The sequence below is a fragment of the Chenopodium quinoa genome, unplaced genomic scaffold (genome assembly GCF_001683475.1).
Source record: "Chenopodium quinoa cultivar QQ74 unplaced genomic scaffold, ASM168347v1, whole genome shotgun sequence".
Classification (NCBI taxonomy): Eukaryota; Viridiplantae; Streptophyta; class Magnoliopsida; order Caryophyllales; family Amaranthaceae; genus Chenopodium; species Chenopodium quinoa.
The window spans coordinates 29,263-100,342 of record NW_018742720.1 but is presented as its reverse complement, the minus strand read 5'-3'; the positions used below and the strand labels follow the sequence as shown (position 1 = coordinate 100,342).

At 35.5% G+C, this 71,080-nt stretch overlaps 6 protein-coding genes across 8 annotated transcripts; 2 read left to right on the top strand and 4 right to left on the bottom strand.

Moving 5' to 3' along the window:
- Positions 1-8,624: 8,624 nt before the first annotated feature.
- Positions 8,625-15,148, bottom strand: LOC110723018 (fimbrin-1-like). Of its 3 annotated transcripts, none has more exons than XM_021902290.1 (15): positions 14,833-15,148; positions 14,385-14,556; positions 13,907-14,077; positions 13,408-13,646; positions 13,135-13,306; positions 13,008-13,046; positions 12,819-12,887; positions 12,611-12,727; positions 11,876-12,087; positions 11,564-11,719; positions 11,075-11,274; positions 10,817-10,974; positions 10,620-10,716; positions 10,420-10,511; positions 8,625-9,241 (listed from the first exon to the last, which is right to left on the bottom strand). In XM_021902290.1, the coding sequence occupies exons 2-15, from the start codon at positions 14,469-14,471 to the stop codon at positions 8,993-8,995; spliced, it is 2,058 nt and encodes a 685-aa protein (XP_021757982.1). In that variant the 5' UTR covers positions 14,472-14,556; positions 14,833-15,148; the 3' UTR covers positions 8,625-8,992. The 3 variants fall into 3 exon arrangements, with proteins under 3 accessions (XP_021757982.1, XP_021757983.1, XP_021757984.1); XM_021902291.1 differs by having other exon boundaries at positions 14,385-14,553; XM_021902292.1 differs by lacking the exons at positions 13,907-14,077; positions 14,385-14,556; positions 14,833-15,148 and having other exon boundaries at positions 13,391-13,450.
- Positions 15,149-18,722: 3,574 nt separating this feature from the next.
- On the bottom strand, positions 18,723-26,677 carry LOC110723017 (probable mitochondrial adenine nucleotide transporter BTL3). Its single transcript, XM_021902289.1, has 4 exons — positions 26,120-26,677; positions 24,579-24,882; positions 23,570-24,037; positions 18,723-19,366 (listed from the first exon to the last, which is right to left on the bottom strand). The coding sequence occupies exons 1-4, from the start codon at positions 26,521-26,523 to the stop codon at positions 19,298-19,300; spliced, it is 1,245 nt and encodes a 414-aa protein (XP_021757981.1). The 5' UTR covers positions 26,524-26,677; the 3' UTR covers positions 18,723-19,297.
- Positions 26,678-28,489: 1,812 nt separating this feature from the next.
- LOC110722919 (rho GDP-dissociation inhibitor 1-like) lies at positions 28,490-31,271 on the bottom strand. The gene is made up of 5 exons (XM_021902201.1): positions 31,083-31,271; positions 30,351-30,417; positions 29,788-30,006; positions 28,996-29,120; positions 28,490-28,840 (listed from the first exon to the last, which is right to left on the bottom strand). Exons 1-5 carry the CDS (start codon positions 31,269-31,271, stop codon positions 28,763-28,765), a joined length of 678 nt encoding a protein of 225 aa, XP_021757893.1. The 3' UTR covers positions 28,490-28,762.
- Positions 31,272-32,889: 1,618 nt separating this feature from the next.
- On the top strand, positions 32,890-41,091 carry LOC110723015 (protein app1-like). The gene is made up of 6 exons (XM_021902287.1): positions 32,890-33,559; positions 36,696-36,807; positions 36,880-37,051; positions 37,140-37,546; positions 39,472-39,603; positions 40,753-41,091. Exons 1-5 carry the CDS (start codon positions 33,087-33,089, stop codon positions 39,592-39,594), a joined length of 1,287 nt encoding a protein of 428 aa, XP_021757979.1. The 5' UTR covers positions 32,890-33,086; the 3' UTR covers positions 39,595-39,603; positions 40,753-41,091.
- A 112-nt stretch (positions 41,092-41,203) lies between these two features.
- On the bottom strand, positions 41,204-46,735 carry LOC110723016 (sodium/hydrogen exchanger 4-like). Its single transcript, XM_021902288.1, has 14 exons — positions 46,141-46,735; positions 44,809-44,927; positions 44,614-44,711; positions 44,442-44,501; positions 44,305-44,351; positions 44,028-44,216; positions 43,830-43,876; positions 43,672-43,738; positions 43,280-43,380; positions 43,015-43,116; positions 42,433-42,586; positions 42,278-42,340; positions 42,081-42,164; positions 41,204-41,895 (listed from the first exon to the last, which is right to left on the bottom strand). The coding sequence occupies exons 1-14, from the start codon at positions 46,321-46,323 to the stop codon at positions 41,632-41,634; spliced, it is 1,578 nt and encodes a 525-aa protein (XP_021757980.1). The 5' UTR covers positions 46,324-46,735; the 3' UTR covers positions 41,204-41,631.
- A 450-nt stretch (positions 46,736-47,185) lies between these two features.
- On the top strand, positions 47,186-65,114 carry LOC110723014 (GTP-binding protein BRASSINAZOLE INSENSITIVE PALE GREEN 2, chloroplastic-like). Its single transcript, XM_021902286.1, has 5 exons — positions 47,186-47,582; positions 47,837-48,892; positions 53,734-53,901; positions 54,504-54,618; positions 64,835-65,114. The coding sequence occupies exons 1-5, from the start codon at positions 47,352-47,354 to the stop codon at positions 65,050-65,052; spliced, it is 1,788 nt and encodes a 595-aa protein (XP_021757978.1). The 5' UTR covers positions 47,186-47,351; the 3' UTR covers positions 65,053-65,114.
- Positions 65,115-71,080: the final 5,966 nt, after the last annotated feature.

Genomic DNA, 71,080 nt, shown 5'->3' with positions numbered 1-71,080 from the left:
CCTCATCCTCATATGCGCCCTCCTCCTGCTCCTCCTCCTGGTCACCCTCCTCAGCATCATCATCGTCATCGTCATCCTCATCCCGACGGTGGATCCGTTCTCTACGAGCCGAGGCCGAAATACCACGGGATCTAACATGTCTATGCCCCGACCTCTCCACTGAATAGCCTCTACTAAGAAGCTCTACATTCTTCCCCGCACCATGACGACCCAGTGAATTCTACAAAAAATTTAAAAATATATAAACATACAAAAGTTTTTTAGAAAAATAAATAACTACCTACAGATACAAAATACCAACACTTCCAACATATCGTCATATTTATAAACATAAAATTAATAAAGATTATAAAAAATCAAAGACATGATAACTAAATAGGACACAAAACAAAAATTTCAAATTATTTCAACTAATTAAACATAGAAAAATATTATACGGCATACACAAACACACACATAATACCCTAATATATTACAAAATTTATGATTTCCAAAAAAAATAAAAATTATTTCAAATAATTAAACATAAAAAATAAAAAACAAATATATTACACATACACAAATACACACATAATACCCTAATATATTACAAAATTTATGATTTCCAAAAAAAATAAAAATTATTTCAAATAATTAAACATAAAAAATAAAAAACAAATATATTACACATACACAAATACACACATAATACCCTAATGTATTACACATTTTAAATTAAAAAAACAATTACACATTAACACAAACAATTTCCACATACTACATCAATTAAGGCATAAAAAATGTTTAAACATCAAACATAAAAAAAATAAAACATAAACACAAAAAAAAAAAAACTGATTTTATAAAAATAAAATATACACGATTTATAAAAAAAAAACACATAAAGTTGATAAATATTTTAAAAAAAAATAAAACACATTAACAAAAAAAAAATTAGACATAAAACAAAATTATTTTAAATAAAACTAAATTTCTGATTTTGCAAAATAAAAATAAAAAAAAAAAACAAAAACAAAAAAAAAATCAGAAAAAACAAAAAAACAAAAACAAAAACAAAAAAAAAAACAAAAAAAACAAAAAAAAAAAACAAAAACAAAAACAAAAAAAAACAAAAAAACAAAAAAAAAAGGGCGGGCGCCTGGCCAGGACGCCCACCCACTGGCGGTGGCGCCAGCTCCGGCAGCCGTAGCCAGTGGGCAGGCGCCTAAACTGGACGCCCACCCATTGGCACAGGCGTCAGATCTGGACGCCACAACCAATGGGTTGGCTTCTGGTTTGGACGCCTACTCCGGTGGCTGGGCTTCCAAGCCAGACGCCACCCCACCGGCTGTGGCTGCCGGACCTGACGCCCACCACGCGCCACCGTCTTCTTTTTTTTTAAAAAAAAATAATTAAATAATTACCTTGCCACCAGGTCGCCGCCTTTCCTCCGCCGCCGCCGCCGCCACCTCTTTCCCTTGCCGCCTCGACATTGTCGTAATTAATTTTTTTAAGAGAGGTAGATTTTCTGATTTTTTTTAGAGAGAAGTAGAGAGTGTTTTTTTTAAAAGGAAAAGGGCAATAAAGTCACACCAAGTCATATTTGTGGGCTTTATATGGTAATTTGCGGGCGATGTTTAACAAATCCCGATACTATCTGGGCCCCCACTCCTCTAGCTATTGCAAAGCCTACCCTAGTGAAGATATGAGTTGCAGCATGAGCTCCAATGTCTTGCATCGCCGAGAACCTCTGAACTTGCTTCAGCAACACAACAGCCTCCTTCTCTAATTCCCCAAGCGAAGAAAAGGAGAATGGAATGAACCATATCCAATCAGCCGACAACTAGCTTCATACTTCACCCGCTTTCGATGAGCCGCGTCAGCCACAACCCGTCCAGGAACAAAGTCAGATAACAAAAACCTACAAAGTCAATCGATTTACAAGAAATTAGTGGAGAGCCGAGATACAATATGGGCCCCCACCCCCTCGAACTATAGCGAATCCAATCCTATCAAAGATGTGAGCAGCTGCACGAGCACCAATATCCTGCGTCTTAGCGAATACTTGAACCCGCTTTAACAACACAATAACATCCTTCGCTAATTCCCCCAAAGAAAAAAAGGAGAAATGAAGAAAACCATAGCCAATAGCCCTACAATGCGCTCCATACTTGTCCCGCTTCCACTGAGCCGCAATCGACACAACCCGACCAGGTACGAAGTCAGACAACCCAGATTGTGTTAAAAGAGAATACCCCGTCAACTCAACACATACATCAAGGCCTCTGTCCCATGAATAAAGCAACACATTTGTAGGTCGAAGAGTCCCATCATTCCCTCCACTCAACCCAATGTTAACCTCCTTTCTTGCAGAAATTCCAAACCGAAAACAAATATCAACAAGGGTATCACAAACAAATTTATGCCGATATTTAATACCCACCATCCCAGCACAACACTGCATGATCCCCATAAATATCCCCATCAAAAACCCTTGAGAAAGCAGAGCACGGTGTCAAAACGGAGAACAAAGGAACACCCAACAGGTAGCAAAGAACACAACAGTAAGCTTTACCATTCATAGTCTGACCCAAACCCGAAATTGGGACCTCCCACAACCGGGCAGAAGTGTGATCCCCCTGCTGGGACTTCCATAAGGCAACCTGATGCGGAGATAAGGAGAAAGTGGATTTTGCAGATGCAGTAACCTTTGTGAAATATATATCTGCTAATTTCTTCATAAGTTTGGGGGCAGCGATCTCACTAGGGTTAATCATAAGGTCAGTCTCCACAATCCTACTAAAAAGACTAAGAGTATCATCGAAGGCCGGTCCCGGACCAACAATACCAGAATTGTGAAGAAGCGCAGCCTGAAGACCAGAAGACTACATACGCGACGCAAGGAAAGCATAGTGCCGAACATAACCCGATGAATAAACATCTTGTCCTCCATAAGCAAAAGGTAAGGTGACAAATCGCCATTGCCAATCACCAAAACCAGGCCTCGAAGCAATTACAATGCATTCCAATGAAACCCGAAGGGCCACAACAAAAGAAATTTGGGCCGCTTCAAGAAGACGAGGGGGACAAGTGCGCATAGAAAAATAGAGTTTTGAAACCCCAGTACGCGCACGAAGTAGTATCAACTCACATTGAAAATCATCAAGCTTAGCAACAACATCCTTTAGCACAATGGTCTTCGACACTCTCTGCAAACAAGCTCACTACGAAAAGAGGTATCCGCACTGACAGGACCACCAAGCAACTTAACACCATGCATAGGACGAGCAATATCAGGAGGAAAGACACCAACAAGACGGCTATGTGGGTCCTCTGTGGGCCAGTACACTTCTATTTTCTCAACGTTCACATGGAGGCCGAGGCGAGGTCCTTCCACCAAAATGAACTCTATCACTACTAGAAATAGGCCGATTTCCGACGGATTATTTCCGACGAACATGTAATTCCGTCGGAAATTTCCAACGGAATAAAAATCCGTTGGAATATAAGGGTTTTTCGACGAAATATTCCGTCGGAAAATTACATTTCCGACGGAATTAAAATCCGTCGGAAGATTCCGACCGAACATTCATTCAGCATTAAATAATATAAAAAAAACCAAACCCTGAGAAGAAACCGGTTCCCTCTCTCCTTCTCTTCTTCCTGTTTCTCTTCTCTTTTCTCTCTCCTCTCCTCTCCTCCGCCTCTCTTCTCTTTCTCTCTCCTCTCCTCTTTCCTCTTCTCTTCCTCTCTGACCTCCTCTCCTCCTTCATTCTCTCTCCTCCGCCCACTCTTTCTCTTTCTCTCTCTTCTCCTTATCCTTCCTTCACCTTCTTCGTCCTCTTTCCTCTTCTCCTTCCTTCTCCTTCTTCGTCCTCTTTGACCACCGCACTGACACCAACAACCAACAACACCAACAACCACCGCCGCAACAACACCCACCGCGCGAGCATCTCAAGGTTTCCACAACAGCACCACCACCGCGAAACAACGGCCACCGTCGCAACAACACCAAGGTTTTTTTTTGTAGATCTGGTTTTAGTTAAGGTTAAATTGTAGATCTTATTTTGTTTTTGAACATTTATGATTATAGTTAGTTATTTTTGTAATTCTAATTGTAGTTTATAAATTTATTAGATATTTGTAATGATAATAGTGAATTGTGGTTTTTTTTTTAATTGAAATTCAGATCAAATATGCATATCTACTGGTTTAGATCTTGTTTTTGTCGTAATTTTTGTTTCGGATTTTACGTTTTTATTTTTTTCGATTTGGTAATTTTCTTTTTTCGTTTTTCTAGGTGGGTGGGTTAGGGGGTTGGTTAGGTGGGGTGGTGGTGGCTCGATAGGGTGGGGTGGGGTAGGGTGGGGCCGTGGGGTAGGGTGGGGGTCTGGTCAGGGGTGGGGTGGGGGAGGTTTGGCAGGGTGGGTGGGGTGGGGGGGTTTTTTTTTTTTCTTTATTGACTTTTCCGACAGAAATTTCCGTCGGAATATACCTCTTCCAACGAAAATTTCCGTCGGAAACCTCACCAACTACGACGGAAATTTCGGTCTGAAAAATGCGACGGAATTCCAATTAAAGTCAAAACAGCGCTAACAGAAATAAATCCGTCGGAAACTAGCCTTCCGACGGAAATTTCATCGGAAAAGGCCGAATTTCCTACAAAGGGTTTTATGACAGACTGATTTTGACGGAATTCCGTCGGAAGGCTAGTTTCCGACGGAATTTCCGATGTTTCCAACATAAAATTCCGTCGGAATCAAGCTGTTTTCTTGTAGTGCATAACCTTTCCTACCACCAAGGTATAACCAATATTAGTGTCGTCATCCAAATATCAATACTACAATTATAAGTCAAAAGAATCCCTAATTCAACACACCAACGGGTGGAGAACAAAGCAAAGCGCCAAGAGGATCACCCTGTTGAACCCCTTGACATGACCATAAGGTATGCTCCTCATAAAACAGCCTGACAGGAGTAGAGTAACAGAATTCAACCCAACGTGAGAGAGCAGGACAACGTAGACGAACCTCACGCAACAAAGCCGTAAGATCAATTGAAGGCATTCTAGAAATCCATCAGCAACATAGAGAGGTCAACATTACTACCACGAGCCTCCACCAAACGATTAACAGCATGAAGAATAACCTTCCCGCCCGCCGGCACCCTAACACCAAACTGAAGGCCTCCTAAATAGCTTCCCAGACGCGGACCAATTAAAGCAACCCCAACCTTTGAAACCAGGCGCCTCCAAACGGTACCCACAACAATAGGTTGAATACCATCACTAGGCTTAACAAGCGGCGTGAGAGGAGCACTAGCAATATATTCTCCCAACTCAGCAGGGCATTTCCAAGCAAGAAAGAGATTAACCACCTGCGTAATAAAGGCCACAAACTTATCTGAAACCGCATCAACAACTTCACTTATTATTATTATACAGAAACCTAAAAAGTCAAACGATTTACAAGAAATTAGTGGGGAGCCGAGATACAATCTGTGCCCCCACCCCTCTAGCTATAGCGAACCCAATCCTGTTAAAGATGTGAGCAGTCGCACGAGTACCAATATCCTGAGTCCTAGCGAACGCCTGAACCCGCTTCAGCAATGCAACAACATCCTTCTACAATTCCCCCAATGAAGAAAAGGAGAAAGGAAGAAAACCATAGCCAATAGCCCTGCAACGCGCCCCATACTTGTCCCGCTTCCGCAAAGCCGCAGCCGACACGACACGACCAGGAACGAAGTCAGACAACCCAGATTGTGTCAATGGAGAAGACCCCGTTAAGTCAACACAGACATCTAGGCCTCTATCCCAAGAGTAAAGCAACACATCTGCTGGCCGAAGAGCTCCGTCATTCCCTCCAAACAACCCAACGTTGACCTCCTTTCTTGCAGAAATCCTAGAGCGGAAACAAATATCAACAAGGGTATCACGAACAACGTTATGCCGATGTTTAATACCCACCATTCCAACACAAGACACTGCATGATCCCCATAAATATCCCCATCAAACACCCGTGAGCAAGCAGAACAAGGTGCCGATACGGCGAACAAGGGAACACCCAACCGGTAGCAAAGAACACAACGGTAAGTCTTACCATTCATAGTCTGATCCAAACCGGATATCGGGACCGCTCGCAACCAGGCAGAAGTGTGATCCCCCTGCTGGGACTTCCATAAGGCAACCTGACGCGAAGATAAGGAGAAACTGGATTCTGCAGATGCAGAGACCTTCGTGAAATATATATCTGCCAATTTCTTCATGAGTTTGGGGGCATCGATCTCACTAGGGTTACTCAAAAGGTCAGTCTCCACAGTCCTATTAAAAAGACTAAGAGCGCCGTCGAAGGCTGGACCTGGACCAACAATACCAGAATTGCGAAGAAGTGAAGCCTGAAGACCAGAAGACTGCAAGCGCGACGCAAGAAAAGCATAGTGTCGAACATCACCCGCTGAATAGACACCCAATCCTCCATAAGAAAAAGGTAAGGTGGCAAGTCGCCATTGCCAATCACCAAAACCTGTCCCCGAAGCAGTTACAATGCGCTCCAAAGAACCTCGAAGGGGCACATCAAAAGAAATCCGGGTCGCTTCAAAAAGACGAGGAGGACAAGTGCGCATAGAAAAGTAGAGTTTTGAAACTCCAGTACACGATTATTATTATTATTATTATTATTATTATTATTATTATTATTATTACTATTATTTATTATTATCATTATTATTATTATTATTATTACTATTATTTATTATTATTATTATTATTATCATTATTATTAATATTATATTATTATTATTTTAATAATAATTATTATTTATTTTTTTATCATTTTTTTTATTATTATCATTATTATTATTAATAATATTATAATTAGTATTATTATTATTATCGCATTATTATCATTAAATATTTATTATTATTATTATTATTATTACTTTTATTATTATTACTATTATTATTATATTCTTATCGCATTATTTTGTTATTATTATTATTTGTTTTTGTAGATTTTTTTACTCTTTTTATTACATTATAAATTGTGTTAAATAATATAAAATATTAATTATTATCATTAAATATTAGTTATTATTATCAATTATTATTATATATTAATTATTATTATTATTATTATTATAATAAAATATTAATTATTATTATTATTATTATTATAAAATATTAATTATTATTATTATTAAATACTTATTTATTTTTATCTATAAATATTAGTTATTATTATTAAATATTAATAATAATTATTATTATTAAATATTTATTATTATTATTATTATTATTATTATTATTATTAAGTAGAGCAGATCAAAGCAGAATAGCTCAAACGAACAAGGCCCTAATTGATCATACACAAATACGACAATTTTACTCTGTATAATTTATGAATCTTTTCAATTTATGCATTAGAATAAAAACTTACTACCTATATATACAGAAATACACTTTTCATATGAGTAAGCTCCGATTAATCATCTTGATAAACAAATATTGTTTATCTATCAAGGGACAAAATTGTCATATTTTAGGGTAAAATTAGCGGTTTTACCCATATACTATGGAAATTTAGCCTATTTATTAACAAGATTGTCATTTGATAAAAAAATTTAATGTTTATCAATATCATAAACTTGTTTTTTCTTCTTTCTATAATCATTTTTTATGGTATTTGCAGAAAATCTTTAAGCTACTTAGGGTATGCTTGGATTGGGGGTAATATATTAAGGGGGTAATAAAAGTCAAACTTGAAAAAACATAAGTAATTATAGTTGTTGTTGTAGGAGGTATGGTGTTTACAAATGCCATAAGGTAGTTGTTCCATGAGGAAAAGAGAGAGACGGAGGAATTATTACCCTCATAATGAGGATAGTAGTTACACACCCTCTCCCTAGTGTAACTATCACCCCCAAAATGAGCCTCTTTCTTCACCTCATTCATCACCATCACTAAATATTTTTTCTTACAAGGACACCATCACTATCTCCTCCTTCCCTATTTACTTTCATTTTGCTTAGTTTGACTTTTACTACCCTAATAATGCATTTCCCTCAATCCAAGCATGCCCTTAGAATGAAAAGCTTTCCTCTTTATGTGTGTTAGAATCAAACTTACCACCTTTGTTTCGGTATAATAGTTAAACTTCTCCATTAAATCAAGATATTCTCTAATATCCATTATAAATGTTCTACCTTATTTGTCGCATGCAATTTTGATTCTATTATTCTATATTATTAATTAATTAATCACTACATACGAGTACGAATAATTTGACACCTAGCTACCAGCTAATTTTGTCAAACACACCAATTGTCAAACTAGGTCTTCGTTTAAATTTTCCCTAATCAATGATAGAGAAATAAGAGAAGTATTTATAATGGAATAAATAACGAAAAAATTATCCCCACTACCTCCATCCCAATTTACTTGTCTCATTTTCCTTATTTAAAATGTGTCATGATAAATCATGTGCAAATGGCTATAGCCCATAGGTCAGGGATCAACATTTTGTTGAGGGTAAAGTTATGATACATTTAACTTATGTAGACAAAACACTAAATTAGTGTTGTGGTTATGAGAAAGAGAAGGAACTCCCAGCAAAGGTTCCAACATAGAATAAGAAAATCCAGCATATTAAAGGAGAAATTTTATGCACATCATCAAAGGAAGGCCTTGTATAATAGAGATCATACAATTATTAATAAGGACTTACACCAAAAAGTGCTATGGAAATGAAAATGCACAAAGCACAGATGCACATATTTGAGAAAGCAGACTTATATATCACAGATGAGCATAGAAAATACAAGCTCATCTCTACACGAAAATGCTCGTATTACTATAACTAAACTTTTCTGGCTCTCCCCCCTTTGCCAACCTCTTTAACCTTTGCGCTACTTCCATAACGATGTATAATATAAACATTGTTCTCTGTACAACTCCTAATGTGTTGATGGTTTTTATTTAGCTCGTGCACAAGGAATGCAGCTTTTAAACTACCCTCATTGCTCATCTTCAATGTTGTCAATCACTGAAGAAGCAGTTGAGTCAGATGCAGCATCATCGATATTGAATGATGAGATCTCTCCGCAAATGGAACTCTCATCCTCGCTTTGAACTGAGGGAGCAGTAGAGGATATATCTGTGACAGTAGCAGATTCTGAGAGGGACGGAGAAGATTCTAGATCCTCCTGCTGTAAGCACCAGTACATGATGCTGGCCATCAAGGTCAGGATCATCTTCGGATTTACCTGCAAGAATCAAAGCAGAGAAACATCAACTTTTGACAAGAAGCAGCGTCACATGACTGTTTCACTAATCAAAAAACTTAACAAGATTTATTTATGTTTTTCTTTCAAATTCACCCCAACCTTATGTCCAAAAGAATTCAGCTCTTTTATGAAATTTCATTTATTTGGTATATACACAAGTTAGGGTGTCGAGGATCCAACACTAGCCCTTTTCATCTCAGCCATTGCAAATTTATTTACTGTTGAAAATTCTGTAGAAGACCCTTTCCTTCCCTTTCCCTGAAGATTTAGCAACTCAACTGGAAAATGCCCCAAATCTCACTCTTCCTAAGATGTATTTTTCAAATCTTCATTTTCAAAAGTCATAAATTTGATTTCCAAAAGGTTTTACAAGCCGTTAATCACAAGTCTCGAGGATAAAATAAGACATGTTTAATGTGCCTGACAGCTTCTTCTAAGTTCTATTGAAGCACAATACCTCCTTCATAGTCTGGTCGACTTGGAAAAAACAGTACTCAGCCATACTTACCCAAATTACAGTCACCTGAAGCCTGCCTTCAAACCTTCATCCCACAAAATTACTTTCCTAGGAATTCTTTACCTCCGAGAAGACATGTTTTCCCAATCAATCTTATAGTACATGCAGGAATTGAAAAGGTCTTTAGAGACTCAAATGGCAGCTTAATTTTGAGTTTTCAGAGACATGCAATGGTGGTAAATATCCTAAGGGCAGAGCTGATAGCTATATTAGGCTGGAGGAATCTCATTATTAGCAAAAGAAGTGGTGGAATACTGGAATGTACTGACAACCAATTTGCAAAGAATGATTCTCATAATATTGTAATACAGGGAGCTTTTGTTGAGCTATACTGGCATGAAGATTGAACATTACAAAAGACAAACAACCTAGGTTGTGGATGGACAAGCATAAAGTTTTAGAATGTCAGGAATCTTTTGTCTTCAAATCAAACAAAATTATTATTCAGTCCTCCTGAGTTTGTAACCTTGGAAATAACTAAGGATTCAATATCTAGCTCTTGTTTTGTAATTTGAACTGCCCACATTTGCATCAAAATATAAAGGAATATTTTCTCATGCTTGGTACTATGACAAATCTATAGCATTGGTGTGTGGTAAGTTGAGATGAAATAGGAATTTCACGATATTTCATAACTTACCTCCATAATGTCCTCGGGCAATAAAAAGACAGAGCATCCAAGCTTTCTTGCAACACTGATAATGTATATAGCATTCAACCTTTTTTCGTCATCTACAATACCAAAACAAGTTACAATGAGTATCGCAACATTTTCACATATGGAATTATGGATAATAAAGTAGTCTGTTGTAAGTAAACCATAGAAACCAAAGTCTTTACCATTATCACCCTTGGTGACAAGGTTCCAATTGACAACCCTAGGCTCCACCGCACTTAAAAGTTCAAGGAAGAATAGGCCAGTAGAAAGGCTTTTGTCCTGAGTATAACATCATAGTCCAATCAGATCCAAATCTCTGGAAAAAAGGCTAAGCATTCATAAAAGAGAAAAGATAATAAATACTTTGCTAGCCACCGACCTTGTAGCTCAAAATTCGAGACTTTCTCCCAGAGCTTTTCACCTTATAATTTGCCCAATTAAGGATGTCTGAATCAGAGATCTCCATCCCGTGGGAGAAAGATCTTAAGTTTTTCAATAGTTGGAGCATGTTATACCTCATTAACTGCCACAGTAAAGCTAGAAGAAAATAGAAATGTGTTATGTGATCAATCATATACAAAATAAATCAATGTGCGTTCAAAGAGTCTCAATCTCAGAACATTTGCAGTGTTTATACCGAGTATTAGCTTCTTGTTTCCTTGAACAATATCATTTCCAGCAACATTCACAAGGGAAAACTTCAATTGCTTCCCAATTTTTATAACTTGATTGCAATTCTCAACTTTTCTGAAAGGCATTTTGATAGGAGGCTTTGTCGCGTGCTTCCAGTTGACTGATCCAGGAGATACCTTGTCTAAAGCTTCCAAGAGTACCCAGCTGCAAGACATAAGGTTAGATTGTACAAAAAACACAGAAGAAACCATATCCTTTACATATAGTCGATAATTAAACCCAAAACAGAGAGAATCATTGACATATTACTATAGTAGTTCTAATAAACAAAATAAGAAATTCTAGCTAAGCGATGTTTAATCTCAATGAAGGGGAAATGATCTTAGCAGGTCTGATTAAGAAGTGACATTTATATCAATTTAGAGGTTCCAACACCCCCACATCCCCACCCTATTGATGGAGAAAGAAGAATAGAAGGGCAGAACATGCTCACCCATTTCTAACATCCTCGAACACATTGTTGACATAGGTGGCAATACCAAGACTATTCATCCAAAATCTGAAGCACCTTCCTTCCCTAGATGTCTGTACATCGTCTGTCATCATCTCTGCAAAAGAAACCTTTTTTCCATCTAATGACAAACCATTCCTGCAAAGAAAATTCACATTCTAATATTTTACATGTAGGAAAAGGAGAATAACAATTGTTCAGTCCACAAAAGAGATTATTAAGAACAAAGACTGATATATTAATTGCCTCTGACGATTACAAGATGTGTATATCTTCTGAATACTAATATCTCACCTCATCTTAAAAACCTGAGCAACAAAAGCGAGATTTAGGTTTGATGAGCCTTCAACAATGTCCTTAGAATCTAAGTATCTCTTGCAGCCCATTCTCTCTGCATGGTCAAGTGCCAACTTCGCTCTCTCAGTAGGGTCCTTCGCATCTAATGTAGCTGGATCACAATGTTCTGGTGCGAGAACATTGAGCAGGTAAGTATATGCCTTTGCATCCTATTAAACAGAAGACACAATCATTCAGTCACCAGCACAATAACTTGAATGATAAGATAAATAATTATACGAGTGAAGTTTAGGGATTCTAGGCAGATACTTGAAGGGATTAATTCCTAGCATAATACTGAATAAGACAAGAATCTATTGAATTTCTAACATTAGCACGGACATGATGAGTAGATTAGCATGCTTAACTGTGAGTTTAATTAAAATAAGATGGGAAAGTAAAGCTTAAGGCAGAAATAGTTTCAACTTTGTGCAATATCACATCTGCCATTGGATTAGCAATCAGTCTAGCAATCAGTCAAGGAAAAGATTTCTCCATTTCCCAAAATAGCAATGACATGCTTCTAAGCCCAAAAGCTTTCCAACAACTGGCATCCATGATTGCTAGTTAATCATGATCATAACTAGTAGATGCTATACGTGAACATGTAGCCAACATTACAACCAACAATTTTACAAGATACCTTTCTGGAAAGAGCTTCCTCAAAAAGCAAATTTACCAATTCAGACATACCTTCATATCAGATGAAAAGTTTGTGACAATTTTCTCATAACCAGCTCTCTGGAGATGAAAATTCATCCATTTCAACAAGACTTTTTCTGGGGATAAACCCATGAGCTCCTCAATGTCCTGCCAACATAGATAGAATGTCATTAGAAAACAACTTCTCTTAAGCTCAAACCGTATTATTGAGCAAAAAAAAGGATGAACAGGACATTACATCAGCGTCATCAGCCAATTCTACTAGCTGTGGTGTCTTCCTAAGGTTGAGATCGGCAAGGAGTTGGATCTGAACCAATATGATTGTCAGCTTAATTAGTGCCACGTACAATCATTACCTTATTATCTAAGTTTGACCACCAGTAATTAAGAAAATCAAAGGTCTCAAACTTGAAATATAAAGCTATACCTTTATGATTTGAGAGATTAATCCAAGCACCAAATGTGGCTGAAAAGGAAAGGAGAGCTTCAGTTATAAAAATACAGAGAGGAATTTTCAAAAAAAAAAAGTTCCTAGCTAGTTCAATTCTACTTACCCTTCCTTCAACCAAGTCATGAGGTCCAATGTTAACTACAGTGCATCCAATGGCTTTTGCGGAGTTCAGACACAGAGTATGATTCTCATTTCTCTCCCAGGGATTAAGTACCCTTTTGGTGTTTATTGTTCTTTCATCTATTGTGCCAGGAACGGCAACATTTATAAGCTTACTGCAATAACCACACAGAACATGTCATGATCTCATACACATATGAGAAAGTTGCCACAAGGAGAAAATAATCTTCTAAATCAACCTCATTGAATGAATTACCAAAGAAGAACTCCATCTTTTGCAATATTGAAAAGATCGTCACCATTAGGATCTAGCGGAAGAAATTGCATCAGGAAAGGATCATCACCAAGGTAAGTGTTGATGTGATGAACATAACATCCCTTCTCAGACTGACTAATTGTATGAAGAAGGGTAGTAGTTGAGGCCTTGAGAAAGGCAGAGGAGTCCTTTGAACCACCAAGCTGAGCTGAGGCTCGAATTTGGAAGCTTAGATGAACCTGCCAATGCCAATAAAATTGACCTACATGTTACTTATGCTTATATATACTACTACATTATAACCTCCAATGTCATAAAGCAAGTTGTAACTTCTACATACAGATATTAATTATAGCATAAAAAAAGACTGATTAATTATAACTTGAGCTCATCATTTTCAACAATAAATTCTACTTCTTAGTTCTTAATGCATTAATACACAGTCGTACAAATATACAATACAGATAGATTAAGAAACAGAGATTCACCAAGTCGTTACCTTCAAGAAATCCTCGAACTCGACCTCTTGATTCATATCTGAGGCTGACTCAATCAAAATCTCCTTAATATCTTCCTCTTTAAAAGACTGGTTAAACGCTTTTAACTTTGCCAAAACTGGTGGCATGTCTTCAATGGTCACCTTACCATTGTTATTCTTCAAAGAAGTATACTATAACCAGAAAGCAAAACAAAACAAACAACACCCATTAATCATCATCTACATCAATTTGTGTAATAACTACTCCCTCCATCCGATGTTCACCCTCATATAGCAATTTGAATCAATAATGTGACAACTAAATCTGAACAGTGGTAATAAACTAATAATTATGATATAATACTCAAATCAAGAACTATACCAATACAATATTGTGCACCCGGGTGCACCATCTAATTTGCGATGACCAAAAAATAAACAAAACCCAGAAATTGCAATAAGACTAAAATGAGATAAAGAGGGTTTAAAGGGTAATTACTTTGGATTTGAGGCTGCGAAGTTCAACCTGAGTGAACTGGCTATGGAGCAAAGGATCAGAAACAACAACACCCGCATATCCAGACATCTTGCTAATCTTTTCTTCCTCCTCCAATCAGACAATCTGATTGGGAAACCGATTGAAATCTTCCAAATAGAGTAATAATTTCCTACTAAATCAAACAAAATCAATACCAATACATTATTATTGAAATTAATAGAGAAATGAGGGCATAATATTGATATATTAATCATACATATAGTATAATAATATTAGTTAATTTGATACATTTTTTCAAGAAAATTGCACTGTTCCATTGATCCAATAAATTAAACAAAATTGTCAACTACTACGTATTATTATCAGATTATGAGAAGATAAACTGGTAAAATGAAAACCCAGAAAGAAAAATAAGATTTTAAACTAAAAATAATAAAAATGAACATACCAATTAACAAAATCTTTGTTCTTGCAGAAAAAAATAACCCAGCAAAAAATCCTGTTTTGGTCTTAAAGTTTGACTCTTTTCACCAAAATTATCACAAATTTTGGGAAGGGCAAGAAGAATGCGTAGCAAAAGAGCAAAGGTAACCCAAAAAATAAAAAATAAAATGAAATCTTATTTTATTTTTAGAAACTAAAAATTGAAATAAACCCAAAAGGAAAGAAAACAAAATTTAAAAGAGGTTTGTGGTTTTAGTTTAGTGGCCGACTGGCCGGCAGAAAAAAAGAGAATTTTTTGAGTTTTTTGAGGTTTTTTTTTTTTTTTTTTTTTTCTAGTATTACAAAAAAAATTAAATTAACTAAAAAAAATGTTGTATTTTTTTTCTGATTTATTTTTATGACACATAAAGGTGGCCCACCAATCCAAGTCACTGATTTTGATTTGTCTTTATTTAAGGCTTTCTTTGTCCAACTGGATTGTGGTGATGCCAGAAATTTGACACTATTCTCGATTTACCTTTTCATTTTCCCTAGTAGTCATCGCCTTTCTTGGTATTTCTTGCCATTTTTGGATTCTTCGATATTGTTAGTTTTGGTAAGTTTTTTGTGCTTGATTGAGAGTATCTTATCTTGGGAGATTTTTATTTTTCACATTCTACTACTAGTTGCGTAAAACTAGTGAGAATAGTGCATATTGCTATTGTCACGTTTTTTTGACACATTACTTTTTTAGCTAGTTTAGTTGATAAACTTTTTAAGGTGATATCTAAAACTTAAGATTAAATTTTATTGACGTGAGTAAATTTAAACTAAATTAATCAAATATGCAATGGGTTGTGATAGTTCATTGTGTTTTTTCATTTTTCATTGTGTTTTGTGATAGTTCAAAGTTGTGATGGGCAATGGGTTGGTGGCTTAGCTTACCTATGTCACAAACATACTATGGAGGTTATTGGTAATTGTAGTCTTTGACATTAATGGTTTTCATGGGAGGGAAGGGGGTTGAACTATGGTGGTTTCGCTTGTTACTTTCATCTTACTTGCTTTTCTTAGAAAGTGTATTATTTTGATAGTAGAGTATACCAGTATATTGTTAGAGAGGGTAGTAAGAATAAACTATATCAATTTAGCTTCTCAATATAGAAAAGAAAGTAAAAATTAGGTAACTCAAACATATCACATGAAAATTGTAACTTATACTCCGTAGTTGTGTATTCATTAAATCATTTCTCCAAAATTCACGTGCTTCCTAGGTTTGACTAACCTATTTAATAGTTGTGTGCATTTTAATTAGACATATTATGCAACCATGTGAATACTTAATTGATGGTTTGTATATAAAAAAATATTTTATGACTAAAGGTAAATATACTTGTCCTATTTAGAGACTCAAAGGTATTTATTTTATCCATTTATGATATATATATATATATATATATATATATATATATATTATTGTTTAAAATGTCAATTTAGCTTTGATACATGTCCCCAGATTACATAAGTTTCGTTTTGTTAGTATTATATGTGTAATAATTCTTATATTCCCTCTCTAGACTCTTAATATACCATGTCACCGACTAAATTCATCAATTGTCATACATAACTAATATTATCTCATAGGGAGTTAAAAATGCATATCACTAGGATAGTAGTATGTAGGGATGTAGGATATACCATTCCCTCCGTCCCATAATATAGTTCTTATTGTGTTTTTTCACAGTATTTAAGAAATAGAAGGAAAAAATGGATAACGTACATTAATAAAATTGAAAAGTACAATTATAGACAAAAGTTACAGAGTAAGAAAATGGAAAAAGTACAAGACTTGTGCAAAATTCAAGGGTAATTTAGGAAGTACAATGAATAAAAAAAAAAGTAAGGGTATAATAGTCTTTATATACTATCCAAAAATAAACACGTAAATAATATTTTAGATCTCCAAAATAGAAGAACAAAAGCTATATTATGAGACGGAGGAAGTATATTGATATATATATTGTCCTTTTCATCATGCTAGATTCAACTACCCTTGAAAGATGTATAAATGCTTATTCATGCTCTATATCTCCATGCATCATGATTCATGATGACGCAAGTACATTTCTATAATAAGACATGTTTTTAAACTTAAGCATCCACAAACATATTATGTTCTTTGCTCTACAAATATTGCAACAAGGATTAAATTTCGTATCTCAAAGCACGTTTTATATGCTAAATATCTATAATTATATCAGAGTAAAAATAATAAAAAGTTGATACTGTGAAAGTATTTTACGAGACGAATCTAACAAGACCCCACATAATTATATTTTACTTTACGTATAAATCATAATATGTGGTCAAAAAAGCGTGATAAATAGTGTAAAAATCTGGTTGTTGCAATAATACTATACTGGAAGAAGTATATGTTTATTACTTTATTTAATTATTTTAATACCGAAATTTGATAAATTTAATATTAGATGAAATCCAAAATCAAATTTTATGTTCACCATCCAGAAACTCAAATTAAACTAATTAACATTCACCTACAATTTTGACCATTTAACTTACTTTATGATCTTTTAACATTTAGACACTTTTGCAGACAAACTTTTTTATCAATCCAAGTTTGATGCAATGAGAAAAGGGAAGAGTAGATTCATTAGTAAATGATTCGTTTAGGCCCCCATAAATCACATACAGTAGGTTATTATTATTGTTATAGGAATTGTGGGACTAAACTTAGCTAACTTAATACTCTTTTCTGATAGAGACTGGTCAAAACATAAACATATGACCATAGACTTGTATATGCTAGTAATAAATTATATTTGTAAAAAAAATAATTTAATTAATTATAGTATTTTTTTAGGTAATAATATATGTAGCTTTTAAGGGTATATATAAGCATTAAATATACTTTTTAAAGTAAAATTAAGTTGGAAATTTATGACAAAATTACGCGTAGATTGGTGTAATTAATGTTATTTTATCTTTAATATTTTCTCTTTTTAACTTCTTTTAAGGCTACTTGTATCATTTTCTTTTTTTACATCAGAATAAATAAATTAATAATTTATTAGTTTAGGGCCCAGCCCAACTTCCTAAGTTATGGCAAAAGCAACCACCCAAATAGATTTTATCATGTCATTTCTTTATTATTTATAAAAATTAAATATATATGTTTTTTTTTTTTTTTTTTTTTTTGGGTGGAGGACATCTTTTTACATTTTAGTATGGTGAATTTTAAAAGAGTTTCATCACTTTTCCTAAGGCAACAGCCCACCGGCCTAAACCGACCAAAACATTCCCTATACTCCAACAAAACAAAGCAACAACACTTTTCGCACCTTCCCCCACCCGTTTTTCGTGTTATATTCATTTAATTTTACTATCTTGCTATCTTATTTTTGGATTTGAAATACATTACTCGAGATATCTATTACGGTGTACTTTGAAGTATATCCTACCAAATAACACATGTAAGTGTCTCACATTGATTAAAGTTAAGAGAGTTAAAACATTTATAAGGCTAAGGGGCCAAACCTCCTATTGTCATATGGTTTTGGGATAAAACCTACTTTAAACTTGTGACATAAACTCTCTCTTGGTTTGCGGGTGTAGCCCAGACCTGTATTTAAATATTTTCTCTCTATTCACATCTATTTTTTCTCCCTTACTATAAGTTATGTAAAATTAAATGTTACACCATCAAAATCTATGGCCGTGTTGAAGGTTGTATGAATATTAGGAAGTCAAATGGGTGAAGAATGTTGGAGTGCACCAACGGAAAGGTGATACCTTTTTCACGCATCTTAGGATAGCATATGTGACTATTAACTTAAAACAAATAGTAGGTTGTTTCGAGATTTACTTCTCAATGTCAAGATGACAACACAGACACAATTCACACAAATTGCTAACAATTCTGTTAAGATAGAAAATGAAAGGCTCACTTGCTGATTGCCTTTTACAATCATGAATTATGCCTTCAGCGTTTACAAAAGACAGCAAGGTTTTTCCTCAGGTTAAAAGGAATAGCAAAACGTACAACAATGTAAACGGCAATGTGTTATTTTTACCAATAATAGGTCAAGAATGTACTAAAAAGCCACATCTTTACATCTGAATCAAGGTTCTGAAGGCAATCCAGGTGTATTACTACACCCCTGTGCTTCACCAGATATGCCCCCAGTCCCCGATCAGCAGCTAAGCCAGGGCATTTGTGAGAATCATGATCATGTCGGCTACTGCAAACTGACAAAACGCACATGGATTGACAGGAAAGGATTACCAGATTCCCAATAGTATGGAATAACCAAATATACTTCCCCAGAAAGTTGACAGGACACCAGCTGACCAAATTTGTAGAAAAGGTTTCCGGAAGCTGTCAAAATGGAGTGGCTTTGCCAATCTCAGTATATGACATGCTCGCTCATGGCTGCAGCACCAACTGGCTTCAATTCAGCTGTCGCGTTCTTTCATTCTGCTTTGAGGACTATCTTCATACACTCATACACAAAATAACTTATTGCCGCTGATGGGAGTACCTGAAGATATTCAGAGCATAGCACCACAATATGTTAGACATACACAATATTGCTAGGAAACATCAACTAATTTGAAATACCTCAAAAGAGGCTCCTGGTCAAGGCAAGGTAAAGCTGTTGGGTAACAGAGGATGTTTCCAATAAAGTACACTAGACCCTTAACAGGAAACCTTAATCATAACTTATAATTTCAAATAAGTACAGTGTAGCAAGTCATATTGATTCAATTCAATTAAATCAAAGCCAGAAAATAGTTATTCTTTTGCCTCAAACAGAAATGGACCCTGATTTTAATCAATCAAAATAGAGGTCTTAAGTCACTCCGTTGTGAGTTTGGCAGTGCCATTGGTCACCACACATCACCTAAAGGGTTTCTTTTACCAATCAAGATGTTGACAGAAACTGGAAAAGAAAAGCTATTTGATTTTTTTTTTTTCGACGGAAAGAAAAGCTATTACTTAAGTCATTCATGATTAAAGATCCTAATAGTAAGATTCTTTCTGGAAGCATATTATCATGAATGTGAAGACAGAGCTGAAGCTCCTGCTAAGGTTATTCGAGCACAAAAACCATAAAAATTGATAAAGTGAGTGACAAAACAGAAACAGCCTGCTGACCCTCCTAACTTCCTAAGAATTTAACACCAGCTTAAATCCTAGATGTCATGGTTCCTCAAGAGGTCACTTCAGAATTAAGAGCCCTCATGATGATGAAGGTTGGAGCATTGGTTCTAGGAAGAGTGGAGACAACAGAAAAAGGTAATATGGCTTCAACCTAATCCTGAGGAGAACAATCCAAAGGCTTTCCAGAGTAGATCAGTTATCCTCAGGTGGAAAAAGTAACAATTGTTAAGGGTAGTTCTAGTTTGTTCCCCAACCCAAGCTTTCTTACCTAATGATAAAGTTACTCATTGGAATATAACAGGGCTAAACCAGGCTACAATGAGGTAAATAAAGTAGTTGCAATAAACTCAATAAACGTTTTAGGCCTTTTAAAAAAGCAAAAATGCAAAATCTAAAAAGTTTTGGTCATTGACGTATTATAATCCTAATGCAGTATAGGTAGAGGCTTAAAAAATGAATTGACAGAAAACTTGAGGAGATAGATCTCTCACATTGTTAAATTCAGTCTAGGGCCCACGACTCAAAGTTCTGGTTATCTGCCGCATATAGCTTCAATTATAGAAGGAATAACATAGAATTATAAAATTCATGAGGAATTGAACTAATCCTGATCAGAGAGTGCCTGAACAGAAATTTCACATCTGTGCTCCATATTGAAGATGGATTAACAGGGCTCCAATAATATAAAGAACATAAGACTCAAAAAAATCGTGAGCAATTGAACTAACCCTAAGCAGAGAGTGCATTGGCAGGAATTTCAAAAATGTGCTCCATATAGAAGATTTGCATTATTTAAGAAATTTCCAGTCTTTTGACATACATTGCAATTCACTGAGGCCACTGAGCTTAAGAGTATGGGATGGTCATGCCAGGAAAGCATGAACAATAAACTTCTATCTACAGCAAGATTGATAGATTATTCACAACAACATAAAGAACGAAAGAATTTAAAGATGTTGGAGTTCTTTTTTTAAACTTAACAATCTCCATTATTTTCTCATTCTAATCACTAGTACTCAACAGACAGGAAAGCGAAAGCCTTTTAAGATCTTGAATTTCAAGGTGCAAGTGTGCAACAGCCATATTTCCTCAGTATTGTCATCAAAACTCGGTACCAGATTGTGCAATAAAAGACAAACGATGCAATTTAAAATACTGAAATCAGGGGCCTTAACCATCCCTCAATACTTACATTAGAACTGAGGAAGCCAGGGCTAATCTCCATAACATATAGGGCAAGGTGCAATCTGATACTAATACTGTGATGCTGTTTAATTCAGAAGTAAAAATGTATGGCTGAGCAAAAAAAAATGTTTAGCTACTGAGGAAAGCATTCTGAAACACAAATCCGGGATTGATTGGCTAAAGCTTAGTAATTCCAACTAAAAATATATCCTTTCTTTGCTTTTATTTAAATGAAAACAGGTTAGGAACTGCATCCCAAAATAACAATCAAGGCAGCAAACTCAAACGATCCTATTGGTATTCAATCAAAACTTTATACTAAATGCAAGTAGTTGTGGGAATCTGCAGCCAATTACTTCCTGCTAGTGATCTTCCATTGATGAAAAAGCAGAATGTTTGAGTCAAGCTTTGAATAAGATGCTGCACAGTCCTCGAACCAGACCAGATGAGACCAGATTTGCTTGTGTTTATTGCTAAATATCTTTAATTCCATAAGAAAATATCATTACAAAAATTACATGATTAGAAAATCACATTAAAACAAATCTAATGACATCTCATATGATGAGATGATTCCTCAAGGATCAGAATACAAATAAGGTCAGAGTAGCCATATCAGGAAATCAGATCGAATCACATCAACTGAACTGAACATAGCCTAGATTGAGCTAACTTTGTTGTTAAATACTGGTTACAGTTACTGCACCAGTAATCAAGGAGAATAGGAGAGAGAGAGTGAAGAATATGGGGCATAAGTAAGAAAACATAAGAACGAGAGTTGTGAGTAGGATTTAGGTAAGAAACAGAGTGTTGTAAGAGGGATATGTGGAAGGAAAGATTTGCCAAAATAGGAAAAGAGCAAAAGTGTAACCAGCTATAACGAACAGATGAAAGTAGGAAGCCTAACCAACAAAAAGGAATGGAGTTACTATGTATAACCTCAACCCTGATTTCTAATATTTTTAATTTGTCAGTCAGGGATGAAGCCTTCAGACCACTTCCTTGCTGCAATAATTTTTATCAACAAGTTTTAGCTGGTAGAATGTTTCAGGTCATTAATCCGCTTGTAGATATGATATGTCTCGTCTTTTACAGCTAAGAAGCTCATCATTAACAGTTTAGTTTGGACCCATAAATAGATCTAGCAATCTAGCATGGTAGTAGGAAAATTTTGTCTCCAAGATGTATGTTTTCATGTGGACCTTCAAAAACCTGATGATTCCATTCATGAGCTCTGGTTGATTGGCAAAAATACTTACAGAGTTGAATTAAGCTACCAAATTTACATGCTCTTTGCTTTAAACTGGATAAGCTATGGGTTAGTTGAACTCATAGTTACTATATAAGTCAGGGTTTGTGCAAAATAGAGGTAAGAGGATAAAAAGGAGAGGAAAAACATGTCAGTAAAAGACATAAAGGTTTGAGAAAACTTTAACAAAGGAAAGAAGTATAATAAACTTAAAAGGATTTCTTTTTTTTTTTTAACAGCAAAGCCTTAGTCCCAAAATGATTTGGGGTCGGCTAACATAAATCATCATAAGAAACCATACAATATAAAGAAAGGGACGGGGATTTTATTTTTTTATTCCAAAAAAAAAAATGTAAACAGCACAGAAAAAGGAGTACAAGCAAAAAAGGGCAAACTGTCCTTTAAAACAGAAAAACATAAATAACTGATAAAAAAGATCCTAGAACCTCCCAAACTATGTAATCTATCAAAGCCCCCACCGCCTTATGCCCTTATCCAATAACAACGCCAAATAAGACATTAAAGCCGACGAAACCCATGAATATACCCAGGAGTTTCGTTCCAACCACAAAATTGCCATGAAAGCATTGTCACAACTTCTCCCTACTCTTACCATATTCTCTAATACAAATATGTAGCCACTCCAAAATCTCTAAAGGGAAAAGTCACGATAGTCATGCAAACTAAACCTCTGCCATGGGTAACTCGGCACTTCACAGGTAAAAAAAACATGTGAACAGTCTTTAAGCTACATCATACTGCAACACTATTCAATTAATTAGGGTTTGCATTTTCAGGAGCTTTAGTGCTTTTAAGATGCATAAAAGTCTGGGTCGAACATGCCTTTAGATATATAAAATACTTAGGTAAACTGTTCAGCACAGATTCCGCCCATTCCCTCCCCCCCAATCCAACCAGGCAACTATCCAAAAAAAGAGTTCCGCATTCCCCTTTTCTAATGATAAGTGGTGGAGAAGAGTAAAAGTCCCTAATAAATTTTTATCCAAGCCATTATAATTATTTGATCTAGGAAAGGGAATAATATGACCATATTCCAAAAATTCCATTCTGGCTTCATAGCTTAAAAATGAAATCAAATGCCTATTTGAAATATCCAATCAACAGTAGAGAAGGACATAAATATACCTGAAGTACGCTGGGAAGCAGTCCAGCATAGAGAGCTGGAATCCCTCCTTGTTCAACTATCTTCATAAAAGTAGCTGGAGTACTTAATCTTGCTCCATGAGCTTGCAATTGAAGCTGTCTCCTGATGACTTCAAGCGGATAAGTAGCAGTTTCGGCACAAGCACCAGAAATAGCCCCATACAGTAAGGTTCTTAGGGGTCCCAATTCCAGTTGACCCAAGGCTGTTATATCTTGCCCCTGTGACTTTGTTTTCAGTATCCTTTCCCTTCCTTCAGGTGAATTCAGATAGGATGTTTTGAGTATATCATACACCCCATAAAAAACTGCACTGGAAGGTGCGATACTAAGAATTGATGGAAGGAAGCCCTTGTAAAGGGAAAAATACCCTTCTGTTTGGATCATATAGCGGAAAGCACCAATAATACCACCCAAATTTTCCCCACCATGTGCAACTATTCTGGTTCGAATCTGAAACAAAATAACAGCAGATATTAGAAGGAAGAACCTCATCAAAACTCAAAAGTGTTGAAAAATAAACACAAAGTACAATTGAATAGATGGATGAATGAATACAACCAAATAATTGCAATGCCAGTCTAAATTGATTCTGAACCCTTCACTAGAAGTTAAAATTTGAATTTCACAAAATAAATTAAACATGTTCATTCAGTGTTACCAAATTTACTAATTCCACCACAAATTACAATCAGAAACATGCGATGTGGTTCAAAAGAACAATTGGGACTAATTAAAAATAATAATAATATATAGGAAGGGAAATGTGCTCCTGCCCATTCCACATAACAAAGTCTACTGCAAATTAGGTTACATTGCAAACCATTACACACCCCATCAACTAACATTTCTCTCTTGCAAACATACTACCACAAAATTTTAATGCACACCACTTCCCTACTAGAGTATCAATCTTTAAATATCTTATATACTTCTACTTTGTAACTGAACTCTAGAATAATTATAGAACAGGCAGTTCCAGTTTGTAACATACTGTGTCTAAAGGTAAGCAGAGAACAGAGGCAGTAATTCCAGCAGCAGCTCCAGCAATGAACCTTTCAAAATTTGCTGTTTTATCCATGAGATGTAATTTGCGTAGTTGCTTTCTATATGTATCATAAGCACAAAAATTGATTGCCTTAAATGGAGCTGTCCGTAGAATATTAAGCAAGTTCCCTTTCCAAAAGCCCCTCAAGCCCTGAGTGGCAGCAATTGTCTTAACGAGCTCTGAGATGTTTTTCTGCTCACCACGAACTATATATTCTAGCTTCAGTCTCTCAAGTGGGGCAACAACAGTTCTGAAACAGTGAAATCACTCATAAACTGATGAAGTCGAGAAACTGTAGACCCAAAGAAAAAGGCACAGTTAAGAGTTAAAATCTGAACCTATTTTTGTTTTCAGCAAAGGGAGGAAAGCTAGAAAGGATCTAACGCAGCTGATATTCTCAAACTCTCAACAGTATCTGAGGTCAGCACCTCATCATCTTACGGATAAATGACATAATTAGATTAATTTTTACTAGAGGGCTAGGATTGAAGAGGAATGAGACCTTAACAAGCTAACATAAACACAAATATAAAATAAGCAAGCAGAAGGTGACTTGCACAACCATAACACTTTCCTGAAAGGTAAATGAAACAACAAAACCGTATAACAACCACATTATGAGGACCACACAATTAGCATTTAACAATTTGCTGGACCTTTTTCTATTTTAATATTGCACATTGCACTGTCACATGTATCATGCAATCAGCACAAAAAGGGGGAGGTGAGGTGAGTGTGACTGGTGTCATATAAGATTCAATGAAAAATCTAGTAACTTGTGCTTATTAATCTAGTGAGTTTAAAATGGCATTGGAATGAAACTAACAAGCTACGAGAAACACGAAAAGCTTTTCCGTGATGTATTTAAATGGAGTAAGATCTGACCAAATAAACACCCTGAAATGAAAATAAAGACTTCTATTGCTCTCTTATAAGCTATAAATTCCATAAACAGGATGAAACAGCTGCAGGATATGAGTATTAGAACTATCTGTGGTTGATGCTTACTAAAACCGGAACAAATTATCGAAAAGCCTTAATCCTCAGCAAACCCATTTCTGGGCTTGTACAAAAAAATGTGGTAATTACGACCCATTCTCGATTGCTAACAGTTATACTTCAATAATCCTACATTGTATTGCCACAGCATACAGCCAGTGATCACAGCACTTGCAAGAATGCAAAACATCAATTCGAAAATTCGAGGAACCAAAACATTGTCCAGAAGCTATGTTTTTCAGCACCATGTCAATAGATAAACCATAATTCTAAACAAAACTTGGGACCCAAATTCACAAAAACAGTTTGATTAAAACAAACCCAATATGCCTAAATAATCCTGTATAAATTTTCAATCGACAACAAAACAAGACCCAAAAATATAAGGCATTGATTAATTAACAATTATCATTATTAAAAAAAAATTAAAAAAAAAAACAATTAAAATACCAAATTAACAGCAATTGAAACAAAATGTAGGGAGGCACCTGGCAACCATGGCAGCAACAGCACCAGCCCAGAAATGTTTACTAGAGTTCATAGCGGCGGCACCGCGACCGGAAGACACAACCTTTTCCTTCTCCAACACCACATTCTTAATACCCAAATCCTCTTCTCCTCCATTAACAAAACCATTGCTACAATCCTTCAAACTAATCGATGAAAAAACCCCTTTAAAAGACACAGAAACCACCCTTTTCCCTTTAATTGAAACCCCAGAATTTCGAGAGCATGATTTTGAAATGGTATTGTTGATTGAAGAAGGGGATGAAATGCAATTGAGGAAAGAAGGTGGGATAGTGGGGTCGAGGAAGAGACCGCCGGCGAAGAGATAAGGTGAGGAGTGAGAAGGGTAGTGTTCTAGTAGAACTATGGCATCGGAATTGGGCATTGAGTGAGATTGTGGAGGTGAAATTGAAGGGTTTTTGGAGAGAGAAAGAAGGAAAATGAAAATCTGAAATTTGCAGATTTTCAGATTTTGAAAGTGGGGGTAGCTAGAAGAAGACGAGGGGGGTGTGTTTGCAAACGGAGTGGTGTGGCCGTGTGGGAATATGCTTACTTGCGTGAGCCGTCAATGCGGGTCACTAAGTTGGGTTCGAGTTGCAGAGTTTAAGTCTCAACACGGGTCACTAAGTTATACAGTAGGTTCGGTTGAAGAGTTTAGTCGGGTTGGTTAGATTTTGACACTTTGGAGTAGTTTGTACTCTCTTTATTTGTGGCCTTGTTTGGTAAATAATTTTTGGAGTGTTTTTAGCTTATTAAGGCCTTGTTTATTTCAACTTACAATCACTTGGGGGGGGCGGGGGGAGATGAGGGGCTAATCAATTAACCATCCCTCCATCTCATATGTCCTCATGTTAATATATACTTCGTATATGATTAAATATTATAGTATTAAAATATAATAGTCGTTCGTCACTTACAATTACCCCTTAAGAGATCTAAATTCTCAATATAAGTATCAAACACCCCTAAACTAATGACATATCTTCCAACAGCTGCGAGTTGCGGCTTATGGGCAGTTAAAAGCTAATTTTTTATCTTCTTTTTTTTAATGGGCAAATAGTGACTTGGAGACTAGTATATATAGGGATGTCATTGGGGCGGTCAAATAGGAGACCCGCCCCGTTTTGGTTTGGCGGGTGATGGGGCGGGGATGGGGATAAAAACCATACCCGCCATGAGTGATGGGGCGGGGGTGGATTTTAGGTTGTCCCCGTCTCGCCCCGCCCCATCCCCACCTACCCCACTTCATACCCGCCTCATCCCCACATCCATATATTTTTAAAACAAAATTATATATTTTTATACTATTTTATAAAAAAAAAATTATGTAAAATAAAATAATAAATATAATACTTTGTAATACACTATATTATAAACAAAAAAATGTGTAATATTAACAATAATTTTTTTCTTTTTGCAATCTTTATTAATTATGGAGGATTGTGTATTTGGAAGGCGTAGATTAGGCGGGTCTTAGGTGGGGATGGATATCCAAGTGGGGGTTGGGGCGGGGATGGTTTTGGAATTGTACCCACTGGGGCGGAGATGAAGATGAATTTTAGACCCGTCGCGGGGATGGGGATGGGGATGGGAAGGCCAACATTCCCCCCGCCCCGCCTCATTGACATCCCTAAGCATACATGTATTTTTTATTTTTATTTTTGAAACATGTAAATTATCATTTGACAAAATTATATAAGCACATTTTAGAAATAACAACCAATTTCTTAAAAAAAAAAAGAAACAAAAAGAAAGAGAGAGAAATAATCTTTAAAAGATGTGAATGTCTGCTACTAGACAATCTTAGTAGTATGAGTAACCTACATAGGAAGAGGTCATTGAGACGACTACTTATATAGTATATCAACAAGCTTAAAGTAGGCTACATCTCAAGATGAATCAATGTAACAATGAAATTAAAGGAATAATTTTTGAACTTATAAATTATTTAATTTTCGTCTCAGTGTCTCCTCAAATACAAGACAACATACATGTGCAAAACAAGTGCTTCAACATATAAATTATAATAAAATACGAGAAGACGAATTTGACATATATGTATAATTTGGCAAGGTTTTCAATCCTATAATAAACTTGAATAAAGTAATTACTTTTTCAACTCTTCTAACATAGGGTATCACAAGATTCACAACCACATTGAAACCCTATCAAATGCTTATTAATATTTGATTTCCTATACAATTATACATAAATTGAGAACAATACAATTATAGTGCTTTGAATATATTGATCTCCTATACAAATTGCTCACAAATTTATAAACAAGTTTAGAAGAAAGATAATTGTATAAAAAAAGGTTAGCTAGTAGAATTGCATTGCATGTAGATATATCAAAATTGTTATATCAAGAATGTAAAAGTAAAATACAAAGATATCAAAACTGTAAAATACAAGCATTACATAATAATCGGTACATTGTTGTGAATACCAAACATTTATTAGTTAGAAAGGTGCACCTACATATCTCACATATATTAGTTCTTCAATTTTTTTTCTCTTGAATTTTTTAGTAACACTTACTCTAGTTTAACTTACTTAATGCATTGTTGCTGCAAACAAGATTAAAATGACAAAAAAAAAAAAAGAAAAAAAAAACACTTTAATTAGTCGGATGGCCATTCTTTCTGAATATCAAACGTGTATTTGATCTCCAAGTAACATTTGTTGTCATCATCAAGAAACTGAAACAATCAAAATACATATACATCAAATTAGTCATAAGATCATTAACATTATAGAGACTTTAATTAATCAAAGTATCGAGAAATAATCACCGTACAAAACTACAAACAAGTACTATATAAGAGTCCATTTGAAAACTTGAGGATTTTCTCACCTTAGACTTAGCACTGTATGAGCCTCTTGCAAAAAAACCCGAAGGCGTAGTTTCCTCTGGCATCTCATGTGTATAAGGTTCTAATTGAGGGCTAAATGTTCCAATCATTTCTTTGGTACTGTCAACTGCATAATAGTATAATCGAGTGAAAAATCAATCAAATATCATAACACATTTTCTTGAAAATTTTATCGAAGAATGTCTCAAAAATAAGTATGATGCATTTCAAAACGAGGAAAGGAAAAAAAAAAGTCTAATGAGTAATGACTATTACACAAATATGAATGAATAGTTTTTCTATGTGATGTACTTTTGATAAATTGATATAGTATATTGTCAAAATATCAATTATATGTATGAATTTTATTAATAAATAAGTAAATATATTCTTATCAATATTATAGGAGGTATTACATTTATAAGCATAAAAAAGTAAAAATATTGCAAGTACTTTAAAATTGTGTAATTGTGCAAATATGTACGTGTGATTGTCTAAAGGTGGATATGTGTTTTGATCAAAATGAGAAATAAATGAACATGTTACACAATCTCCTTATATCCAAGTAGCACAATGTCCAAGCCACCATGCTCTAGACCAGCATAGTAGCAGGATACTTCTACAATATAGACGGAGTTTAAAGGGCAATGACATTCACGGAATTTAATCCCAACATAATATGTTTTAATTAAGCACTAACCGTCAAATGTCTTCCAAAAAAAAAAAAACACTAACCCTCAAACAATTTATGCAAAAAAGGTCGAGTAATATGTATTTGAGATAATATAATGTACCTTTGAGACCAGTTTTCCATACTGTGTTGGTGTACCTAAGGCCAGAGACAATGTTGTTGGTAACTTGAAAGCAAAAGCGAAGATTATAAGGGCTACCTTCCTTCAAGGTGAACCATAAGCCTTTTGGGTCCCCTGACTCTGGTAATGGAAGAACAATATCCTCTCGACCAGGAGATATTATTGTCAAACTCAATATCTTCACTTCTGGTTCCAAAGTTTCTACGATATTTATTTAGTGCAAAAAGTTAATATAAAAACTATTGAAATACCATTTTATTTATCTTTGTCCAAATAAATCACAATGGTAATACAATTGTAAATGGGAATAGGGTATTTGACCCTACGATCTAATATACATTAGCTCTCAGCTTTAACTACTAGGTGAAGAGCTCATTGGTGATTTGAAATATGATATGAGTATAGTTTTGCATTTTCACAAAGAAACAAGAATAAATGACTTATTCCCTTCTTTTGGAACTCTTTTTTTTTTTACTTAATTAATTAATGTTATCATAGATTAACATCATTAAATCAAGAAAATTTACAACCCCGTATTCCCATACCTTCTCCTGAGTTGAAATCAACTTGTCCAAGGAGTTGCTCCTTCCATTTTCTTAAACTCTCGTCATCCTGTAACATTTTACAAAATTTCATAAAGAACAAGAAAGGACAATTAAAACATTAAATCTACAAACCCACGTTTCAAATTCTCTTCTCTCTTATTGCAACTCGATAATTGTATGTATTCTTTACCAAGAAATTATCCAAAAAGGCATACTTATACTTCGTATGTATTAATGCAACGTCAAATTGACCATATTAGTCTATTCTCACTCTCCTTTAATACAATTTGACAATAATATTATAATTATAGTGTATAAACTATTACTCTGTATCAAGTTGGAATGACCATTGTCTTATAGCAATACATAAGAATATGAACAACTTTTGATATGCAATAATATAAAAGTTACTCCCTCCCGTTTTAGGACATCCAAAAAGAATACACACCATACTATGTGTTGGAGGGAGTATTTTATAGCATTTCACTTTAAAAGGAGGGGTAGATGAGATTCAAACCTGTGACCTTTGTGTCACGCTAACTCTTAATACCATGTTAACGGACCAACTCAACCAAAAACTCAAGCTTATGGTTAGAGCCTAGGAATATGTTTTATACTCTATCAAAAAGAGCGACGGATAATTAGAGATTGGTGTTTGTGGATCATCATCAAATTTTTCAACATATATAGAAAGAAAATTCAAAAAGAAATGGATCAAAATATTAATGTTACCTTATCTTTCTCAAGGTGTTGCCTAATACTGCATTTTGGACCCAGTTGTATATTACTTAACTCTTCCTCTTCTTCCTCAGTAGGACCTAATGAAGATTCACTAGGTAATCTATTAAAAGATGGATTTGGATCTCCGTCAATTCCACTTCCATGGGTTGAAGATGATATTGAATCAATTGTTTCTCCCATTTCCTTTCTTTGAAATCCCTTTATTTTATTTAAAGTATATATAAAATTTTTAGATAAGCTTGTAAAAATTCTACCCTAAATTGATCATAGGTTATCTGAAAATTTAATTGTGAATAAAAGCACAACTAATTTTCATCATCAAACAATTCGAAATATCACAAAAAATCATAATATTTGGTTTAAAATAATAAGGGTTATGAAAGAGGTAAAATTAATAAAAGTACAAATTTTGATGGAAAGGGAGCTAATTAATTATGTAAGAGTTTTAGATTCTACAAGTATGACTTATCCTCAAAAGAAATTAGAGAAAAAGAAGGGAGAAAACAGATCACAACAATTAGAGGAGGCTAAGTCGATCATACTAATTTAGAAATGGTAATAATAAAGGTTAATTTTGGGATCATACGCTTTTAATTAGTGGTGACTGGTGAATTCCTCTATACATTAGTGGTGAAAACAAATAAAAGGATAAAGGGTAAATTAAGTCTTGTGATGATCCGAGATTTGTGGAAAAATAAATATAACAATTTACTAATTTTTGCACAAATGATATTATAATATGCAAGAATTTATTTAACTCGACAATTTTGGAATAAGAAAATAGCTAGTTTTTAGGACTATGCGATAATATGTGTTGCTTCATGCCTTCATGGATAATAATTGTGACCTTATTCTTCAAGGTTGTATCCTTAATTAATACTTTTATATATGTACGTGACTATTTGTGTATATATACACATACTCTCACTTATTATTCAGAGGATTTAAAATCTTAACCAAAAGAAGTAAATGTGAGATCATGTTGTATAATTTACATAAATCTTTGATTATTTTGTATGATTTAAAATGCATTTGATATTGTACAAAAGCCAATGAGTAAAATATTGCGAAACATAGCGGGTATATAGATAGAAGAGAACATTTATGATAACATAGCTCATTGGATAAGATGTACTCAACTACTCAAGTGTTTAATTTTGATATCCCCCCAAAGACAAATCTTATTTTAGTCTCATTTATACAAGTATATATTTTATAGTTTTTTACAAGCATCAATTTTAAGTAATTTATCATTTCTCTTTTATTTTGATTGATAATAACATATCAAAGCCGTCAACCACTTTTATTTTCTCTTTTATACAAGTCAGTAGCATATATTTTATAATTTAAAATCATGTTTTGGTTCATAGGGGGTAACTAAGGGTCAAATATGAAAGCAATGCAAAGTCCAATCCCAAGTTATAAATATATTCCTCTAATATGTTTTATCAACCACAACATTCAATATTATACTCCTGAGTAACTCTTAGTAATTACACAAATATTAATTCTTAACAAGAAAATTAAAGCATACGAAGTATAGTTTTTGGTTTACTAGTATCAAATTTAAGTAATTTATAGTAAACCATTTCTCTTTTAATAATCAAAAGTTTTGGTTGATAACATATCAAAGCCCCTAAACTATCTTCCTTCAATTTTATAATCCAGGCCAATGTGGGATATTGACATGTCAACTAGTAGTGGGTTTGACCTTTTTACAACCAAATCTTAGATAATGTCAAAAACCAAAAAAGGGGCAATTTTGTCATTTTTCAAACAATAAAGTGCTATCTTCTCTCTCTCCTCTCCCTTCTCCCCTCACAGAAAAACAACAGAAGAGAGAGAAAGAAAGAGACCGACTTTGATACCAGAAAACCAACTTTGAGACTCAGTGAGTGGATACTGTCCGTTTTTTTCAGTTAGAGAGAGAAAAAATTTAATTATTATTTTCCCCAAAAAAAACCCAAAAAATTATTATCCAAAAATACAAAAAAAATGGTGTCTGACCAAGAAATAGCAGAGGGTTTAGAAGCTTTGTTTCGTGAAACTAACCCTAATTCCTTCAATTCCCTAAATGAGGTTATTCTTCGATTGCAATCAAAATTAGGGTTTGATCTTTCCAGCAAAATCGATTTCATTCGTGCTCATATTAGCTTCCTTTTCAGTACTCCTCAGTCGGCGATTAAGCCGTCGTCGGCGCCGGCGACGGTTTCTCCGGTGGTGATTTCTCGGCCTCATCCCCAGAATTTGAATGTAAACCCTAACCCTAACCCTAATAATAACCCTAATGTTGTTCATCCTCAACTTAATGTGAATGTTGTTCATCCTCAACATCGGGTTTTTCATCACCCTCCTCCTCCTTCGGCTCAGTCGTACTTTCCAAGGGGCCCCACTGAAATCAGTTTTGCTCAGCCTGGAAGTGGGACTGTTGTTTCTGAGTCTCTCTCCTCACCAACTGCTAAAGAGAGGTATGTTTTTTCTGTATTTTGTTTTTTAATGAAAAATGCTTTAATATTTAGGGCATTTTTACAATTTGGGGGGTTTTTGGAACGTGGGTCACTTTGGAAACGTGTTAAAAATTAGAAAAGAGCTGAGTGTTTGAGATTTTTAGGGTTAGTTTACATCTTTTGCAGTTAATTAGTTGTTTTTCTGCTCCTTTACTGTAGGCAAGTGATTATGAAGTAAGTTTGATATTTTGTGTGATGGGTCTTGTAGCAATATGTTGCTGTGTATGGCCTATGAAGAATTCTGTCTTTAGGGTGAATGGGGGATTTCCTGTGTTATTGCGTCTTTGGTAAAGTTTTGATCTTGATCGTTGTAGCTAGATTTAGTTGATGAAATGGACGGTTTAGAGATATTTTTGCTATTTAGTCATTGGGGAATGTTGGAGTGTAGAAATCGAATGGATGACAAAGAGATATGCTGAAGAACTGTAAAGTTCGGGACTTATGGCTTTTATTTACTTGTTTAGGTTACATGTGTCACGACATTCTGTGAAGCTTTCTGAGGTTCAAATAGGACCAGAGTGTATAGAAATTTGAATTATGTAGTATGCTTCATTCATAGTAGTTAGGTCATAGTACCTGTCCAAGTGTCGTGGCAAAGGCCTATTTTGGGTAATTGGGCTGTTTGTTTAGATTGCAATGATAAATATAAAGAATCTGAATGCATAGGAAGATAAAGGTTTCATCAGTTGGGATTAATGAGGGTGAGAGGTGAAGAAACCATAGTTTGACGTTGCTGGGTAAAATGTCTCTATGCAAGAATGTGTATGTGCTATCTAATGAATCTTCTACACTTGTGATCTAAGATGAATCGAATCAAACCAAAAATTTCAAGTACTGGTATATAAATTCTATTGCATACAAGTATTATTAATTTCTAGGGTTGATCAGAATGGTCAATGCCGTACGAATGTTGATACAGTTGTCGAATGAATTTACTTGTAAATTAGTGATTTCTAACCATCAATTGTATCAAACATTGCCAAATGTACATCATTGTGTAAACAGAGTTCAACTTATCATTCTTCGGTGTGATTTCACTTATTATTGGTGTTGTTAGTTGTACTGATATGGTATTTTTAAGTTTGTCAACCCGAGTATGCTAGTAATATCGAGTTTTCAGTACATTGTTATTGGCTATGGATATCAGCATGTTTGTTCAACTTATAGGTTGTCTAGAGATCAGAATCTTACTTTAATAATGTGAGTATGCTAGAAGAAACAAAAACTGAGTAATACATGTTCAGCCTTCAATATTTCACAGCCTGTCTGCAGCGTTGAGTGTAGTCCATAACTCCTGATCGCGAAAATCTGTCATTTTTGGGATGCATTTGTACTAATGTTTTGTTACAATTTCACCTCTATTGGCATAGATTTTGTTTGATGTTTTAATTGTTATTAGGATACTACCAAATCAAGGGGCATTTGGGTGTGTGTGGTGAATCTCCTACTCTTGTGATCTAAGATAAATCAAATGAGTCGAAAATTTATATCTTTTCTTGTATAATATGACTATTGGCATAGGTTTTGTTTTAATATTGATTAGGAATTTACCAAATCAGGGGCATTTGGGTGTGTATGTGGTGAACTATGTTATACATTTTTGCTGTCATACCTTGACCGACACGGACCAGGGTATGAAATCCGATTTTATTCCGGATACGCCATTTGGTCGTTGGGTATGGCGATGTTTGTCCAAGAAGAGGAGTCGAGGTTTTAATGGCGGCCATGAATGAAGCTTCGAAAGGGGGGGAGAAGGGTTTTTTACTTTTTTTTTTTTTTTTTTTTTTTTTTTCACTTTAATGTCATTTACCGATGGTAAACTCTAAAAGCAAAATGATAAAGGATTTTTGTAAATTTATTTTTTATAATATGTAAGTCAACAAGAACATGAAAGGCATGTGTTGTGGGTCGGTTTAGTAGTCTAATATTTGATGTAAAATTAAAATAAATTTTGCCTTCCTAGCAAGATTTTATTAACCTTTGGTTGAAGATATTTTCTCCTAATTGTATTGCCATATACCGTTTACCATACCCGTATCCAAAGTTAAGATAGTGTCCTCGTGTCCTAATTTTTTGAAAATGATGAATCGGACACTCGGATCTGTACCCATATCGGATATTCGTTCTGGTGTCCACGTAACATAGGTGGTGAATCTCCGTGATCTAAGATAAGCCGAATGGCTCGAAAGTTGAAAGTGTATATCTTTTCTTGTATAATATGAACATTGGCATAGATTTATGCTTTAGGGAACAGGAAGCTACCAAATCAGGGGGCGAATGGTTGGTATGATACCATATTGGTATCAAGTATGATTTTAGTATGATTAAAACCTATACTTCAAACCCAAGGTATGGGTTTTAGGAACCTTTGGAGGGGGGGGGGGGGTGGACATGGGTATGACTCATGCCAATCGTCTAGGTATGAAAATAAAAGTCTGTGTTCATTTCTATACTTAACCCAAACACATGGTATTAAGAATCAAGCTCAAATCCCATACCATCTATATATAATTCTTCCTTTTAAGCTTATATCAGCTTAATATTCTTACTTGTCATGAATGCTTGAATGTCAGGAATCCTACGGTTTGATTCCGTTATTTGTTCATCTTTTTTATTGTGATTGGCCGGTTTATATGACATTTGGCATTTATGGATATTCTATATTCCTATCAGGTTATCTATTAGAGTACCTTTCAACTGCAATTTTTCTTTGCCTTTGTGGCTTTGTGTGTTTCACCAAAGTATACACGGGCTAATGCAAGTTTAACACCTTATTTCTGGAAGTGACATGTTGTAAATCCATTCACTAAATTTATAATTTTGTTTTTTTTTTTTTTTTTTGAAAATTACACAGTTATTCTGGCAAGACCGGTCTGGTCTCCGGGTCTTGTATTTTCAAATATTCGGTCTTTGGCCTGTTTCGGTCTGTTCTGGTCTGGGTTTGTACCGGTGAACAACCCTATTTAAGATATCAATTTGTCCCTTTTATATTGTTTGCCACCTCTATGCTTCTCTTTATTTGTTATGGAAATATACTTTTAATTTTCTATTGCTGGGATTTGAACTAACGTGTGTTATAATCTCACCTCTATTGTAGTACCCAAAGTCGACCAAAACGAAGAGGAGGCCCAGGAGGGCTGAATAAACTTTGTGGTGTTTCACCTCAGCTTCAGGCAGTTGTTGGCCAACCAGCCTTGCCTAGGACAGAGGTTTAGCTCCTTTTTTTTTCTTCTCTCTATATCTATTCTTCCTTGGTTATTCAATGTATGTATCTGGTGCAGATTGTGAAGCAGCTCTGGGCCTATATAAGGAAGAATAATCTCCAAGATCCAAGTAATAAAAGAAAGATAATTTGCAATGATGAGCTACGGTTGGTATTTGAAGTTGACTGTACAGATATGTTTCAGATGAACAAACTTCTGTCAAAACATATTGTTCCTCTTGACCCAACAAGTATGAATAACTTTTTATGAAAAAAAAAAAAAAAAAACTCTATCTGCTTTCTATGTTGCCTTTTGAGCCTATGTTTTGATGGCTGCAGAGGTTCCAGAACAACCATCCAAGAAAGCAAAGGTTGAAGAAGCTGAAGTTCCAAGCACTGATCCTGCTGCCCCTGATACACCTGCTGCCCCTGTTACCCCTGCCGCCCCTGTTGCCTCTGCTGCCCCTGTTACCCCCGCTGTCCCTGCTGTCCCTGTTACCCCCGCTGTCTCTGCTGCCCCTGTTACCCCCGCTGTCTCTGCTGCCCCTGTTACCCCCACTGTCTCTGCTGCCCCTGCCGCTCCTGTTACCCCTGCTGCCATCGCTCCTCCTGCTGCGACTGTTCCTCCTGCTCCTATTGTGATCTCTGAGGCACTGGCAAAATTCTTTGGTACGAGCGAGAAGGAGATGCCTCAATCTGAGGTGTATAAGCGTATTGAAGAGTACATCAAGGCACAAGGCTTGGAGGTGAGTGAACATTTGTTTTAGTCTGCTTTTGTCTAATTATATGTACAATTTATTCTTGGTTAAATTCTTGAAAGCTCTTGGTGGTTCTGTACTTAGTGAAATGTTTTGATCACTGTTGGTTTGGGATAAGTGAAAAATATATTGAAGAGGTATGAATTAGTAATTGGATGTGCTGACAAGTCTTCTGTGAAGTGCTTTTTTACTTGTGGAATATTGGAATGTCCTTGATGACATCGCTTAAGGTTTTGGATTGGATAGTGTACTTTACGCGGTATCGGGTGATTTCATTAGCTTAAAAAAAAGGATAGTTGGATAAAGTCTTCACATCCCACTGCAGAGAGCCTTAAGCACCAGGTTTATCAGTTAATGCACCTACAAAGTGCCCTAGCAAGTTCTGATTTTTAATTAGCGACACTGACGAACAGGGCTTTCATGTTCTCTGCTAATAGGTCTTTTGTTGAACTTGATCTTGTTTGCCTGAGTTTTTAGTAATATCCTAATTTTTGGTTGCTTTTCAAATGACACTGACCCCATATAATCTTCACTTATGGATTCATGTTGCCAGAATGGCCATGGATAGGTTGATATCTGATAAGTGTGAGCTCTATTTATGGTGACCATGTGCAAGGAACTAAGGACAGTGAGGCTGCCAAGACTGTTCATTTTTAACAGTGAAGATGACCATTTAAAGTCTGATCTCATGGAACTTAGTTGGCTCTAATGACCGTGGATCTTACATTGCCCTTGCTGATTGTCAATTATTTTATTCTATTGCAGGGCAACGCTGTTTAGGACAGCAGTGCACTGTAAACTTGTGATGGGTGACATTATTTCAGGAGTGTTGTGGACCTTGTGGCAGGGGATTTCATGATTTGGGTAACTGCTGATCATGTTGCAGTGAACACTAATTTAAGAGCCTGTATTGTAAAGGTGGTGTTTAAAGGTCTGTTGTTGAGAATTAAGGGTAAAGGGAGGTTGTCATGGGTCATGGAGTCATGGGGGAATATGAAGCAGGAGAAAAAGGTTGATAGTGAGTTAGTGATGATGGCCTAAGTGTAGAAAGAGATCTAGGGGGAGAAGGGAAGGTTTAAGGTTTTATATCTCAAAGGAAGTGGTGTGGTGACTTTTGGTGCCTCAAAGCATGGGATTTAAATAAATTCATAGCACAATTTGTCTTTTCATACTGTAGTTGAGCCATGAATGGCACAAGGTTGTATTTTTATTTTTTATATATATATTTTTTCCGGATTTAGAGGCTTATCTGGTTGTGTTGCCATTTTCTAATTGGTGGTTGTAAATTCTGTGCAGCCTGTGTTTTCTTGGTTCTGGCTGCTATTTTCTTATGAATATGACTTGTCTTTTCCCTGTAGATTCAAACTATGGACCGTTTTTTTTTTCTTTTTTTTGTTGCTGTTGGAGTAGTTGCTGTTTTGCATTGTATTTAATGGGATTTTCGTTTTGAGTTTTTGGTTGCGATATTGGTAAATAGTTTCTGTATGGAGGCAATGGCCTTTATGTATTGTTATAGAGCGTAAACTGTGTGCTTCACAGTGCTAGTTGACCTTTGTTTGTTTTCTGAATATAAAAGGTATACCTAGATGAATCAAATTAAGGATAGACAGCATGAATTAGAATGTAGTGATAGCAAAGAAAGATGGATTCAGTTCATCTAATATCCAACCTAGAATCCTAGCTCTGTATAGGACTACTTGATCTTCTTGCATCCTCACAGCCTCACCTTTAATAAATTTTCACTTTCTTTGATGAAGATGATTAGGAGTTTCTATGAATTAGATCTATTTGCATGTTGGATTTTTTTTTCTTCTTCTTATTATTTTTTTATATATTTGTATATTTTTTAATTTTTTTTGGGAAGAAATCATATTTGGGATATTACTCACTCTGTTGTGAGATTACTTTTCCAGGATCCTTTAAATTCGATGGTCATATGTGATACAAAACTTCAAGAACTGTTGGGATGTGAGAGCATTCCTGCTCCTGGGATTCGTGAAGCTTTGGCTCGTAATCATCTTTTCCAGCGAGCATGATGTAAAATGGTTAGTATCAATTACTACTTTCTTATTTGGGGTATTGCTTTAAAGTAGAAACACACTTTGATCTGAATATTTAAGATACTGGGTGTTGTTTGATATGAAATTGATGATGACTTATATGTTTCTGGATCAAGCTAAATATCCTATTCATAGCTATCTTCAAAATTCAGTTCATCTTTATGGTCCGCTGTTATCCAGTTAGCATTTTCATGATTATTGGATAACTTTTATGAGCAATGAGTCTCCTGTTATTTCTTTTGTTTGGTATGTATGGCTATGATAATCATCTTTTTCACATAACTATTTATTAGGTTTATTTTTTTTTTTTTTTTTTTTTTATAAATATTATGGTGTTACGATAATTGGCTATGAAATTCATGTGTCATTTTAGATGTATTCCTTAAAATTTTCTACACAATGGACTATCCATCCTTTAATTTGAATATGGGGCCAAGACGGTTCATTTATGAAACAAAATTCAAATTTAAAAGACTTGTGTGGGCTTTACTTTTATACTCCCTCAGTGTTTTAACAAGTTTTACAATTTGACTTTTTTCACTATATTTACATATTGATTTTGTCTTGATTAATTTACTAATATATACTCCTTCCGTTTTTAAATACTTGTTCCATTTCTCCATGCGCGGAATTTTAGGAGGAATTGGAGAAAATAATAAAATATGGAGGTATTGGGGTAGGTGGAAGAATAAAAAATTGTAAAAAGCAAAAGTAGTTAAGAGAATTGGAGGAGAGAGAATATGAAATTAATAAAATATTATTTATGTTGAGTCCACTAGTTGAGAGAAATGAATTAAATATTATAAAAGATTTTCAAATAAGGAAATGGAGCAAGTATTTTAGAACGGCCGGAAATGAAAAGTGGACACGGGTGCTATAGATAAAAATACGAGTTGGGATTGGTATATGATGTAAAAGCAATGTGTGCCACACTGTTACGCTGACAGTCACACAGACTTGAAAGACTCAGCTTAAGCTGTTTAACACAAGAACGAAATGGTTTAACAGGATTTTTATTTGCTGTTATATAATTTGTAGTTTCTGAAGTGTTCTTGTAGTTTGGTCTTCTGTGCATCTTACTTCATTTTCATTTACATATGAATGCCATTTACATAAAGATGTTGTTGCTTGCAGGTGTTGATTTAATGACAATCTAACTGACATGGTTGGATGTGTTCTAGGCAAATAGTAGTCTGAGCGATCTATCTGGACATTATTGTAAGTTATGCGTAGGAAGATGACTGTAATTAGGTGCAGGGTATGATGTAGGTAAGTAAATCCAAAGTTAGGGCTGGGACTCAGAATCCGCTGTTTATTTGTTATTCTGTAGAGATGGACTTCGACTATGGAGTTTTCTAACCTGTAGGGATTCATAGATCTTATGACTTAGAAAGCTTTGTACAAGATAGTAGTGATTACTTGCCTGTCTTATGAACATTTTATTTATTAATGCTAGGCTTTTAATGTTGCAAAGTGCAATGCTTTTTCTTATATATTTGGATCTTTACATTTATATAGTTGTGTCCCTTCTGTGTTATCATGTATTATGAAAGGTAATTAAAGTCCGAAAAAATCAAGATCGTTTTGTGAAAGTTTAGCGTTCTTTTGAGACCTTGTCTTATTCGAAAAAGCATTGTAAATCAGTACTCCCATATGAATATACATATGATTATGACAGCGATGTAGAATTATGAAAAAAAAACATTTATTAATCATTATCAAACTTTGGTTAACTAGCCCACCTAGGGCAAGCAATCAACGGATTAGCCTTTGTTCTTAGGGCTGCAGTTGCCTACGTATCATGTCTTCCCTCATATATCCACCCCAAACTGTTTCACCGGACAAGGCAAAATACCCGCAACTCACCTCACCCCGCAATGCAGGTTCATCAAAGCCTGAAAGAAATAAGGACAGACATGTTTCTCACAGGACTATCTTGACTGCAATTGCTCAATCAGAACCTGAAGCTCGAACTAGCTTCCAATTGTAAATCAGCAAAGATGCTGTTTCCTCTCACCTTCGCGGGTTGTTACTTGGCCCGCCAAAGAATGGTCTCATATAAGCATCATCAAACTTTCTCCAGTATGAATGTATAGTGTGAATGGGTCTTTCAAACAGCATTGACAGACTGTCCTTAGCCCGACTCAGATTTGTAGCAGTAGATTCGTCCATTGAAAGCATCGGTAGGGTGAGATCTTCTTTGGAAGATTTGGGCTCTTGGGTGGGAGAATGTGGGACTAGATAAAATATGAGTGGCTTTGTTAGAAAGCCAAAGACCTGAGGATGCAAAGAAAAATTTGATTGAGATTTATTTTTCTTCCCCGTTTATGTTTTATAATTTTTTTTTCCCGCGGTTTCCCAGATAGAAATTACAAGAAAAACAATAGACAGAAATTTTAACAAAAGTTACTGAAGCACAACTCAAATTTTGGTAGAAGTCGATCAAGGAGAGTATGGCTTACCAGTGTAGTAAAGAGCACTACGATCACGGTGGTGGTAACCATTGTAGCATTGACCGTATCCATTGTTACACCGGAGTATGTAAACTTCACACATAATAAAGTTCACAGTAATTATCAAAGCATATCAGAAAGCAATTGAATTTGAGTGCTTAAGTTAGTAAGGATATGAAATGAACAAGCATAGGATAAACACAAACCTGTTTAAATGCTAAAGCAATTGAGACAGCGCCTCTCATAAGTCCAGCCCACCATATAATTACCTACACAACAGGGTGGTGAACTAGTAAAGCCTGAACAAGTTTTTAAATACATAAATAGGAATCTAGATCTAGCTACTTAACAAGAAGCTTACCTGCTTTTTAAATGTAATGGATGATCTTCTTCCAGATATCTCTTTCTCTCGATTCATGCGATTTGACAAAGCGGATAGAGGAAACACAAAAGCAGCACGAGCAAGTAATATGAGAAATATGATGGTACCGTAGATGCCCAACAATGTCCAAATGCTGCAGGTAACAATGACAATATATTGGAAACCAAATGGATCAGGCACTCCTAGTTGATACTTGGGATTGGATTATAAACTACTCTAAAATAAGATTATATATCCAATGCATAAATAGTCTGATTCCTGTCAGTGATATTACATTACTTAAAAATATTGAATAACATTGACCAAGCAGGAAGAATTAATGCATTAATTCCATTCGCAAACTAATCAAGGTAGTGACTGCATTTTCAAAAAAAAAAAAAAAAAAAAAAAAGAAAAGGTAGTGACTGTGCAATGAATACAATCAAAACAAAGGAATATAATCATATAGCTCATGTATATGACTATATGATCAAAACAAGATAGAACCAGAAGTACTGGTAGCAGTATCAGATCAATTGAGTTTATTAGTCCGAGTTGCATTAAATAAAGAAGTTGTCTTACCTCAGCTTGGTCATTTTCCATTTCTCCATATCAAAAACATCCATACCCACGTAAAGGAAAATGAAGGTCTCGGCAATGAATGACATGGTTGCAAATATGTGCCTGCAAAAGTTTGAGAAAAGTGACCAAGTAACATCAACATAATCATGTAGAATTCTCGCTGTTCCTGTTTTCTCTAGAGCGCGGAACTTTTTTAGGGGGGAAGAACTTAAGTACATAATCATATCGACTGCAATAATATTTAGATGAAATTTGTTCTGTCTACCTTGTTGTAATTCTTGAATTTTCTGTAATATTATACCACGCATAATGTGACATGACGATACCACAGAAGAAGACAGTCAAAATTCCACTCAGCTCTGCTAGCTGCAAAAGCCGAAATGAAGCAACACATGATCTAAACAATTTTCCACACAATAATCAAAGAAAGGAAAGAGGAATATATGCATCAAAGAGCATAAAGCTTTATTGATATTCCTTTATATGGTAGTAACTAAGGAAAACAGATTAGCATGGATATAATATATGCATGTTTAGTACTTAGTGGTGAAATGGAAAGGAACAAGTTATAAAAATGATTATCAAGACATGAGCAATTGCTGTAGAATCATGTGATAACCAACAAACTCGCAACTTTGAGCAAAAATATACACTTGCCTCTGCCAATGTGTAGGAAAGATATGCCATCAAAGTCATTAGGGCGATTTCACGATCCGTGGAATGTCTGTAAAGAAAGATGAGTGACATACTTTTAACTCGATAGTCCACCAAACTTAGATCATGGTATGGAATGGTTCTAAGCTCAGAACACTTACCTACCGAAATACAATGCTTTTAGAGCATATGCAGTTAGAAGCCCTGTCTGCAAGAATAGAAGAAAATTTCTGAAATAAAATGATCGAGTAGTCTAGAGTTGTCTACTTTGAGAGTGAGTACTATAGGTTGAACCATAATGTTTGAATACAAAAACAAAGGAGATATTCAAGAAAGAGTTTCAAGTTGTTTAAACTTACACCAATCCCCAGTGCAGTGCTCGTGAAGAAAAGATAGAGAAAACTTCCAAGAACATGTGTCCAATCACCAACTTTTTTCACATTGAGCTTTTGAATTGCATTGAAGAGAACAACTGATGTTGCATCGTTTACAACCCCTTCCCCAAAAACTAAGCTGTACAGCAGAGGAGTATCGTCTTGATTAAGAACCTTCAAACAAAAGAAACTTATTAGAACTGATTTTTATGAAAAAATTTCATCATCACACTTGAAAGGCTAAATTGATCAATGTACTGACCTGAAGTGTGCACACAGTGTCAGTAGACGAGAAAATAGTTCCAATAGCTGAATTTGAGGTAAAATAATAGTGACTTAACAAAAACGATCACTGAAAATTAAGCATGAAACTGACTAAAAGGAGAACATAAAGCTTACCGAGGTAGTCTCGTGCTGTTAGCCCAGCAAATCCAACTTTAGGAAGCAGCCACCAGCTACCTAACAGATGAAAACATGCAGGAATGACTTAATGATAATTCATTTTCAGGCAAATCAGTCAAGGGAATAAAAGAGAGAAAAATGCAAAGGCATAAATGGGTCTGCATATTACCAAGAGAAATGATGGTTGTTGAGATAAACACACCAATAACTCCGAAAAGCATAATTGTCAAGAAGTTTTGGAAAAACTGTTTCTTCTTGACTTGAAACCTGAGTCAAGTACAAGCAATATGGCACCTCAATTAATCTAGAGAACTTAAATTATCTATATTATCAAAGATGCCAAAAACAATGACGGAAGGATTACCCCGCATTGAAGATGATAGGCGGAAGGAGATAGATGAAGAATAGTTCTTCATCAAACCGTAATATGTGAGAGTTTTTCCCCTTGCTTATGAACAATATAATCATTCCAGTCAGGCATCCCTAAATCGAGGCAAAAAAACTCATTAACACTTGAAAAACTTGCTTGATAGATATGAAGAATTGCAAAGAAGGCACCTATATTATGTTTTCATGTATGAAATGACAATTCTAAAAGTAATCACTAATTAAAGAGGTTTTGATGGCCATGGTAGGAACAACGCGTAACTTCTTTAGTCTCATTACTCTCAACTGGAATAACCATTCAAGGCATAGCTAAGACTTTGAACTCTAGTTATTTCATATGTTAACTTCTCTATTTCTTAGCATACACAAAAACTGCATTATTTTCTTCAAGTGACAAACTTCTTGTGCAGATCAAATTATAAATGACTAAATTCTTCTATAGCCACAAAACAAAAGATAGAATTTCTTTTAAGAGAGGGTTAATATAATAAACTGTATTGTGAATTGGGACATATTTTCCTACTTATTACTGATAATGTAATTCCTTTAATACAAAACTCATGAATGAACTTATGAACACAGGCTAAACAAATCATCTAACAAATGACAATATAAACATTAAGTAGGGTTTCAGTTGGATCAACCTACCAAACTTAAGGTAGTCATATGGGAACAAAAGGATTACTCCTAGGAGTCATGTATGTTGCTCCAAATGAATATGTACCGTATGATGAAATGAACACGATCGTTACGTGCACATAACATGTTCGGTTCACTTCTTGTTCATATATAGTCATACTTATTCAGATCACCGTACACAAGTATACATTCACCACATTCCACTTCCTAGTTCCTAACATCTAATGTACCTATAACAATGCAAATAGCATATAATAATGTTTTCGTTATGTGTAGGTAGCATATCATGTTGGTTCACTTCTTGTTCAAATTTAGTCCTATTCATTTAAAGCACCATACACAAATATACATTTACAACATTCCACTTTCTAGTTAGCATACATAGCTAGTGTAAATATGAAACATTCAAATGTGCATTCTTCTACCCTGTATTACTCGGACTTGGGTACCCATGTCCGAAACAGTCAACCCATATATGTGAATCCAACCCAAGTAATAAAACATAACTACCCACATGCAAATTTGTCAAGCATGATCAAAACAACCCATTTTCTACTCCTACCCAACAAATAACAAATTACTAATAATATGTATAATTTGTACAAAGTATCATATAAGTTTTTATATGATTTAATTAATGTAACAAATAACAAAATATAGGAGTAATTACAATGACAATGGCAGTGATCGATTCATTGAGCCAGCGATTTTCTTCAAGCAAATGACCAATCACCAAACAAAAGCAAAGAACAGCCACAAAAACTGATATGGGCACTACTTGTGCATGCCCACTTTCACCCATATTTGCTAATTCCACTCCTTTTTCCCATAAAACATCCATGAAAAACCCCATTTTTTCCTACTATTTTCAGATATTATTTGGAGATTTTTTTAGATTAATTGAATGTGTGCAAGAAAATATAGATAGGAGTAAATAGTGTATTGTTAAAGGTAGAGAAGAGCGAAATTCAAGCACTATATTGACATCTGGACTTTGGACTGTGTGATATTTTGTGTTACGTGGTATTTTTATGAGAGGTGTTTATTGTCATTTTCTGGTTTCATTTGCCTACTTTTATAGGGTTTTATTGATCTTTAAATGGTACAATTCTAAATTTCATGTTTCAATTTTCAATGCTTATCCTTGTTTATAGTTTGGGTCAAGGTTGCCAAGAGGGTAGGTCCAATCCATTGAATTCGAAAAGATTTGCTTGAGAACAGTTCCGGTTAATATATTGGCTCATTTGAATTCACTTATTTTATTTAAATTTATCCAAACTTATTCACATTTATCTTATCAAACTGAATTATTTACATAACAATTATCTTATGTTATTAGAACTTATTCCTTTCTTATCAATTTATTATGGACTCATTTTGATAATTGACTCTGAGTTTTACATGACCTCAACTTAAGGAAATTAATACCACATGGACACACATAAGTACATAACGCATCTTCATCCAAGTTTGCATGAGAATCTTATAAAAAAGTATACATACTTAACAAATATAACATGATTTTTAATACGACTAATTGAATCAAATACTACCACAAAATTTTAACAAATGAATTTGCGTGGTGTTGAGCCCACATGATTGTCTAGGCTCGGTTGGTACAAATTGTGTAACAAACTAAAAATGGGCTCTCTAAGCATAACTGGACTCACCTGCTCATATTGTTAGGATGTGTCATGTACTCATGTGGCTTTTGCCTAACTATTTATAGTATTGACACGTGTTCATTATGTTTTGCATAAATAAACCCACAATTTGACACAGCTAACAAAAAAATCGTGTTGCACTTACCCAACATCAATATGGTCTCGTGACTTGTGAATCGTGAGTTCGTGATCTTTCTTTGCTCGACCGTATCATGCCATGTCTCAACCCCAACTCCCACAACACCAAAAAAAAATTAAAATTGAACCAAGACCCAATTTGGCTATTTTGACCCAAAAAATTTCATCTTGCAAGAGTCCTAACCTGCAGTACATGTTGCCCACAGCATCAGCCACCAACGCCGCCTGCAACCACCCAACACAAACACAAGCACTTCTCTTCTTCAGAGAGCAAAATGCCTGCCATGAAAACTTAGATTATTACAAAAAGGTCTGATTTTTTTTAGTTGCTTTAATATTTGTATCTTCATTTGCAGCAAAATGCTAGCTCGAAATTACTGTCCATCAAAAAAGCTTAAACGTTTGATTTCTGTTTATCTCTTCAATTCATCTCACCAATTTGCTTCAAAGTTTTCATTTTCTTGTTCATGTAATTCTTTAGTAACTGTAGCAGTTCATAGAACAAACCCCTGTATTCAAAACCCTGTTCTTCAATTTCTGCCATGTTCTTCATTTGCGTTGCAGATTATAAAAAATTATTCATCAAATTCTGTGCAAAACCCATCTCTGAAATTGATTAGAGAAGGTAATTTTGATGATATTGTATCTCAAACTCTGCAAATTTGCCCTGGTTGTGGTGTTCATATGCAGAATTTAGACCCTAATTTGCCTGGATTTTATGTTACGCCGGCTACGAAAAACCCTGATTACAAATTGCCAATTAGTAGAAAATTTGTCCTTGATGAACCTGAGGTATCCGATTCCCTCAAAAGGGGTGTTCTTAATGAGTTTGAAGAGACCCAAAACCCTCCCTTAAACCCTAATTTATGTGAAAAACCTGTTGTTTGTGCTAGGTGTCATTCTTTAAGGCATTATGGTAAGGTTAAGGATGTTAGTTTGGAAAACTTACTGCCAGATTTTGATTTTGATCATACTGTTGGTAGGAAGCTGGCTACTGCCTCAGGGGGTAGGTCTGTAGTTTTAATGGTAGTTGATGTTTGTGATTTTGACGGGACGTTCCCGAAAAAGGTTGCTAAGCTGGTTTCAGCTACCATTGATGAGAATGTAATGGCGTGGAAGGAAGGGAAGTCGGGGAATGTTCCTAGAATGGTGTTGGTATTGTCTAAGCTTGATTTGTTACCGAGTTCGTTGTCCCCTACTCGGTTGGAGCATTGGATTAGGCAACGGGCTCGGGAGGGTGGGGCGAATAAGCTGACTAGTGTGCATATGGTTAGTGCAGTGAGAGATTGGGGTGTAAAGAATTTGATTGATGATGTGGTGAGATTGGTTGGGCCAAGAGGAAATGTATGGGCAATAGGAGCTCAAAATGCTGGGAAATCTACATTGATCAATGCAATAGGGAAGCATGTAACTGGGAAGGTAGCACCTATAACAGAGGCACCTGTACCTGGGACTACCTTGGGGATTATAAAATTGGAAGGAATCTTTCCTGGAAAGGCGAAGTTGCTTGATACGCCGGGGCTTCTTCATCCGCATCATATAGCTACTAGGTTGACAAGGGATGAACAAAAGCTCGTGCAGATCAACAAGGAGCTGAAGCCGAGGACTTATAGGATCAAGGTGAGCTTTTGCTGTAAAATCTAATGCGGTAAATCATTTGTTGTGTGTTATTTCCATTTTACGGCATCAATGATAATTACAGTGGCCACTGAGCATGTATTTACTATGTCTTGCATAAATTTGGTGATGATGGTGAATGGATTATTTTTATATTGTACCTCTGCCTTGCACAACCTGTATAACAAGAAAGGTAGAAAGCCAACCGGTTTGTTTAGATACAAGTTGGTAGTGTGACTAGTATCCATACTTAATGACCAGGCTAGTTTATGTGATTCTTGTAAAAAAAACAAAACAATTTAATTAGGAAGTGATTATGGTAGGACATGAACTGTTAGTAGAATAATATGGCTATTTTTAACTTTAAAAAAAATAAAATTATATAAAGTAGTGTTGTGCTGATTGGCCATGTTAATAAAATGCTTGTGAATTTTTGTGTTATACTATTAACTCAGAAACAGATTTAACTCAAAGACATGACATTGTTGTTATAAGAATGCCAAGTATTTTGAAAAATCTACTGCTTTCAAATTTTTGTTTTGTAGGGACAGTGCCCCAAAACATATTACTCATCAAAGTGAATATTTGTAGATCTTAGATGCAACAACTCAGCAAGCACCAACAACATAGAGAAATCTCCTTTTCTTATGTTATCTCTTTTTGTCATGTTTAAAGTACGTAAACCATATCTGATTAGCTCAAAACATGAAAGACCCTCAATCCATTTCATAGATGTTCATTAAGTCATTTATACCTTGTAAAATTCCATTGTCTACTCTACATAATGCTCTTGTGTCTAGTTGATGGTGCAGCAGTGCTTAGGATTTAAATATTGGAAGACCACCCCATTATAGAGAAAAATAGAGAAGCTTGTGACTTTTTGGCTATATAGTATACAGATGTGAAGGAATCCAGGGTGTAGATAGAATTATTTCCAGGTGTTTTTGGTCTTGTAAGTCTTTCTTTGTTGCTTAACTAGACCCCCAAGCATCCAGCTTTTCCAGTTGCTTATTTCATCAAGACGGTGAAGGCCCCCATTAAGGTGAATGTGTTTGTTTGGGCATTGGCTTTGCAAAGGATTAAAACCAACTATATGCTTTAAAAGTGTTGGGTGGGGTTGGCTATGTTTAACCTGACATCTGCATGCTTAGCCAAGATAGCAACAAGTCCTAATTACATGTTTTCTTTTACTGTGGATGGCATATTGTCTATGAAGAAAGCTGTTTTCTTTACATTAAGAGTCTTGAATATGTCTTTTTCATATTATGGATTGGCTGCAGATTCACTAAGTGGGGTTTGGAAAGGGAAAAAAAGGCTTTGGCTCATTGCTGTGATTGTGCTTTGTGGAGTGTATGGTTGGAGCGGAATACCCATGTTTCTTAAGTGTTGCTGTCTTGTGTAATTTGTCATTTTAGCTCATACTCCCTCCGTCCCTTATCATAGTTTACGTTTGTTTTTTAGGTTTATTTATAAGTTAAGAAAATCTTATAATTTATTCCCAATATATAAGTCATACTATAGTCATTTGGCGTCTTGTTTGATTCGTCTCAACGAGTACTTTATTAATATTCAATCGTTGTAATTTTTGCAAGTATGCATTGTAAGATATCAATGGTCAAATAAGTGCATTGACAAACATGTAAAGTCATAACGTAACCAATAAAAAGGAACAAAGGGAGTAGCATTCTACTAATTTTGTATTTCTCTAATTCTCTTCACCAAATTATCACTCTCTTCCACAGTAAACTTGAACATGTGAAGTCTTCAAAAAAAAAAAAAAAAAAAAAAAAAAAAAAAAAACCTTGAACATGTGAAGCATTGAGGAGGGGGTGGGGGGGTGGGTGGTGGATGCCTAGTAAAAAAAGGTAATTTATATTGGCATATAAATATATAATGCACGTGACAAGTTGCACACTTGTGCAAATAGCTTTTTGTGACATTATTCTTACCCTGGTTTGGGTTTTCTTCTTTTTTACCTAGATAACAAACTTATTTCTATTTTTTAAAAGCATTCTGCCTACCCCTCCCCCCTTATATCTCTTATCGAATTGTCGTTAAATTAAACTATTAGGATTAACTCATCTTAAAATAATCTATTTGGTTACAATATAAGAAAAGAAGTTTGCATTGATCTATGATAATGTTAGAGCTGGATTATTCCATTCTTAGACTAAATTAAAAAAAAAAAAAAAAAAAAAAAAAAAATATTTTATTTAATAATAAAAAGACTTTAGTGTCTTTCTGGTCCAGTTATGGAAGCAATCGTCCTTGCCGTTGAACTAATTATTAAACATATTATGAAAAGTATCCTGATTATCTCCCCCCCCCCCCCTTCTCCTTCTCTCTCTCTCTCTCTCTCTCTCTCTCTCTCTCTCTCTCACACACACACACACACACACATATTCATGACTTGCCATTGAATGAGGTTCACACTAAGATGTTGATTATCTGGATCACTAACTAATAAACTAGGTCATGAGAAAAATCTAACTCCTGATCGGTGGTAGACTAGTGCCTTATCAATCAACTACCGTCATCATCATAGAGAGTTGAGAGTCTTGAGACAAAAAATATCATTATCCAATCAAAAGATTAAAAAAAGCCTTTTCAAAATGCACATCTTTTTTATTCACATCTTGTTGGTCCCCTTTTCCATTAGTTAGCCTATATAGAAACCAAAGCATCCTTGACATCTCTTCAAAGTGAGGTGCTTGGCAAGCTCTTGCCAGGACTAGATAAGATAAGGCATTACTACCCATTTGTCATGAAACAAATGTGTTATATGTTGGGTTTTATAGAGATGATTAAATAAAAAGAACCAGAGGCATAAGGATGGTGCTCTTGAGCATGGATCATCCTTGGAAACTATAGGGAAGGTAGGAGTTGTGTCCGCGCTCGCCTGTGTATGAGTGACTATGTAAAGGGTTGGGATTTGGAATAAAAGGGGAAATTAGAGGATGATGACCTACTCACTGTGATGGCGTCAAAAGAGTATGAGTTAGAAAATCAAATGGGTCTATAAGCTTATGTGGGGGGTCGGAAAGTGATATCTAGGTTTTGGAGGATCGTTACGATGCCTCAATTTCTTCCCACGATGAGGAGCAAGGTTTAGCGAAAAGGTAACTGTGATCTCAGATTCTTCTTTTTTGAGTTACAACAATGGAAATGCACAACATAGTAAGAGTTTTAGCATGTAGACTTCCCTTTTAGTCTTATCTAAAGCATTTGTAGCATGCATAGGAAATTGATTGTCGTGCTCTGTAATATATTGAAGCTCCATGCATCCTTGGCCCTTTTGTTTCCTACATTGCTTGTTTCTTGAGCAACTGGATAAATTATGACCTTCTCCAAGCATTTCTTCAGATCTCAGCTCCCATTCATCTTACTGTTTTTCTTGTTCCTTGCTTGGCCTTTATTCCTTGAATTCTAAGCATATTCGTGGTCTATACTATTTGAAAGAAGTATGGTCTTACACCCTGTAGTAAAGGCAATCTGTGGAGCAACATTTGTGGTTAGATTCTTCAATCAAGCAGGGAAGAATTTCTTGCTACAATCCTAGCATCCAGTTTCATATTCTGCTTCTGAAAATAATATATTTTCTGTCGTATCTTATCACTCGATTTACCCATATAGGAGGCATTAGTGTTGATCATAATCCTGATTCAAGGGGATCATAAACAGGACAGTTTAGTGGTGGGTCTTTAGTGCAAGGTAACCACTTATGTTATGACTCTCAGCCTCTCAGGCTACAACCTCGGTATTATTAATGACATTATTGCATAGAAGGAATATTTTGAAAATACAACTTTTTTTTCTTCTTCTAAGGTACTGCAGTAGGTGCATCTGATTTAGAGGTTTCCATGACAGGTTGCCAAGGTTTGAGATGTTGTACGCATGTGCATTATTTTTTAAAAGCCATTCTTGGTGGTTTTATACGTCAGGATGGGTTATACCTTCCAAACCTCCCAATTATTGACTTCCTCTCCACAGGAGAGTGGTTTTTTTTTTTTTTTTAATTATTATTTTTTTTTTTTACTTTAGCCGTGTTGAATGTCCAATTTCTTCTGCACTTGAAGCATTTCCATCTTGGATTAAGGTAGCAATCTTCTTGGATGCAATATGAACCCTGAATCAGAGTTCAGTTTTGGGTTGCACCTTGCAGTGGATTAATAACCATTTAATTCTGAGTCATTATGACAGATTGCTCTTCATAGTCTTCCTTGATGCGGCTATGTTTACATAGAAAGTAAATGGTGTGTGTTATTGTCTTAGCATGCCACCAAGAAAGAAAATATTGTTGATTTTGGTTCCTGTAGTGTCTAGTACTTTTCTCCCCTTACATTTTTTTTGGCTGTATAATATGAGTAAATTCTTAGCTATGTATTGTTGTATATTTTTCCTCCATTTATACAGATGTGAAATTGTCTTGTAGTTCAGTAGCTGTATACCTGTGATGTAGAACAGTAGAAGCAAAAGTAGATCACAAAGGAAACGAAGGAAGTGCTGTATGGTTGACACGTACAAGCATTACTGATATATTACAGTGTAACATAATTACTACGAATTCTATATATGCATAAATGATGGGATATCAATTTGCAATAAATTTAATGCTGCTATTGGATTTGTGTCACTAAAATCTAATTTGTTGATCTTTCATTGAACCCACTGCCATATGATGTTGCTGTAATTGGCTGACTGCGATATCTTGTGAACCAAGGAATATATATATAAAAAAATGTATCTAAAGCATGCGAGTGTCATGAGTTTTAATGCTGTGTAAGTGTTTAAGAGTCATCTGCAAGTCTATGTGCCTCATTTAATAATATTATTCATCTTTACAGGTTGGTCATACAATTCATATTGCTGGTATTGCAAGGCTAGATATTGAAGAATTGGCTGCAGACTCTGTTTATGTTACTGTATGGGCTTCCCCTCTTTTACCATTGCATATGGGAAAAACAGAAAATGCTGATAGAATGCTAACAGATCATTTTGGTCGACAGTTACAGGTATACATGCTTATTTCTTTTTGCATGATGTCGTAGTATCTTAGTCTGTTATGTGTTTTGTTTATGTTTCTTATTTATTTTACTATCATTGTTATCATTTTTTATGTCTATGATTGGTAATTAAAATATATATGCCCTAGAATGAAAATTGGATTGTCATCCAGGGTTTTTTTAATTTGCAAGTGTAAAAATGAAGCAAAACTTTTAACTTTATCTAACGCGATGGAAAATAAGCAGACTGTAGTATCCGAACTAAACAAATCAGAAGTGCATGCTTGGGGTTTGGGCATTGGGTACTTGTTGTGCTGGAAGTTGTCTATTTGAAGTCATCTAATATCATATCAAATGCAAAGCTAGGAGAATACAAGCGCGACTTAACATACCATATACATCATTCAATTTTTGCTTTTGCATGTTAACTCTTTAGATACTTTAAACATCCAACTTTTTAACAGCATAAATTTATACTTAGTTTCTGGTATAGTCCATTTTTGTACCATAAACTTTATTTTCAAACCTGTCATCTGTTTTCCTATTTTTTTTTTTCTGTGTTATGCTTCTGCGTGAGATCTTTATACCTTCTACGTGTGCCCTTGCTTCAGCCACCAATAGGAGAGAATCGTCATAAAGAGCTTGGTGGCTGGGTGAAACGGGATTTTCAGATAAGAGGAAATAGTTGGGATTCAAGTGCTGTTGATATTGCAGTTGCTGGTGTGGGCTGTGAAGGTTCAATGGGCACTCAAGAGGGGGGGGGGGGGTGAATTGAGTGTTAAGTAATCGTTGGCTAATTTTGCTTCTTTTCGGATTATGTGTGAGGAACCAGTTGTGCTGGTTCCCGTACGCAGCGGAATATAAATAAGCAATAAAGAAGACAACAAATTTAACGAGGTTCAGCCAACTCAGGCCTACGTCCTCCTATCCTAAGTTCTTTATTAATCTACTCCGAAAAACAAAGACAAAGAACACTCTGCTGTTCCCTACTCCGGGAACCAGCAAACCCCACACTCTACTCCGAGTGTGCTCTCGACTTACACTCGTAAGCCCAATGTGTTTGAACTCACAAACACTCACCCAGCCTTTAACCCCTTTGTTAAAGACTCAATACAAGAATCAAGAACTCCCCTTTGATCTCACTTCTACGAAGCTAATTAAGAGAAAAAGTTTAAGTACTAGAATGCTCTTGTATATGACTTGATGAATGGGATTAGTGCTTAAGTATATGCTCTCAAATAATTGCTCTTTTTGATTTCTGGAGAGGCACACGAAATATGTGAAATAAGATGAGTTTATATAAGCTTAGATTCCTAAAACCTAGTTTCCTTAAATCACACAATCTTAGAGAATAAGATATAATGTAATTTTAGGAAAGTTTTTATCTTATTTGATTTAATCACAAAGATAGAATCAATTAAGATAAATACTCCTAGTTTTTAGGTAACCAAGAATATTTCATCTTATTTCCAGCTGCACAAAATATTTTCAAGATAATCTTTTCGAAAAAATCTTTTTGTAAAATCTTTTTCCAAAACGGCAGCTCGAATACAGTGAACCTGGTTCCCCGACCTGGTTCCCTGAATTGAAACATGTTATGAAACCTGTTCCAACTTTGTACCAGATTTCATATCATACTTCAATATACTTTTAAGCACTTATATAACCCAAACATGCAAGCATACTACGGAGCATATTACATGAAAACCTAGATAACATATTAAAGCATAAATCGTCTTTTCTTCATGTAATCTTCAAGACTTGAATCTTCCTTGAATACTTCTATTATGAGCAAACAATCTTTCTTCGAAATATCTTCGAAAGGCTTCTATGCTCCAAGTCTTGGAATCAACTCAACTACTGCACATGTAACATGGTTAATGCACAATAAAGAGTATGTGACTGCTTTACCACGTAGCAACCATGGAAACAGTACATACTGGTTCCCTACCAGTACATAACACTTTTATCATATAACTGTTCCCTGTATAAAGACAAGTTAGTTCAATAAGAAAACTCATGTAAGTAATAACTTGTCTGGGGAAACAGTGTTCTATGTTAGCTGGTTCCCCCAACTGTATCGAACACTTTCAAGGACCTGTTTCCCTTAGCTGTTTGTCATCATTCAAAACTATCAATCAAAACCTAAGGGACTCAACAAATTCCCCCTTTTTGATGATGACAAACTCTTGAAGTTCCTGAACCTGTGAACATGCTCAAAAGGAAAACCGTCAAAAACTTCAAGGACTCAAGACAAGGACTCAAGACTCTTTGGAACAAGTCAGTTAGGCCAACTGGTTCCCTAAACATAAAATAGAAAATACGAAATAAAAAAACTCAAACTGACTCAATCTAAACTAGCTAAACCTTAGGCTTCAACTTCAGACTACTTCCCCCTTTTGGCATCATTAAAAAGTATCCACAAGTAAAAGCAATGTGCACAAGTTAATGTGCTTATCCATACAATGGCATCAACCACCATTCAAGCATTATGCTGCAAAAAGAGATTAGCCAAACAGTTCATACCATAGCAGAGTTAGTAGTTCATACAAGCCAACAAAGTTCAACCAAAGAAGCCCAAATCCATCCAAAAAGAAAGTTCATGGAATGGAGAGAAGTAGACAGACCAACAAAATCAGTTATTTTAGAATAAACATGAGGGTGAGGAAAACAAGAACAGAAACAGCATCACTCCTCATCATCATTCTCGTTCCCTTCCTCCTCCTCGAACTTTGCAACATCTTCTGCATCATCATCTGGTTCCTCTTCATCCCACTCAACCTTGTCATCATGCTCTACTTGAACCAATCGCATTATCTTACTAAGCATATTCTCATGGTTCTTCAATCTGTTTCAGAGCCACTTCCTGACCTGCTGGTTCCTCTATTTTTTTTTTTTTTTTTTTTTTTTTTTTTTGTTTAAAGAAAGCATGAGAGATATGTACAGATTCAGAATGTTCTCCTTGTTGCATAACGAGTGCAAAACTGTTCTCCTTGTTGCATAACGAGTGCAAAACTAGCATCACATCAATCAAGCAAGGAGGTTCTTGCTGGTACCCTTTTTCTCTTGGTTCCTGGAACAGCGTCAATGGACTGTTCCTCCTGCACCTTCTCAGTGAACTTCTTTAATTGAGTTACTCTACTTCGTACCATGGTCTTAGCAATGGGTGTCTCCTCATAATAACCAACAACCTCTATTTCATCCTTTTCACTTTGACTTTTCTGAATTTCCTCCAACTTCGGGCTTAAGGACACTTATGCTTCCATCTGATGTTCCCCCTGAGACTGAGCTGGTTCCTTGAGTGAACAGTAACCAAATGAACAATGATGAATTTAAAGCATACGAGAGAGAGAGAGAGAATTTCGAGTGATGATGATTGATGATCTGCACAAAGGGTTAGTGTATATTTTTAACAATGAAGCACAAAGAGAGAAGAAGGAAAGAAAAGAGTTAGTTGAGCCAATAAAAAGCAACTGTAAAGGATATTTTTAAATTGAAATCAAAAATTTTGGTAATTATCTTTTACCATAATTATCTCAACCAACTATAAATAAGGCATATGATATGTTTGCCTTTTATATGGGATTAAATAACTGAAATAAGATAAATTCCTTCCAAAAGGAAATATCTTATAGTAATCTTCCGAAAATAAAAGATATTATCGGATGACATATCAGAGCTGGTCTGCTGTTTCCCTTTGCTGGTACCTGTATAGAACCATGTCACGCTGTTTCTGGCAATTCAGCCTGATTTCACCTGTTTCTTACAACAATGATTCTCAATCCTTTTGAGATTTTGAACCATCTACACAACACTTGAAAGATATCAACATAAGTATGTACACACACTATACAAGAGAATACCATTCTAACCAATCATTGAAGGAAGTAATTGAAGCCAATACCTAAAGTCTAACTAGACCTAAAAGGACTCTTAACCTACAAAAAGACTCTCTACACAAAGGCTTTGTGAAGATATCAGCAATTTGATCTTCACTTTTACAAAACAACATCTCCACCAATCCTTTTTCCACATTGTCTCTTAAAAAATGGTGTCTTATTTCAATGTGTTTTGTCTTGGAGTGTTGCACAGGATTCTTTGAAATATTGATTGCACTAGTGTTATCACAGAAAATAGGAACACTTTTATAAATAACACCAAAATCTTTCAGCTGGTTCCTTATCCACAGTAGCTGGGAACAGCATGAAGCTGCAGCTATATATTCAGACTCTGCTGTGGATAGGGCCACTGAATTTTGCTTTTTAGAACCCCATGAAATTAGACAAGAGCCAAGAAAGTGTGCCATACCTGATGTGCTCTTTCTATCAACTAAGAAACCAGCATAATCTGCATCTGTGTATCCAATAAGATCAATGGTACTGCCTTTGGGGTACCACAATCCCAGATTTGCTGTTCCTACAAGATACCTAAGTATCCTTCTAACAGCCTTCAAGTGAGATTCCTTTGGATTGCTTTGAAACCTAGCACACAAACCAACAGAAAACACAATGTCAGGTCTACTAGCTGTTAGGTAAAGTAGAGAACCTATCATTCCTCTATAAAGAGAAGCTTCAACATCTTTTCCCTTAAGATCAGCATCTAATTTTGTAGATGGGGGAACAGGTGTATCATAAGCTTTGCTGTTCTCCATGCCGAATTTTTTCAGCAACTCTTTTAAGTACTTTTGTTGATGGATCATTATTCCATCATCCATTTGCTTAATCTGCAGCCCTAGGAAGAATCCTAGTTCTCCCATCATGCTCATTTCAAATTCACTCTGCATAAGATTAGCAAATTCATCACATAAAACCTGATTAGTAGCACCAAATAAAATATCATCAACATAAATTTGTACTACAATCAAGTGTTTCCCCCTGGTTCTTATGAACAAGGTCTTGTCTATTGTTCCCCTCTTGTAATCATTTGCCATCAAGAAATTGGACAATCTTTCATACCAAGCCCTCGGAGCTTGTTTCAACCCATATAATGCTTTGTCCAACTTGTACACATGTTGGGGGAACAGTGCATCTTCAAAACCAGGTGGCTGCTCCACATATACTTCTTCCTTTAAATATCCATTGAGGAAGGCAGTCTTTACATCCATCTGAAACAGCTTAAAATTCATGTGAGCAGCATAAGCAATTAAAATCCTAATAGCCTCTAGCCTAGCTACTGGTGCAAACGTCTCATCATAGTCAATTCCTTCTTGTTGATTGTACCCTTGCACCACTAGCCTTGCTTTGTTTCTGACTATAGTACCAAGGTCATCTAACTTGTTTCTAAAGACCCATCTAGTGCCAATGACTGATCTTTCCTTGGGACGGGGAACCAGGTGCCAAACCTGGTTCCTCTGAAACTGATTTAACTCATCTTGCATAGCTAGTACCCAATCAGGATCAGTCAATGCCATTTTATAGTCAGTAGGCTCTACATTAGACAGGAAAGAATAGAAAGCACAAAAGTTTTGAAAAACATTTGTTCTCGTTTGAATCCCCTTATTTATATCACTAATTATTTGATCAGTGGGATGAGAAGATTGATATCTATAACTTTTAAAATTAAGACTGTTTTGTGCTTTCTCATTAAGTTGGGAACCAGCATGTTCATGGATCTCTCCTTCTTCTGAGGAGCCAGGAGGATTCACATTCATGCTGTTTCCTCTATCATTACTTACCTCAGGTTCAGGGGTGGTACCTTCTTCTGTTTCCCCTGAACTCATTACCTGTCTATTATTTGAGGAACCATCAGGACTTGGTTCCCCTTCAGAGTCCTCATTATCTTCATTTTCTTCTCTAGGCACTTCATCATTATCATCTGGTGGAGTATTTGGTAGGCCTAGATCTGCTTGCACTTCATCCGTGGGACCAGTATACTGGTTCCCCGTGAAATCCATCAATCCAATCACTTCATCAGGTTGTACCTGCGCAATCTCAGAAGACATGTTAAATTCATCAAAAATGACATGGACACTCTCCTCAACACGAAGAGTCCTTTTATTAAAGACTCTATATGCTTTGCTGTGAGAAGAGTATCCAAGGAAGATTCCCTCATCACTTCTAGGATCAAATTTATCAAGCTGGTCCTTCCCATTATTATGCACATAACATTTACATCCAAAAATGCGAAAATATGTAATGTTGGGCTTTCGACCTTTAAGCAGTTCATAGGGAGTCTTATTTAACTTTGGTCTAATGAGACCTCTATTCAATATATAGCAAGCAGTGTCAACAGCTTCTCCCCAAAAACTCTTTGGGAGACCACTCTCAATGAGCATCGTCCTCGCCATCTCCTCAAGAGTTCTATTCTTCCTTTCTACAACACCATTCTGTTGAGGTGTTCTAGGGGCTGAGAAGTTGTGATTAACTCCATGTTCCCTACAATAATCAATAAAGTTAGCATTTTCAAATTCAGTACCATGGTCTGATCTTACCGAGACCAGCTTGTGGGTGAGCTGGTTCTCCACTTGTTTCACCAATGTTACCCATTCTTCAAACGTTTCATCCTTTGTGTGTAACATCATTACCCAAGTGTACCTGGAATAATCATCAACCATAACACAGACATATCTATGACCTCTTCGACTTTGTACTCTCATGGGACCACACAAATCAATGTGTACAAGTTCGAAGGGTCTGCTGGTACTCAAAACAGTTTTAGACTTAAAAGAATTTTTGACCTGTTTCCCCCTTACACATTCAGAACAAACTTTATCAGCTTCATACTTAATGTTAGGAAGGCCTACAACTAAGTCACGTGTTTTAAGTTTGTTTAGAAGTGTTAGGCTAGCATGTCCAAACCTCTTATGCCAAATCCATTGATTATTGTCAGAAACAGCTCTCAAACAGATGGACTTGTCTTGAGGGATTTTATCTAAGAAGGTAATGTAAACATCATGCTTCCTGGTTCCCTCACATACAAGTTCTCCTGTTTGTGAGTTAACTATGTGACATAGGTTGGCTTGAAACTCAACTATATTACCTTTGTCACATAATTGAGAAATACTCAAGAGATTATGTTGCAAGCCTTCAACATAATAAACATCATCTATTGCGTTAGAAAGTGTCTTACCAACCTTACCTAAACCAGTGATGGTTCCCTTGTTGTTATCCCCAAAGGTGACACTTCCTCCATCAAAGGCCACTAGTGAAAGGAATTGATCTTTATCCCCGGACATGTGTCTTGAGCAACCACTGTCCAAATACCAATAGGTGTCTCCCTTCACTCTAGCCTGCAAGAGCAAATCAAACATTAGTTTTAGGAACCCAAACATACTTGGGTCCCTTTTCAACAACATTAACATCTTGTTGATCCTTTCTTCTCCACACATATTTTACACCCTTGCTGTTCTTATTAGCACTAATTTTTTTAGCTGGACATTCATGTATCTTATGTCCATTTTTACCACAATGAAAACACACATGCATTTCTTTAGTCATGACATACTTGCCTCGTTGATATTCTTTGATCCAGGTGGTTTCTCTGGGAGACCAGTTAGTCCTGGTTCTCTGTCTAGTATAACCAAGACCAACTTTTCCTCTGTTTCCTCTTGATGAAGTCAGGTAATTTAAGGATTCTTGAGCATTCAATAATTTGTCCACATGTCTATGACTATCATTAAGTTCTTTTTCTCTGGTTTCAAGTGTTTTAGTTAACAATTCGTTTTTCTCTTTAAGAAAATCAAAGTTACTTTTTAAAGCTTCGAATTGTAGATTAAGTTTTGAAACCATAGAGTCAATAGACATGTCAACAATCACTGGTTGCTTGTCCTTTTTCAGTTGATTGATTTCCGCATGCAAATCACAAATATTACTTTCATACTTATCAATCGTATTACTGACATCTACACTGGTACCTGTAGGGGAAACAGTGAACTGTGCAGCTTTAAGTGAAGCAATTTCCTTGTGAGAGTTTTCCAGGTTGTAAGCCAATGTTTCAAAGGCCTTCAACAAGGAAGTTCTAGTACACGAATTTGCTTTACTTATAGCTACTGAAAAATCAAGAGTATCACTAGTGGTTGATAAGTCTCTAGGGAACCAGGAGGTCAGATCCTCTTCTCCATCAATTGGTTCAAACGATCTTTCCTTTTCTAGTTCCACTTTACACTTGTCCAATTCAACCTCTAGTTCTGCTACTTGATTTTTTAGTTCATAACAGACTCCTTCTAGATGATCACAACTAGCAATAGCAATATTACATTCACCACGTTTTTCTTTTAATTCTCTTTTGCAAGTTATGTATGTTTCACTTAGTTTATAGCATTCATCTAGTAAGGAATCAATACAAGCAAGCATATTTTCTCTATCATATTCATGCATATCTTCTCTAATTTGCTCTAAGCTTACCTTGCGTTCATGTAGTACATCCTTCTTTGCCATAAAGCATTTGTTGAATGTACTGGTTCCCCCTCTGGTTCCTGGACCAGTGCTGTTTTCCTTGATGTTTGTAAAGGCAGTTAGGCAAACATCTGAGTTGGGTGATCCTTCTTCTTCATCTGACCCTGAGTCAGAGTCTCCCCACATGGAAGCTATCATGGCATTCTTGTATGCTTGTTTATCTCCGGATTTAGACTGTTTGTCATTCCACTTAGGACAATCTCGAATAAGATGTCCTTTTTCTCCACACTTGAAACATCCTGTAGAAGAAGAATTAGAGTTAGATTTTTTATAGTTTTTAAAATGCTTACCTTTGAAATTCTTTCTTTGATCTCGAAGAGATCTCTCAAATCTTTTTGCAATCATGCTAATTTCATCTTCATCATCTTCTACTGTTCCCTTAAGCGCCATGCCTCTTGCTGGTTCCTTCTCAGACTTAGAGTCAATCAGCATCTCATGAGTCATAAGGGAACCAATCAGCTGTTCCAGAGACAAGGTAGACAGATCCTTTGCTTCGTATACTGCTGTTACCTTGGCTGTCCATGCATCTGTTAAACTACGCAATAATTTTCTCACAAGATCCTCGTCAGATAAATTTTTACCAAGAGATCTAAGATCATTTACAATAGTCATAAACCTACGAAAGCAATCATTGATTTTTTCATTTTTATTCATGGCAAACAATTCATATTTAGACATGATTAAATCAATTTTAGACCGTTTTACCTCGCTGGTTCCCTCAAACGCAAGTTCAAGGGTGTCCCATATCTCCTTAGCACTACTACAGCCAGAGATACGATTTGTTTCGGTCTCACCTATTGCTTGTTGTAGTATTGACATTGCCTTAGCATTCTTTTCCAGCAACTTGTAATCAGCAATGACCAATTCGCTATCCTTCTTGGGAACCTGGTTCCCCTCAACATCTGTCTTGAGAATGATATTAGGACCATTTTTAACTACGAGCCAGCATTCATAATCAATACCCATGATAACATTCTGGATCCTGTTCTTCCACCAAGCATAATTATTTCCATTAAACTTGGGTGACTTGTTGTCATAACCGATTGCACTTAATTCTTGAGTACTCATTCTTAACTCCTCTAGATGTTACTCTTTCGAGAAGCTTAGGCTCTGATACCAATTGAAGGTTCAATGGGCACTCAAGAGGGGGGGGGGTGAATTGAGTGTTAAGTAATCGTTGGCTAATTTTGCTTCTTTTCGGATTATGTGTGAGGAACCAGTTGTGCTGGTTCCCGTACGCAGCGGAATATAAATAAGCAATAAAGAAGACAACAAATTTAACGAGGTTCAGCCAACTCAGGCCTACGTCCTCCTATCCTAAGTTCTTTATTAATCTACTCCGAAAAACAAAGACAAAGAACACTCTGCTGTTCCCTACTCCGGGAACCAGCAAACCCCACACTCTACTCCGAGTGTGCTCTCGACTTACACTCGTAAGCCCAATGTGTTTGAACTCACAAACACTCACCCAGCCTTTAACCCCTTTGTTAAAGACTCAATACAAGAATCAAGAACTCCCCTTTGATCTCACTTCTACGAAGCTAATTAAGAGAAAAAGTTTAAGTACTAGAATGCTCTTGTATATGACTTGATGAATGGGATTAGTGCTTAAGTATATGCTCTCAAATAATTGCTCTTTTTGATTTCTGGAGAGGCACACGAAATATGTGAAATAAGATGAGTTTATATAAGCTTAGATTCCTAAAACCTAGTTTCCTTAAATCACACAATCTTAGAGAATAAGATATAATGTAATTTTAGGAAAGTTTTTATCTTATTTGATTTAATCACAAAGATAGAATCAATTAAGATAAATACTCCTAGTTTTTAGGTAACCAAGAATATTTCATCTTATTTCCAGCTGCACAAAATATTTTCAAGATAATCTTTTCGAAAAAATCTTTTTGTAAAATCTTTTTCCAAAACGGCAGCTCGAATACAGTGAACCTGGTTCCCCGACCTGGTTCCCTGAATTGAAACATGTTATGAAACCTGTTCCAACTTTGTACCAGATTTCATATCATACTTCAATATACTTTTAAGCACTTATATAACCCAAACATGCAAGCATACTACGGAGCATATTACATGAAAACCTAGATAACATATTAAAGCATAAATCGTCTTTTCTTCATGTAATCTTCAAGACTTGAATCTTCCTTGAATACTTCTATTATGAGCAAACAATCTTTCTTCGAAATATCTTCGAAAGGCTTCTATGCTCCAAGTCTTGGAATCAACTCAACTACTGCACATGTAACATGGTTAATGCACAATAAAGAGTATGTGACTGCTTTACCACGTAGCAACCATGGAAACAGTACATACTGGTTCCCTACCAGTACATAACACTTTTATCATATAACTGTTCCCTGTATAAAGACAAGTTAGTTCAATAAGAAAACTCATGTAAGTAATAACTTGTCTGGGGAAACAGTGTTCTATGTTAGCTGGTTCCCCCAACTGTATCGAACACTTTCAAGGACCTGTTTCCCTTAGCTGTTTGTCATCATTCAAAACTATCAATCAAAACCTAAGGGACTCAACAGGCTGGTTTGCCATTTGCATCAAAGGGGAGGCAACCATCTGCGCTTGGACTTATGATGGTATTGATGTTGTTCTCCGAAATTCCCTTCTTCCTCAAAGAGCACAACAGTTTGAAGTTGCCGGCTTTAGTGTCTCAAAACTTGTTGCCGAGGCAGACAAAACTTCCAACAAACTGAAAAATCAAGGGAAAGAGGGGAAAAGAAAAAATAGCCTGCTCTAATCTCAAATCCTAACATTGTATAATTTTTTGAAATAATAGAAGCTTTTCAAAGAAATTGAGAATTCTGGTGACTTGATATCCATTGACTCCATTCCTTATCTCGTTTCCTTTATCCATGCTTATGAATCTAAATAATTTAAGGTTATTTGGTTTAATTTAATGCGTTTATTACTCATTAAATTTGGACCTATTTTCCATACTTTAAACATCCAACTTCTTTGTACTTAGGCCTTGTAATAACAATAACACTTTAATTCGTATTTCTTTTGGTTTATTATAAAGGAAAAATTAGTATTATTAATCCCAACTTTGGGTCATTTACTTTAATTAATCCCAAATATCGAATATATTTGAATAATTTTAACTCTGTGGGTATTGACATTTATCAGGCCTTATTGGTTGCCAAACTTGTAATAGCTAGTCATTTGCCAGATGTCAACATTCTATAGGTAAAAAAATAAAAAAAATTAAATTTAAATAAAATAAAAATAAAACAAAACAAACCCAGCCAAACACCCCCCAACCCCCGATCTGCCACTTCTGCCACCCAAGCTTTGACGTCGATCGATCGCCCTCTCTCCCTCGTACGCCAATTTACCCTCTCTCCCAGCGCCGGTGTCGCAACTGACCTCCCCACCGTCTTCCTTTTCTCCTTTTTCGGCTCTCCCCACAATCGAAACTCCCTAAAACCATCTGACTCCCACTCGCTAAAATAAACCACCTCACTCCACTCCCTCCACCATCGAATCTCCCTTAAAACCACCTCCCTCACTTCTGAAAACCTCCTAACAACCCTCCCCAACCATCGAAAACCCTTGGGAAGGGGAGGGAGGAGTATTCAGTTTTATTTTTATTTATTTATTTATTTTTATTTTTTTAAGGACTTTTATATCTATGGTCATTTAAAAGGTGATATGTGGTAATATTAAAAAAAAAAATCACCTTTTTTTAGGTCACCGGTCATTTGGACTTGATAAAAGAAAACACCTCCAAAGTTGGGATTATTCAGGAATAATCTATAGTTGGGATTAATTCAAATAACACATTTTTTGTATGCGGCCTGTTGTACCGTACGGCAAGGTTACTCAACTTACTCAGTCAGGGGTTATTCGAGTTGACGAGGTTAATTACTCAAGTTTCTCGGTCAGGGTTTACTCGAGTTACTCGGCCAGGGGTTACTCGAGTTGCCGGGGTTACTCGAGTTACTCGGTCAGGGATTACTTGAGTTACTCCTAATCGAGTAACCCCTCAAGTAACCCCTAACCGAATAACCCCTAACCGAACTCATTAAGTAACCCTTGACAGAATTACTCGAGTAACCCTTGACAGGATTACTCGAGTAACCCTTGACCGAATTTCTTAAATAACCCATGGCCGAGTAACTCGAGTAACCCCTAACCGAGTAACTCGAGTAACCCTTGACCGAGTCTCAAGTAACCCCTCAAGTAACTCTTGACTGAGTGAACCCCTCGAGTAACCCCTGTCCAAACCCCTCAAGTTAACCCCTGACCGAGTTACTTGAGTAACCCCTGACTGAATAACTCGAGTAATCCTTGTCACACGGTGTGGCCTACTGCACCAAAAAGTTGTTGAATCCTTTAATAATGGTCAATAAAAACCTTGGTCACATATGGCATAATTTTTCCAACCATTTTCAAAACAGCTTCCCATTTGTCATTGTTTCCTTTTCTCCTTAGTTTTTCCCTTCCCCTAGATCCTAACTCGTCCGATTTTTACAAAAAAAAAAAATAGTGTGTAAAAAATGATTTTAGTTCAGTAAAATTAATTTCAGTTCAGCAAAAATAAGATAAAGTGAACAAGACCTTACAAATCTTCTGTTTCTAAGGATAGCAAAAGCTAGCAAGACTATTCACGATGTTCAGTACTTCAACTAAGATCTCAAAATATTGTGGCTTAAAGAGACACAAGTGTATATATAGCCGACCTACCAAAACTTTAGAAACTTGTTGATAAATATTATCAGAATATTTCATAAGACATAATTAAGTAACTTAATTGGCGAATAGATGATAATCTAAAGGTTAGCTTCATCAAATGATAATAGTTATGCTGGTTGATTAGCAATTTATTGGACTTGTTTTTTTTTTTTTTTTTTTTTTTTTTGAAGTATTATTGGACTTGTTTATAAACACAAGCAATTTTAAATACTATGACCAGCCTAAGTTTCACATAAGATCTCATAATGAGCATGTTCAAGAATATTAGAAATTAACTCAACACATTACAAACACCATAGTCGAACAATAATTTGTCCAAATTAAACAATTAACATAATCAATTTCTCCTTCCTCCCTTTCTTTATCTAACTAGGGTTATAATTTTTCTCACCGTAGATTAATTAATTCAATACTTAAAAATTCAGACTATATTAGGTATAATTCGATTAAATTTATAGCAAGTCTACTGAAAATTCATTGGGAAATCCTACATATATGTATAAGCAGACTAAAGAACAATTCCATATAAAAGTATAAAACTATGATTTCACATAAAAATCATGCATAATCATAGGAAGAGATATTGATAGATCAAACAACATATCTGTAAGACCCAAAAACTTACAAACATCAAAACAATTCCTATCATTTATCGAATGATAATAGTGATAGTTTTATAAACGATACACATCAAGAGTATGAATATCAAACATATACAGAGTATATGGAAATTTTCATGGTACTTGACTACTTGTACATTCGTTCTTGTAGAGATTTAGCTTAGACAACTATCGTTCATGATGATAATTTAAAACTGATATTACCAAGTAATGTAATTGGTGGGACTCGAACTTGTGACCTCACAATACAAGTTGAGTCCGCGATCAACTTTACCAACCTTGTTTAGTTGATTGAAAATAAAAAAAAAAAAAATAATAAAAAAAAAACTGAAAAAAGAAAAAAAAAATTAAAAAAAAAAAAAAAACTTTAGAATATGTTCTTCAAAAATTCACCCACCCCCTTTGGCCCAAGGAGTATACCCACCTAAATTGGAAGAAGCCCAATATTGTACCATGAGTCCATGATCCATTAAACTAGAAGTATTTGCTTTATTTTACGTTGCCTAAAACCTCTATATGATTCCATCTTTTTAAAATCATAAAATATATATATATATATATATATTTATTTTTGAAAGCTTAAAATCATAATTTTAAAAAGTCATGATTAAAAAAATAAAATAAAAAAGGGGTTTAATTCAGTGTTTAATATACGGTGCGCAACTGCACCTAGGATGCACGGACACTTCGTCCAACAGCCGTGTCCGTGTCCGACACCGTGTCGGACACCGACACTCATTCGACACACAACGGACACACATAAAAACTATATCCGATTTTTTACTTTATTTAGACACTTTGAGACGAATCGTATCCTACTATGATACGATACGTTTTGCATTTTGATATGTCACCTCATCTTTTTAACTTTTGTAATTAGAAAGTTAAGGTAAAGTATGAGAGAAAAAGGTAAAAGTTATAATTTGAGCGCCTTCAAAACACATTTCATAGCATATTATTGTATGTGAATTAGAAGAATATTATTTAGCTACGATAAATGACTTGCTTTAAGGTTAATTATTTAGTGTTTTGTTGAATAGGTTGTTAAAATCTCGTTTTTTTAATATATTGTTTGTCTTGTTATTTGTCGTACGCGTGTCCCCTATTTTAGGAATGCTGTTTTGTCGTGTCTGTATTGTACCCGTATTCGTGTCCTTGTCCGTATCGATTATTTAGTGTTTTGTTGAATAGGTTGTTAAAATCTTGTTTTTTTAATATATTGTTTGTCTTGTTATTTGTCGTACCCGTGTCCCCTATTTTAGGAATGTTGTTTTGTCGTGTTCGTATCGTACCCATATCCTGTCCTTGTCTGTATCGATACAACCTAGTTGTGCACTACAAAAAGACAGTCGCAAATCCCAACTGTCTTGAAGGAACTTTTAGCTGGTTTTGGTCCCACATTCTGCGCGTTTGCTTATGTTACCTGAGAAACCCTATGGAAATATTACACGTGGAAAATTAAATGGATAATTCAATATTTTTGCTGTAATTTAAAAAAATGTGATACTAATTCTCCGTAGTACAGTATTTATTTTGGCTGCTTGTTATGTTATGTAGTCGGCTTCCATTAGTAGCCGGCTCTATAAATGGCTTCAGCTTAGCCAACTTTCTATGTTCTGCAATAATTTAATCAGAAAAGTTTTAAATTAGAAGCTAGGCAACTCTTACGTCTCAAAAGATTCTTACATACATCTGGGTGTAGTATAGTGTAAGGATCTTATTTAGGGGTGAATATGGATCGGATATCCGATTTAAAACGGATTTTGATTCGGATATCTGTATTCGAAAATTCTCATATTTAATATCCATATCCGATTTGAATATTTTTGGATATTCAATATCCGAATATTCAAAAATTTCAGATCGGATAGCTCAGATATCCAATATCCGACCCTATTAAATGACAATTTTTTTTTAACAGGCAAATTGATATATACACTGAATTGAACTTGAGCAAGTAAATTAAATCTGCAACTATTCTCTATAAAAAATTATTCATTGCAACTACTTGAACAACATCAAATAGACTAGAAATTTAAAAAATCCAACAAATAATTTTCACAAATTACAAAACAAAGAAATACCAATTATAAAACAAAGAAATTTTACACAAATCTACAAAAATTTATTTGCTCGTTTTGATGATTATTGCTCATTTAATTATTTAATCATCAAATAGAAAAAAATTAAATCCTTGGGTGTACCATACAACTAGGTATATTGTATATATGACTATTTCACCAAATGCCACTGAGCAATTGCGAAATTCACCAAATGCCATCCAACTTTTCAAAATTCACCAAATGCCACCGAGTTTTAACAAAATTCACCGAGTGCCATTAATGACTAACGGTCGTTACTTGACCGTTAGTTGACCCCACCACTTGCCACGTGTCACCTTCTGATTGGTCCGTTTTAAAAAAAATAATTAAACAAAAATAAAAATAAAAAATTAAACAAAAACCAAAAAAAAAAATTAAAAAAAAAAACTGAAAAAAAAAAAAAATCACCTCAACAACACCACCCTTATTACCCCAACCAAAACCATTGCCTCCACTAACCCTGCCAACTAATCTGAAACCACCCCCCCATCACTCCACCAGAAATTGAAACCACCACCCCACCCCCACCTCCGAAACCCTACACCCACCCGGAATCCTAACCTCTACCTGAATCGAAACCACCTAACGCGCCCCTACCTGAACCAAAAACGCCCTCACTTGCCCCCACCTGAACCAAAATCAGTCACGGGTTGAAGTTGTTGCAAGTTGGGCAATGATAGCGACAGGTTAGGTATAATGGTGGTGACCGCCGAAGCAACCCCCATCCCCTTCTCTCCCTCTTTCCCGTCGCGACCCACTGAGGACGTCAAACCCTAGATTTCTAAACCCACAAATTCGCCAGTGATCGATTTTTTGCGGCAGAGGAAGGAGAGGGCGCTTGATTTCGAGAGATTAGTTGGTGGTTTTAGGGTTGAGGTGGGTTGGGTAGGTGGTTTTGGGGGTCGGTGGTGGGTCAGGTGGGGTGCTAAAGGACTGGCCGACCGATTTTTGCTGGCTAAGAAGGAGGCTGGCCGTTTTCCGGCAAGGTAAGGGGAGGAGCAGGGTTTTGGGGTGGTGGAAAGGGTGGTGGCTGGGGTGGTTTCAACTTTCAAGGGTTTTCTTTTTTTCTTTTTTTTTTCTTTTTTTTTTGGTTTTTTTAGTTTTTATTTATTTATTTTTAATTTTTTTTTTTAAAAAAGACTAATCAGAAAGTGACACGTGGCCGTTATTCATTAATGACACTTGGTGATTTTTTTTAAAACTCGGTGGCATTTGGTGAATTTTGAAAAGTTGGATGACATTTGGTAAAAAAAACGCAATTGCTCAGTGACATTTGGTGAAATAGCCGTTGTATATATATATATATATATATATATATATATATATTAATTTTCATTACTCTGTATAC

Excerpts from the sequence above, each read along its gene's own strand:
- LOC110723018 (XM_021902290.1), bottom strand. The coding sequence starts at position 14,471 with ATGTCTGGATATGCGGGTGTTGTTGTTTCTGATCCTTTGCTCCATAGC. Across the intron at positions 14,078-14,384 it reads TTCGCAGCCTCAAATCCAAA|TATACTTCTTTGAAGAATAA; the intron begins GTAATTACCCTT and ends TTCTGGTTATAG. Across the intron at positions 9,242-10,419 it reads TGCCCGAGGACATTATGGAG|GTAAATCCGAAGATGATCCT; the intron begins GTAAGTTATGAA and ends TGATTCTTGCAG.
- LOC110723017 (XM_021902289.1), bottom strand. The coding sequence starts at position 26,523 with ATGCCCAATTCCGATGCCATAGTTCTACTAGAACACTACCCTTCTCAC. Across the intron at positions 24,883-26,119 it reads GTTGCTGCCATGGTTGCCAG|AACTGTTGTTGCCCCACTTG; the intron begins GTGCCTCCCTAC and ends TCACTGTTTCAG. Across the intron at positions 19,367-23,569 it reads TGCTTCCCAGCGTACTTCAG|GTACTCCCATCAGCGGCAAT; the intron begins GTATATTTATGT and ends GAATATCTTCAG.
- LOC110722919 (XM_021902201.1), bottom strand. The coding sequence starts at position 31,271 with ATGGGAGAAACAATTGATTCAATATCATCTTCAACCCATGGAAGTGGA. Across the intron at positions 30,007-30,350 it reads TGATTTCAACTCAGGAGAAG|AAACTTTGGAACCAGAAGTG; the intron begins GTATGGGAATAC and ends TAAATATCGTAG. Across the intron at positions 29,121-29,787 it reads ATGGAAAACTGGTCTCAAAG|TTGACAGTACCAAAGAAATG; the intron begins GTACATTATATT and ends ACTATTATGCAG.
- LOC110723015 (XM_021902287.1), top strand. The coding sequence starts at position 33,087 with ATGGTGTCTGACCAAGAAATAGCAGAGGGTTTAGAAGCTTTGTTTCGT. Across the intron at positions 36,808-36,879 it reads CAGCCTTGCCTAGGACAGAG|ATTGTGAAGCAGCTCTGGGC; the intron begins GTTTAGCTCCTT and ends TATCTGGTGCAG. Across the intron at positions 37,052-37,139 it reads TGTTCCTCTTGACCCAACAA|AGGTTCCAGAACAACCATCC; the intron begins GTATGAATAACT and ends TGATGGCTGCAG.
- LOC110723016 (XM_021902288.1), bottom strand. The coding sequence starts at position 46,323 with ATGGGGTTTTTCATGGATGTTTTATGGGAAAAAGGAGTGGAATTAGCA. Across the intron at positions 43,739-43,829 it reads AAAGCATTGTATTTCGGTAG|ACATTCCACGGATCGTGAAA; the intron begins GTAAGTGTTCTG and ends CTTTCTTTACAG. Across the intron at positions 42,341-42,432 it reads CCATTACATTTAAAAAGCAG|GTAATTATATGGTGGGCTGG; the intron begins GTAAGCTTCTTG and ends CCTGTTGTGTAG.
- LOC110723014 (XM_021902286.1), top strand. The coding sequence starts at position 47,352 with ATGTCTCAACCCCAACTCCCACAACACCAAAAAAAAATTAAAATTGAA. Across the intron at positions 47,583-47,836 it reads ACTTAGATTATTACAAAAAG|ATTATAAAAAATTATTCATC; the intron begins GTCTGATTTTTT and ends TTTGCGTTGCAG. Across the intron at positions 48,893-53,733 it reads CGAGGACTTATAGGATCAAG|GTTGGTCATACAATTCATAT; the intron begins GTGAGCTTTTGC and ends TCATCTTTACAG.